The 72,089-nt window shown below is 42.1% G+C and overlaps 1 long non-coding RNA gene across 1 annotated transcript; it reads right to left on the bottom strand.

Moving 5' to 3' along the window:
* Positions 1 to 15,530: 15,530 nt before the first annotated feature.
* Positions 15,531 to 47,083, bottom strand: LOC311522577. Its single transcript, XR_014712170.1, has 3 exons — positions 46,950 to 47,083; positions 16,415 to 16,665; positions 15,531 to 16,276 (listed from the first exon to the last, which is right to left on the bottom strand). It is a non-coding gene; the product is annotated as an uncharacterized lncRNA (long non-coding RNA).
* Positions 47,084 to 72,089: the final 25,006 nt, after the last annotated feature.

Raw genomic sequence — 72,089 nt, 5'->3', positions numbered from 1 at the left:
TCCCAAACATAGTCCGTATTGCCCCAGTGCAAATAGTCCTTAAAAATCACATCTCCTCTTAGGCATTAACATAACTCGTATCCCATTCTGGCATCTTTCATCATACCCAGACTCTCAGTTCTCCTCTGTCATTCTGCCAGATCTTTCTTCTGGGGTGCAACCTCCCACATCCTAGTGGGCACTCCCATAGCTCTCTTAGGAGTTTCCCCTTGCTGCCTACCTTCCTCCAACCCCCTCTAGCCATTGGCTCTGGGTCTCCATCTTAGAACGAGCAGACAACTCCTTCTGCTGTGCCTCCTTCCTCCAGGCCTCTGCCCTGGCTCTCTGACTTGGGGATGCCAACCAGCAAACACCTCTTGCTGTTCTCCTTCCTTTAGCCTTTTCCCAGGAACCTTCCGTTTGTGGAAGGTCTCATCTCCTGCCCCACTTCTGACTGACTGACTCTGCCCTGACCCTCTCACTGGGCCTGTGTTAGTTCCCCAGGTGCTGCCCCATCCTCTTAATTGGCCCATCTGAGAGCATGGTCCCTTGACTATCAGGATCAGTTTTGGGACCAATCTTATTTAATCTTTTTATTACTGACCTGGGCACAAAAAGTGGGAGTGTGCTAATAAAGTTTGCAGATGATACAAAGCTGGGAGGTATTGCTAATTTAGAGAAGGACAGGGATACCCTACAGGAGGATCTGGATGACCTTGTAAACTGGAGTAATAGGAATAGGATGAAATTTAATAGTGAGAAGTGTAAGGTCATGCATTTAGGGATTAATAACAAGAATTTTAGTTATAAGCTAGGGACGCATCAACTAGAAGTAACGGAGGAGGAAAAGGACCTTGGAGTATTGGTTGATCATAGGATGACTATGAGCTGCCAATGTGATATGGCTGTGAAAAAAGCTAATGTCGTCTTGGGATGCATCAGGAGAGGTATTTCCAGTAGGGATAAGGAGGTTTTAGTACCGTTATATAAGGCACTGGTGAGACCTCACCTGGAATACTGTGTGCAGTTCTGGTCTCCCATGTTTAAGAAGGATGAATTCAAACTGGAACAGGTACAGAGAAGGGCTACTAGGATGATCCGAGGAATGGAAAACTTATCTTATGAAAGGAGACTCAGGGAGCTTGGCTTGTTTAGCCTAACTAAAAGAAGGTTGAGGGGAGATATGATTGCTCTCTATAAATATATCAGAGGGATAAATACCAGAGAGGGAGAGGAATTATTTAAACTCAGTACCAATGTGGACACAAGAACAGATGGATATAAACTGGCCATTAGGAAATTTAGATTAGAAATTAGACGAAGGTTTCTAACCATCAGAGGAGTGAAGTTTTGGAATAGCCTTCCGAGGGAAGTAGTGGGGGCAAAAGATCTATCTTGCTTTAAGATTAAACTCGATAAGTTTATGGAGGAGATGGTATGATGGGATAACATGGTTTTGGTAATTAAATATTCATGGTAAATAGGCCCAATGGCCTGTGATGGGTTTTTAGATGGGGTAAGATCCAAGTTACCCGGGAAAGAATTTTCTGTAGTATCTGGCTGATGAATCTTGCCCATATGCTCAGGGTTTAGCTGATCGCCATATTTGGGGTCGGGAAGGAATTTTCCTCCAGGGCAGATTGGAAGGCCCTGGAGGTTTTTCGCCTTCCTCTGTAGCATGGGGCACGGGTCACTTGCTGGAGGATTCTCTGCTCCTTGAGGTCTTCAAACTACAATTTGAGGACTTCAATAGCACAGATATAGGTGTGAGGTCTTTTTTAGGAGTGGTGGGTGAAATTCTGTGGCCTGCATTGTGCAGGAGGTCAGACTAGATGATCATAATGGTCCCTTCTGACCTAAATATCTATGAATCTATGACTAGATCAGGAGAGCAGAGCTCAGGTTCACGTAACGGGCCCGCTACCCGGTTACACCCACCCAGAGCTAGTTGCAGGGTTAGGGCTTTAGTGACATTCTTTTTACTCTGGTTTCTTTGTATAGTTATACAAATATCAAAAGAGCATCTGGAAAGGCTGCATCTAAGCTTTCTGTACAGGATGCAGGGATAACTGTTACACAAAATTCTAGAAGCTGCTTTGGAAGGAAAGGATATATTATTCTCCTACAAACTAAAACATTTAACACCCCCCCACCCCATCCCGTATGTCCTCCTTAGGTTTAAGCTCTGGAACATAGTGGAGGAAGAAGGAACTTGTCACTACTAGGAAAGGCTTTGAAGAAGGAAATGATAAAGCAGCAGTAATTTTCCTAGCTGAATTCTGGATCAGGCACTCAGAAAAGGAACCTCTATTTTGAAATGTTGAAGCAGCACGTCTTCTGGATGACCTGAATAAAGAAGATCTCAGAGTCGCTACTAAATTGGCTGAGTTAATTCCTCCAGGGCTAAATTGTGCCTGATTGACACCGATGTTAATAGGGGGTGCTCCAGCTTCCATGGGGCTGTGTGATTACAATTTCAGAAAGGATTGTTGATCTTTAACCACCTAATAAACTTGTCTTAAAGAACTCCCAGTTTTCATTCACACTTCGCTATCTGGATTTTTCATCCCAATCAGTTTTGTTCGAAGGACCAAATGTTATGTATTACTGGTTGGGACTGTCCGCTCTTTGGCCATACTGAATGCAATTGGGTCATGACCACTGGTCTCTAGGTAACCACCAATTTCCAGCCCCAGTGATTAATTTATCTTTATATGACATAATGAGGTCCAACATATTACCTTGCGCTAGAAAATTATCATCTAGCACAATATCAATAATTTTTAGACACTCCAGTGATGTTTAAAATTGGTACCACTCTCTTCTGTAGATGAGCCTTTAGACCAAAGCAGTATGGCCTGGAGTAGTGAACCATGTTGCGTTCTGAAAATTGAGCTCTTTTCCTGACTCGGTCACTGACTCTCACTGTGTGGCTTTGAGTAAGTCAGTACGCTCACTTGTAAAGTGAGGCTGAGACTTCCCACTTCCCAGAGGTGTTTGAGGTTAACTGGTGACCGTTTGTACAGTGTTTTGAACATATAAAGTGTCAGCATTTGATATTCTGAAAGGAAAACAGAACTAAAAGCAAGTGTGTATAACTGCTGTTTAAGATGCAAGGGGCTCAGTGGTGCAGATAAAATATAAAACACAAGAATATGAAACAGGTAAAATAAAATTGTGTTTTTATATATTCTCTTAGAACAACTGAGTCAGCACTCTTGGCTGCCAAACAACCAGATGCATGTTTGAAATAAGCAATTATAATTTATTGGTCTTTGATTTGGGCTGGGGCGGGGGAGAAGCAAGCTTGTAATGGCTTATTTCCTCCCACCTCTCCCCAACCACTGATTAACACTACTAAATATTTTCTGTTAATTTTTGTTGGCTTGGACAAATGTTTCCTACAAAACACTACTTTGTAGCACTGAACTTAGTGAATTTAGACCTGAATTTACAGAGTTTCAGCAAATCTTGTAAAGAACTTTGTAATCTATCAGGATGAAAGGTTTGATGAATATGGGAGTGCCTTGTAATTTATTAATGCTTGGTTATTGGGTTGGTGTTTTCAGTATGAAATACCTTGGTTTAAGTATTTCTCACTAAGGCCTTGTCTTCACCACAAAAATAAAATAAAAAAGATGTTATCTCCAGTTAGCTAATTTGAGTTAAGAATACACCTTTTATTGCAGTGCCCAGTATCCTGTCTTCTGACAGTGGCCAATGCCAGGTGTCCCAGACATAACAGGTAATCATCAAGTGATCCATTCCTTGTTGCTCATTCCCAGCTTCTGGCAAACAGAGGCTAGGGACACCATCCCTGCCCATCCTGGCTAATAGCCATTGATGGACCTATCCTCCATGAATTTAACTAGTTCTTTTTTTAACCCTGTTATAGTCTTGGCCTTCACAAGATCCTCTGGCAAAGAGTTCCACAGGTTGACTGTGGGTTGTGTGAATAAATACTTCCTTTTGTTTGTTTTAAACCTGCTGCCTATTAATTTAATTTGGTGACCCCTAGTTCCTGTATTATGAGAAGGAGTAAATAACGCTCCTTTATTTACTTTCTCCACACCAGTCATGATTTTATAGACCTCTATCATATCCCCCCTTTTCCAAATTGAAAAGTCCCAGTCTTATTAATCTCTCCTCATACGGAAGCTGTTCCATACACCTAATCATTTTTGTTGCTCTTTTCTGAACCTTTTCCAATATATTTTTTTGAGATGCGGTGACCACATCTGCAGGCAGTATTCAGGCGTACCATGGATTTGTATAGAGGCAATATGATATTTTCTATCTTATTATCTATCCCTTTCTTAATGATTCCCAACATTCTATTTGCTTTTTTGACTGCTGCTGCACAATGAGTGGACGGTTTCAGAGAACTATCCACAGTGACTCCAGGATCTCTTTCTTGAGTGGTAACGGCTAGAGAAGATGATACACTTGAGTTATTAAGGGACAATGGCAGAAGCCTTGGCTTTTATGAATCTGGCTCTATCTCCTGCTGAACCTACAGAACTGGTTTGATCAGAAGGATCAAAGCCCACCAACAGGCTGAAGAGGTCTAGCAGGGTTTAAAAAGGGAGCACTCTCAACGGTGCAGGGGGAACCAGACTGAAGCAAGACTCAGACATAGGAACTCCAGTGGGTGTCTGAAGAAACTAGGACTACCTAGGGTGCCATTATGGGATTGTAGGACTTTAGGTACGATAAAGATATGTGCAAACGCTTTGTTTTACAATTCCTTTTTCTCTAATGCTTTGGTCCTACTGCTAAATAAATGTACTCTTGTTTTAAGAAGGCTGTTGGTGCCTGTCATTGGTCGCGGGCTCCTGAAGGGAAGAATGGCAGGTGCCTGAATCCAGTTGGACCTACAGGGTAATGACTGTTCACACAGAGGGTACTATAGCCCAGGTCCTGGTCTAAGGCTGTTGCACTGCAGTACAGAGTACAAGGGTGTGAACTGCAGAGTGCACCGAAGTGTTATGCTCTAATTACCTCATTTGGACGTTGCTAGTGCAAACTAAAGGTACTTAGTTTCTACTAATGTAGTCCTGTCTGAAAGAGGACTAAGTTAACGCAAACTAGGTACCTTTAATTTGCACCAGCAGCATCTACATGGACCAGTTAGGGCACATGGCTTTGGAGCACTCTGCAATTCACACCCCTGTAGTCTGCATTGCAATGCAAGGCAGACAAGCCCCTATGAGAGAGAGAGAATTAAGAAAATTCCACTGTAAGGCAGCCTAAGGCAAGCTGAAGGAGTGTGCTCAGAGAGACCAGATAGGGGACAGAAGTGCAGCTAGCCCTGCAACTATGACAAAAGATTTTATAAATATAAGATCATGTCTTTACCAAATCAAGCAGGTTCTGATTTAATAGCTCTAAAACAGTTAAAACATGCTTATAACTCCTTGAAGTTACCATACCTCACCCTAAGGCACCCTAAAACAGAATAGAATAATGCAGAGCTCCACTGGGCTCCAATGTCTACAAACATTGCATCAATTCAAAACAGTAGCAGGATGTAAATTGTAATCTTTTTAATGTAATGATTTGTAGAACCAAATATAAAGAGTATGTAATATTGTTGCCCCTCAATATATTTATAAAGGATCAAAAGGATCTGTGATAAATCCCAGTGGATATAATATCCTGTATTCCTTTACTATCCCTTGCTAACTGCAAGAAGAACAGAAGTTCTAACTAGTTTATTTATAATTTTAGATTAATGCACTTCATGTAGTGGAGTCCACTAGGGTACTATATAGTAATGGTCTGCAAGGTAGGTATGCTTATGCAAGATTTGTTTAAGCCTAGAAGGAAATATTATAAATATTATAAAGTGGCTACAGCTCCCTAAGATGCTAGATCAAATAATTAAAATAAAATAACAATTGTGATATGTATTGGGGGGAAAAAGGTTAAAGAATAAAGTTAGTCCAAAAATTCAAAATGATTCTCCCAAAACAGACAGTTTTTTTGCAGAGTTGTGTGTATGTGAAAACTCATCCCATTTTCCCCGTCAGCTAGAAAGCTGGTAGAGAAATTCTGAATTTCAAAATTTTTCAATTGGAAGGAGACAAACTTGTCATAAAATATCTTTCCCATTTTTTGACCGTGCCAAAAATCTTAAATACACCTAGGACTAGATCCTGTCCTCCAAGGAGAAAAAGTTCAGAGTGAGTCAAAGACTTCTCACACCATACATTAGAGCAGTGGTTCTCAACCAAGGGTCTGGTGGGGCCATGAACAGATTTCAGGGGGTCTGCTAAGCAGAGCCAGTGTTAGACTCGCTAGGGCCCAGGGCAGAAAGCCGAAGCCCCATCATGCAGGGCTGAAGCCCGGGGCCCTGAATTCTGTCATCTGGGGTTGAAGTCAAAGCCTGAGCAACTTCACTTTGTGGGGGGCCCCTGAGGTGTGGAACCCTGGGCAATAGCCCTGCTTGCTACTCCCTAATTCTGGCTCTGGCTTTTATATGCAGAAAAAAGTTGTGGTGGCACAGGTGGGCCGTGGAGTTTTTATAACATGTTAGGGGGACCTCAGAAAGAAAAAGGTTGAGAACCCCTTCATTAGAGAAAACATTTGGCATTATTTTACACTAGTTTTTGAAAGCATGCTGTGAAGAAGGCTCATATTATTTCCTCAAAAAGAAGAGTTAGAGCATCATAAGTAGTTTAAGTTTGCAAAATTCCATTAAATCTGGTCTGGTTCAGGTAGCTTGTAGGCTAAGGTTGTCTGGGTTCAGGAAGCTTTCACATCAAGAAATTTAAAAGTTTTGCAAGCTGAATCCCTTATTTTTATTTTATTACTTTCTTTATGTAGTATATATGTGGAAATTCCCTAGGGGGAAAAAGTTCACTTTACCTTAGAGATGTGCCACCAAGTCCTCCATGATAACTTGAAAGAAATTCACCATAGGAGGAGAGCCAAGAACATTTAAGACCCTTGCACAGAATCCTAGCTTCTTGCAAATGAACTCTTTGTTATAGGGTAAGAATGCTCTCCCTTCTCTGGGAGCCCACTACCACTGCCCCAAAATCCAAGTTCATGTATATTTATAGTGACTTCTCAAGTGTCACTGCAGGATTGTGGGTAGTTAGCCTATGCAAATAAAACTCTTTGTGGCAGCGCCTTTCCCTTGTCACCAGTAGAGAAAGTAGAGTTCTTTCCCCTTTGGAGTTTCTTTGCCATTGGGCTTATACGACTACCTAATCTGCATGTAAAAATGCCATTTCTTGGCATAAACACATTTTTGAGATTGCAAAACTGGGGCAAAAGTAGATATCTTCAACATGTGTACCTTACTCCCTTGTTCCAGCTCCCAATATCCCAGGGAGGAGGGGGGAAAGTCTCTCCATAGCTGCTAATCCTCCTCCTGCACAGGAGGCAGGAGTGGGTGGAGCTTTAGTTCAGAAGGACATAAGGTGTGCCAGGTATAGACCTCGTGTAGGGTACACCCCATGGCACAGGGAAACAATTCATTTTCCAGGGTGCTCCTGAGACAGCATGACAACACGCTGCCCTGTATGTAGGGCTTGTGGCAAATCCTTAGTTTGGTCTACAATTTTTCAAATCCTTTTGCGATCCTTTCAGTCTGAAAGGAAAGTGCTTTATAAAATTACTAAAAGTGATCACTCTTGAGAGTTTGATTTCAGTCCCGATCCCCTTCTTGTTTTTGCACAGCAGAGATATGTAGAATGGCAGCCATTTCTATCTACCAACAGTTACTACACAATTGTATCTAATGCTAGTTCTTTTTTTACTAAATTCTGGGAAATACTGAAATATCTTGCATACCCTTGTGTGGTAATTAAGTGACTTTTTAATGACAACCACACAATTTCAAAGTATCTTATTTCTAATGATACAACAGAGGCTAGTATTACTGTAGATAGGCTTTGCATTTTTGGGGACATTTTTCTTCAAGTAAAACACCCATTTCTTAAAAAAATAATTTTGGGTCTGCTGTGTTGGGATTTGAGTTTTACTGGAATCAATTTAACCAAAGACAATTTAATTTTAAATCAGCTAATAAAGATACATAACTGTCCAGCTTTCATTTGAATCTGTTGAATTTTATTACTCGCATGTCAAGAATGTGGCTGAACTTGTCTTAGGGAAGTGGTAACAGTGGGTGAAAGCATTTACAGTACATAACTCAGAATTAGCAGAGATGGAGTTGGAATCATTTTTCCTCTTTATCGCTGTGCGCCATACTTCACTTACTTACTAAATGCAGTCCGATCAGTGCAATCTTGATGGATGAGGCAACTTGCTTGTAAATAAACTGATATATTTATATAGCTTATTAAAGAAGAAGGAAATGTATCATTACCAGAGCAGTGCATCCAGAGCAGATTTATCACTCTGTCAATACTCTACAATAAGCGTATCATTCTGGGAGCAGTAGGCTTTCAATTTTAATTTCTCTACAGTATGATGAAATGGCCATAAAATGATGTAACGATTGATCTTTATATTGACTTCCTTGGCTTCTTCAGATCTGTTGATTGAACCCAAACGGTTTTGTTATTTTAATGTCTTACATGGAGATGGGGAATTTTGGAGGTATTCAAAATCCAAACCAAGATCCAAATTTTGTAGTTCATGCCCCTAACTCTGGATCAGCAACACTTGTCAGGCCTGACATACTCACTGCACTTAACACACTGTTGTCATAATCTGTATTTAAAAGTCATTTAAGTTATCATATATACAAACTGGTAACCGCTGGTCCCAAAAACCATTGTGTGATGAATATATGGTAAACCCACAAAGAACTTTACAGATACATGCTGCAAATGTGTTCTTAAAATGCCTGTTCCAGACCAAGGAATGTGGTTCCTCCTGCTTGAATTTGTCTTTGATATAAATTAGGCAAGGTGTGACCAAAGACAAAGAGAAGCACATTTACATGTAAGGTAAACAGAGCCATCCTCTTAACTTATGTGCAATGTGTCTCCAGTGCATGGGACCAGGATTCATCACCGAATTTGGTCCGCTGGTTGGATCGTTAGCTTGGGCCAGGTACTAACGGGGAGCGAGAGCGTGTGGGGAAAAACAAATATTTAATCTGGCTGAGGGATGGAGACTGCACCCCCCAAGAAGCTTCCTGCCTTTTGAAGCAGAGTCAATGAACTTTGGGAAGACAGCATGGTGTCTACATGATAAATAATTGAATCAACTGATTGCATACAATATTACTGCATTATAAGAGTGTATTAAGTAAAGTCTTTCATGAAAGCCTGTGACATACTGTTGATTAATTGTGAAGTGTCTGAGGAATTTAAATACTCTCCTATATTATGCTTTAAAGTCTGTGACCAAACACAGGAAGAAACAGGTTTTCTCCCAGACAGGAAGGAAGGTAGCTACCTACCTGTTTTCAATGTAAATTAAGCATTATGGAATCAAAACAATGGAAGCTCTATTTATATACGAATCATCGGGGGATGGGAAGACAACAAGAAGGGAAGAACAGCAGGAAGCCTTCCTGCCTCTTGTAACAGGGTCAATGAAATGTGGGCGATATAAGCAGAAACAGAAAGCCGTTTTGGTATCCTTCACCTGAAGAGACAAAGGAACCGAGCTCTTTAAGATCTATGTAGGGTCCTGGCCGGAGAGTCTGGTCAGCCGTTCTGGAAAAGAAACTTATTGAGAAACACTTACTTGAACAAGAATCTAATTTGTTAAATTAAGTTTTAATAGGTTTGCCTGTAACCCTTCCTATCTTTATTCCTTATACTTGATATCACTTAATTCTATGTCCTTTTGTTAAATAAACTTGTTTTACTTTTACATAAACCAATTCAGTGCCTTGTTTGAAGGGAAGCCCAGTTAAGCTATTAGGCTGTGGTGTATTGTATTTTTAAAGGTGCAATGGACTTAACTTCTGTGAGTGTGAGCAAGGAGGTTGGACAGTGCAGGGAGATGTCTCTGGGGAACTTGGGAGTTGGGGTTCACTGAATGTTACCTGCAAGGCAAGGTTTGAACTAGCAGAGTCCTGAAGAGTTTTCTGGCAAGGCAGACACGCTGGTGTGTCACACAGCTGAGCACTAGCAAAACTCTCACTTGCTGAGGCAGAGAGGGGTAACACAGTAACTCACAATTCTGAGAACCTCAGCAGTTTGTCACAAGCCCATCTGCACAAAATTGTGGCTTTCCACTCTGTGTGGTGTAAGACTGTTGATCAAAACAATCAGATATGAATCTGGAGATGGCTCTAGCTATAAAACTTGGATCCACTTGCCAAGGCCTAGATCTTTTTAAGTGCCTAAAATATGTAGCTTGACTTACGAAAGTGCTGAGCAGTCAGAGTCTTCTGTTGATTCCATCTGCTATATTATAAGCAAGGGCTGACTGAATTTTACCTAGAATGTCAAGAAATTATATTGCTACATTTTATAAGAAAAACTACAAGGCAAACTTTAGCCTTGAAGTATGCACAGAATAAAATTCATATGTTTAATATAACTCTAACAGAAGAAAGTATTTGGATGTACTGTATAAACATAGGGATGCCACACTGAGAGGAGTTAGTTAGGTTCTCTGGCGCATTCTTCTAACACACTGATCTTGACTGAGGAATAAAAATACAAAAAAATACGATTTTGCTTATACACAGTTTAGGAGAGTACTCCGTGACAGAAGCTTGGCCTCTCTGAAATCTTGCACTGATCTCATGGAAGAGCCCAATAAAATCCAGTGAGAGCCTTGATCTTGGTGCAATCTCTCTAAAGTTTATTGCCATGATGGTTTTGTGATATGAATAGACTGATGTGCCACTAAACTAAATTTACTTGGTACCTAATATAAGGATAGAACAGCCATTAATAAAGAACCTCCCAGTAAGAAATTATTGACGTATAGAGGAAAAGGAGGAATGGAATTGAATGAGCACTAATTTGCATATGCAAGGCACTGAAACAAATGCTTTTTAAAGTATTATAATTTCTCATAAATTTGTAAACATATTACTTTTTTGCATGCCTGAGTAGGATTGGTTGTTACCCAAACTAATTGCAATATCTTATAAAAGGCTGCCATATGGAGTCCTTCCCATTAAAAGACCTGTTATTGGGGTCTCCGTTATTAGCTGAAATGATGTTGGCTTCTTTTGGCTAATGTGTTGAAAGAGGAGCTCCTGCAGTAAATAGCTAATCTGGGAACTTGAGTTGTTCTGAGAAGAGCAGGCCCCAAACCAGAGTATTTGTTTCCATTACTGAGAATGGCAGGCAGATGTGTGGGCAATATGTGTGGATGTTTTTGTGGTGATTGTGCCAGAGGGACCCTGGTTCTGGGAAAATACACTCGGGACCCTATAATACTGTTATGTTTGCTTAAATAATTGTTCTTCAGGGACCTAGAAACTATAATACTGTTATGTTTGCTTAAATAATTGTTCTTCAGGGACCTAGAAAACACTTTGGAATTTGCTATCTGAAGTAATTTATCTTGCTTGTGTAAGAAACTGTTAAGATCTGTTAACTCTAGTAGTTAATGTCTCCAGAGGGGTTTTAGAAATCCTTGCTCTCTGTAATGAGTGGATTGGTCACAGTTGTATAATTGCGCAGAACATTGACACAATTTGCAATGAAAGTCTCTGAACAAAAACACTATAGCACTGACCCTTTGTGACACTTTGTGCAGTTGTTAGGCTTACACAGTGCTGCTACCAACAGTGTTCAGGTAAGCCCATTAAGAGTAATATTTTATCACAAGAAGATTCTGATGCAGTGTGTATGCTGTAAAATCTATTTGCATATTTGTACTACAACACGGTGGTATTTGTTGTATAATATAAAAGCAATGCAAGGATACTTAGCCAGCTATTAATAAGAGTATGTTAGTATCAACTTTGATATTTTGGTTGCATTATGTACTTGTCATTCAGTTAGTGATTCATAGCAATGAATTAAGGTAATGCTTCTTATTAACGATGGGCCATCTGAAAGTTTGAGGTTCATAAAGGGTTTTTAATTCAGTCATAAAAGTTCATTTGGCAATTTATGAGTGGTATTAGTCTGGTAATAGGACTGTCACTTCAAAGCCCTCTGCAGAGGGTGAATATTAGGTTGGTTCCGGCTCATGAGATTTAAGGGAATCTGCTTCCATGCCCTATAAAAGTTATTAATGTCCAGATACTGCATCATAAATAGAATTTTGTTCTTTCTTGGCTGCACTTTTAAGTTTATTATTACTAGGGATAAAGACCAAACTCTACTCTTGCCACGTCTGTCTTTTGGCACAGCCTACTAGATAACCAATGATCAGTTTTTGCTTGTGACACGGATAGCTGCCAATATTTGAACAAAGAACTTCCACAAGAATGTCTCCCTTAGTCCAAGAGGAAGTGTGAATATATTAATTTGTTTTTCCATTTAAAGAGAAATGCTTTCTCATAACTTTAACAAGGAAAGAGGAAATACCAACTGGCAAACTAATTCATTAAACTGACAGTACAGCACAGTATTCCACCTCTAGGACTGAAAATGAAGGGTTGGGATGAGGATCTTGGAAGGTATTTTATAAACAAAATTCTCATGAAAAGATACCCTTTTGTTTGGTGCATTCTGGTCCATTATAGTGTGTGTGTGCGTAGAGGTGGAGGAAAGCTCTTGAGAAGCACATTGGAGTCTTGGGGATAAATCCTCTAATAGAATCCAGAGTCAAATACTCCAGTTAGAGATAGCTCAGTGGCAGGGAAATCCTCCAATCCTTCCTTACACATTTAGAACCTTAATCCAGTGATTCTCAACTAGGTGTATGCATACCCCTGGGGATACACAGAGGTGTTCCAGGAGGTACATCAACTCATCTAGATATTTGCCTAGTTGTACAACAGGCTACATAAAAAACAATAGAGAAGTCAGTACAAACTAAAATTTCATTCAGACAATGACTTGTTTATATCGCTCTATATACTGTACACTAAAATGTCAGTACAATATTTATTTCCCAGTTGATTTATTTTATAATTATATGGTAAAAATGAGAAAGTCAGCAGTTTTTCAGTAATAGTGTGCTGTGACACTTCTGTATGTTTATGTCTGATTTTATAAGCAAGTAGTTTTAAAGTGCAGTGAAACTTGGGGGTACACAAGACAAATCAAACTCCTGAAAGGGGTACAGTAGTCTGGAAAGGTTGAGAACCACTGCCTTAATTCATTAAAATAGTTCTTAGTTACACAATCACATGCTGGACTCTGTCATTGGCTACAATGGAGGAGTGCATCTCAGGAAGGGGTGTCACAAAGCGGGATTTAAGCCACAGTAACACGGGAGTGCTGGCCCTTTCAATCAGGTTACAGGCCAGCAGGACCCAGTTCCTAATCCAGCCCAGAGGAGGAGAATTCTGGGAATTTGTCACCTTTCTTGTTAAGGTAATCTAATGATACGACAACATTTCATGGACATGGCCAAAAGCTGCACTACTTATTGATGATTAAACTGTGTTTCTTTTAGCCAATAGTCTAGAATTATTTGTATCTTCCATTAAATCTATCTTCCAAAATACAAAAGTAAAGTAATGCAGATTAATTTCTCACAGGTAAATCTGTGACCCTTATTAAGCTGTAAATAACTGTAAATAACTAATGATCCAAGCTGCAATGTGGAATTAGTTTCTGCTGTGTGCTTAAATATAATCTGTATCATGTAGTAGGGACACAGTAGTTTTTAAAGAAAGCCATTCATCTCCTTTTAAGTATTAAAATACTAGAAAATACTCTGATAAACCAGGCTACCCAGTCTAAACCTGGCATACAATAAAACATCATGTAAGCAGAACTAAATGACCAACTATAAAATTATATTAAACATTCACTAAATTTAGGTGTGTTATGAACAATAGTCTGTGTGTGTGCAGGAAAGTGGTAGTAGTCTAAACTCCATCGACAACCAACCCTGCTCCTTTGTGAGGACAAAATGAGAGGCTATTCACAATATAGTGTACAGATCTTCATAATACAATTGTTCATTTCTTTCTTGAATGCTTTAATCAAGAGTGAAATAGTTAATGATATTTAAATGATCACAGTTAGGCTTGAGCTGAAATGAACAGTGGCAATTCACATCTTTCTGAACTGGTGTTCCTGACTCAGGTAGATCTCACGGTATTGACTTACTTTCTGAAAGTTATCTTTACAACTATAATGGCTGGAAATTTAAAACCAAAAGAAGAAAAGCTCAGGATACAGCCACAAACAGAAAATTCCAGCTTGTTAAGTCACCATGAGCTGGCTTAATGCAACCCTGTTTTGGTTACAAGACAGACAACCACAACCAAGTTGTTTCAAAGGGTATGTCTGCCTTACAAGTGCAGTATTTGTTGTAGTAAATCCACCCGCTTGAGAGGTGGTGACTAGGTCAATGGAAGAGGGGGTTCGGTTGATCTAATTACATTACACAGGGCATGAATTTTTTTCACAGGCCTGAGAGATATAGCTAGGTAGATCTAATTTTTAAGTGCAGACCAGGTCAAAATGTGACCAAACAATGTAATTGCATTTTCAGTGTTATCACTGTATAAAATATCTGATTATATGAATTGTTATATACATGGTCATGATTTTGCCTAAATAACAGTTTTCTGTGACATCTGTGGTTCCATCAAAATCATCATGTAATCAGATTCTCATTTTATATGATTGTTTAGCCTCATTTACGCTTGGTGTGAAATCAAAGAACAAGGCTGATACTCATGTTTTAAAACAATCTGGTACAGAAAAGATGTCAACGAAGTGGAACCATATGAGAACTGCTCACAACACAGGAAAACATGATATTTAAAGCAAGCTGGAATATTTCTGAAAGGGAATTTTCTCAAGAATTTTTCTTTCTTGATAGAAAGTATCAGATAATGGTGGCCACGAATTAAGAAGGGCAGATATTAATCTCTGCATTCACATAGTGGCACTACTCTGGGGGTTGGATGACTGCCTGCTGAAGTGGGCATTTCAAACACTGACAAAGAGAAAACTCCTTCTTCTAACCAAACACTTGTCTTATACCTCACTCATCACTAAAGTGGCTGTGTAAATGTATAATGGTGAGAAATAAATTGAGCAGAATACTCCTGATATTTAAGATGAAAAAACAAAAAAGAAAACAATTTTATTTTCAGGTCTTTTAAAATAGATTATAAAGGTACAAAGATAGTTTGTTCTTTGCTCATTTTAAAAGGCTTAGATTTACTACCAGTATAAATCCACTCAACATATTTATCCAAAATTCAGGGTAAATATGTCCCAACACAAAATCACTTATTAGCAAACATCTTAAATTAACATAAATTGAAGATCAATAACTTGCTTATTTTCTCCCATTTCACCTAGCTTTATGTAAATTAGCAAGAATTGCCTTTATTTGTACATTTTTAACCAAGTGGTATGATACATTCCCGTGTTCCTTATCTAGTAATACATATTTAGGTGGAAGTCCACAAACCATTATAATGTCAAGGCTTCTGTCAATAACTTATGTACAAGTTCAGTTCTGTTACTTGTCTGGAGCTTTGGAGTAGATATAAATGGAGGTCATGTCTGTCTAGGTAAGAGGTGTATATATCCCATTACCTTTTCAGAAATTGGAGGGGACTTGTCAGCATTCCCTTTCTAAAAAATAACCTTCATGGTCTTCCTGACAAAGGTATTGCTGCATTTGTGCTGGCTGCTCTTGTTGCTTGCACAGTCATGTCACTATCTGCATTTACCACTTTGTTCAGTTTTTTGGGGTTAATTTACCAATGTCGCAATTACATATTATGGGTGAAATCCTGGCCCAACTGAAGTCAATGGGAAAACCTTCTTTGACTTCATTGGGACCAAGATTTCACTCCATGTATTTAATCCACTTTTTAAAAATAATGCCTTTTGCTGTCTTAAGACTGGACAAATCACTAGAGAATACACCAGAGTGAACAATTCTGTACCGGCAGGGGACTTTACTAACTGTGCCCTGATATGTGCCAGAACTCTGACTCTAAGAGGATTTCAACAGGTGAAAAGGGTACCATGGGGATGCCCTTCTAGGTTAGCTAAGGAGACATCTGACTAGAAATCGGGGAGGGAATGAAATGATTGCAGCTGGGAAAAAGAAAGGTAGTTTCCATTTGCTCTTCTGTCCCCTTTACCTATCTTTTGCTTCCTTCTTTATTACCTACTTCTCTTTTCCCATCTCTTCTCTCGCTTCAGCTGGTTCTCCAGATTTCCCTGACTTCTTCTTAGTTTCATAATATTGTTACCTGTTGACCTGAGCCATTAACCAATATTCACGGTCTCGTGAGTAGTTTCTGTTAGGAGGAGAAATTGGTAATGGAGTTAGGTGCAATCCTATTGATGTATTCCTGTTTATATACAAAGAATGCATGTAAAGTCAGTTTCCTTGAATGCAGTAGGATCAAACAACAGGAGACAGTTTCTTTACTCACAGTTCCAAGCCTCTTTCCAATCAGCACTTTGCCCCAAACACTCTCATTTTGTTGCTTTTCTCTCCGGATGACATTACGAGTGCTTCTCTTGCTAGTTGCTTCTTCCATACACACACAGCTTCACCAATCAATACCAAGTCACCTGAATTTGCATTCAGTGCCAGCAATATCCCTCCACCTTCTCTGCTTCAATCCAGTCTTGCATGTGACCTGTGTTTTGCATGGTGGCTCCTATTGTTTCGACTATCATACTAAACAAACAAACAAAAAAGCTTTAACTGCTTCATCTAGTTAACCTGAATTTAGGATGGCTATTATGTCCCCATGCTTCCATGAGGTTTCACACAACCTCCAGCATAACAAAATTTTATTGCAGTGGAAAATGCATAATAGCAAAAATACATGAACTTCAAAGTATTACACTGAAATTAAGAATGGCCTGGTGAGATTTCACTGTTTATGTCCCACAGCAAGCCAAAATGTCCTGTGGCTTCACTAAATCTTAAATAAAACCTTGGATTATCAGCCTTTCTGAGATCCCATAGGCTGAGTGCAGCTCCATAAAAGCACTCACTAGATATTTTCTGCAGGAAGGGAAGATACAAATCCTGTGTTGATCAGGCAAAATGTTTCAGATTGAGAGTTTGTCAACACATTTACATTCTCTGCATTTTTTCCAGTTACATAAAGTTAATTTTATTTGTAGTTATAATGATTTAATATACATCTTAAAATAACTATTATCGTCAATCCCTAGGCAAAACTTATTCATAAAGTATCAGCATGTGGGCTATTAGTTGTATGGTTCTGACTGGTAAAGGAAGGCACACCACACTGCTTAGACTTTTCTTTGTACATGGGTTACTATAAGAATAAAAAGTAATTGTATCCACCATGATCTCAGTTCATAATCATGTATATTTCAAGAATTTTTAAACCTGGAAATGTTTTATATCTAAATCTAGGCACCATAAAAGACTTATAATAATTAAGGCTAAGATTTTATCATGGATATATTTAGTAAAAGTCACGGACTGGTCATGGGCAAAAAAGAAAAATTCACGGACTCTGTGACCTGTCCGTGACTTTTACTAAAAATATCCACGACAAAATGAGGATCTGAATCAGGCAGCTGTGCAGAGGCTAGGAGCCACCTGCAGGAGCTGGGGGCTGCAGGGTACTCCTGCCGCCTGCAGCTCTGGAGGTCACCCTGCTGCCCACAGCTCGTGGGGTCTCCTGTGGCTGCCTGCGGTGGCTGGGAGCTTGGGGGTTTGCCCACTTCCCACGGTGGCCAGCAGTTCAGGGGTTCCCCCACCACTGGTAGCTCTGGGGGTCCCTGCTATCCCAGGAGCTCGGGAGTTCCCCTGCTGCTCGTGGTGGCCAGGAGCTCAGGAGGTTCCCCCGTCACCTCCGGCCACTGGGAGCCAGGGGTTTTCCCCCACTTCTGCTGGCAGCTGGGAGCTCAATGGGTTTCCCCGGCCACCAGGAGCTCAGGGTGGTTCCCTCGCCACCACTGGTGTCTGGGAGCTTGGGGTTACCCTGCTGCCCATGGCAGCGTGGAGATCCGGGGGCCACCAGAGGCAGCGGGGGACCCTGAAGCTCCTGACCATTGCAGGCTGAAGTCACGGAGGTAGCTGGAAGTCACTGATTCCGTGACTAAATTGTAGCATTAATAATAATATAACATAAGGAAATATATGAATTGACTTCCTATGTACATTATACATAAAAAGAAATTGTGATGATAGGGTAGTAAATTGTTTTAAAATACTTATGTATATAAACTTGTCTGCTGCCATTTTCAGTCTGTCCTGGTGCAGTTGCTGTGCTGAGCCAGAGGTAGAGAGGTTGACTAGTATTTAGGATTGTTGTGGAGGGGAAAACAGAGGGGGCCAAGCAACTTGGAGGTAGGAAATTAGAGAGCAAATGGAGGGGTGGCATGGTGCTGGGCTTCTTGATCTCAGAATGGAGAGACTATAATGGAGGCTAGAGGAAGGGGTTTCATGAGGGTGGAATAGAGGAGGTACTAAGGAATGGAGACATTGAAGGCAGCAAGGACAAGAGGCATGGAGTGGGTAGGGGGCCGCAGGAGGCATATAATAGGCTACCACATACCAGGGACCATGGAGAAGGAGACCATGGAGTTATGTATATGAACAGTTAAGGGAACGAAATGGTTTCTTTTACCCTACCATCCATTCATCACTCACTAATCACACCATTTCACTCTCACCAGCCATGCACTCTTATCTTAGCTCTCTAAAATTTCCAGAAATATATGTAAAGGTCAGAAAAAATTACCAGATTATAATATGCCATTTCCTATTCAAGGGATCAGTTTCCTGTATACCATAACAATGAGACATACCACATTACTCATTACAAGAAACCCTCACTCGTATCAGTTGCTACTCAGTGTAGTTACAAATACAAAGACAGATCTTTCTTCCACCCAGCCTGGTTGCTTTATTCTCCCCTCAATATGCCTGGTATCCCAGAGGATGGGGCGGGACAGCCATGGCTCTGTCACTTGCATATATTAGTCAACAGAGCTCACCATCCAAGGAGGCCGCCTTGTGCTACTCCCCGCTGCTCCCATTGCAGAGCTGGGTATAAAATGGAACAATAAAGCCCTTATAAGGATTTTTTCCCCCTTCTGATTTATTAAGTTCCAGATCCACAGTATTGTTTCACATTTCTATCTTCTAACAAAGGAAACAATAGCTGGAGGCATGTAATGAGGATATATGTACCATAATCCATCTGTAAATACAGTTTGTGTACAATATAATCCATCTGGATTTAGAAGCAAAAAGTGGATTACTTATGTGTTCATTTATGGATTAATGTATGCACAAAACATGTTCTCTTTCTATGACACTGACAATACAAGTCCAGGGCCCATTCCTGCAAACATTTACTTGATTAGGCCCTTTCTCATCCAAGCAGTTCTGTTGATTTGAATTGAACTACTCATATAAGAAAGAAAAGGAGTACTTGTGGCACCTTAGAGACTAACCAATTTATTTGAGCATGAGCTTTCGTGAGCTACAGCTCACTTCATCGGATGCATACCGTGGAAACTGGTTAGTCTCTAAGGTGCCACAAGTACTCCTTTTCTTTTTGCAAAGACAGACTAACACGGCTGTTACTCTGAAACCTGTCATATAAGAAAGGACTACTCGTGGGCCATAGCATGAAGCACTTGCTCACATTGGATGGTATCTTATTGTGTGAAGAGCCCTGTTGAATGGGGCTATTTATGAAGTAAGGTACTGCTCAGTGAGAGGAAGGAGCTCGTTATCTGGCATTGTATAAGTAAAGATTTGCAGGACTGGGCTCTTACATTATATAGCATCTTATAAAGTTCATCCCAGCATGCTTTACAGAGCAAAATAAAAATAAAAAGTAATGCTTTCAAATACACTTGGTGTTTCCTTACTTTGAGTTACTGATGTTAAATATCAATGGAAACAAACCTGGTTTTGTATTTTATTTTTTTTAACTATTCAAGGTTTGACTCCATTTGTGACAATGTCAACAAGATTTCAGCATCTAAAACTTTGTGTGGAAGGACTATGCATCTCATCTATTCTTAAAGGGTTATTTATGCAGTATTGTAGCCGTGTTGGTCCCAGACATTAGTTAGACAAAGTAAGTGATATAATAACTTTGATTGGACCAACTTCTGTTGGTGAGACAGACAAGCTTTTGAGCTTACTCAGAACTCTTCTTCAGGTGTGAAAAAGAGCTCTATGTAAGGTCAAAAGCTTGTCTCTCTCACCAATAGAGGTTGGTCCTTTACCTCACCCACCTTGTCTCTCTTAGAGTTATGTATTATTCTTAGAGTAGTTGCTATTTAAAAAATCTTCAGTTACCTTTGTAGCTAGATGAGTTACTGTTGCATTCCCTATAATGTTATTGGGTGCAACTATTGTATCAACACTGTATATATCAAACAGTACAAAACCAATAACCAAAAATCTGGGTGTGCATTGCAAAAGTTAATTAACCTGTCACAGGTTGGAGGAAAAAAGGCACATCCTTAGAGCTTATAAACACAAGGTGTCCCTGTCTGGCTATTTATTTAGGCTTACCCAAAAAGAAAGCCAGACATGCTCACAGGTGAATTTGGACACTCTCCAGAGGTGTATGCTCCAAAATTATTATTAACAAAGGCTGGCAACATTTAAAAAATAGAGAAAATGGGCTTACTTGCTCTGCCCCTTTAAGGAGAGACCATCAGCACAACCTCTCTCCAACTATGGAAAATACAGGGCTTATATGTTTCCCAGCATGCCTGCTCCAGTCTAGGACTATAATAAACCAGCTGTAGGTGACTGTATTTCTTAGCCATCCTGCTCTCTGAAACTGATGATGCTGTGCAGCCTCATTCCACTTGGTGTCCATGGAGAGGCACTGGAATTGAGCAGCATATTGGGCAGCTGATTGATGCCCTTGCTGTAGCATTTGCAGTGCAGCTGTAGTAGTTTGGCTGCAGTGGGGGTCACCAAAGATAACTGACATAGCCTGAATGAACTGCTCTAGGGTTAGGGTTAGGGAACCCTAATTTACCTCGATTTCAGTAAGGCGTTTGATACGGTTCCACATGGGGAATTATTAGCTAAATTGGAAAAGATGGGGATCAATATGAAAATTGAAAGGTGGATAAGGAACTGGTTAAAGTGGAGACTACAGTGGGTCACACTGAAAGGTAAACTGTCAGGCTGGAAGGAGGTTACTAGTGGAGTTCCTCAGGGATCGGTTTTGGGACTAATCTTATTTAATCTTTTTATTACTGACCTTGGCACAAAAAGCGGGAATGTGCTAATAAAGTTTGCGGATGACACAAAGCTGGGAGGTATTGCCAATTCAGAGAAGGTCCGGGATATCATACAGGAAGATCTGGATGACCTTGTAAACTGGAGTAATAGTAATAGGATGAAATTTAATAGTGAAAAGTGCATGGTCATGCATTTAGGGATTAATAAGAAGAATTTTTGTTATAAACTGGGGATGCATCACTTGGAAGTAACAAAGGAGGAGAAGGACCTCGGAGAATTGGTTGATCACAGGATGACTATGAGCCGCCAATGTGATATGGCCGTGAAAAAAGCTAATGCGGTCTTGGGATGCATCAGGTGAGGTATTTCCAGGAGAGATAAGGAGATGTTAGTACCATCATACAAGGCACTGGTGAGACCTCATCTGGAATATTGTATGCAGTTCTGGTCTCCCATTTTAAGAAGGATGAATTCAAACTGGAACAGGTACAGAGAAGGGCTACTAGGATGATCCAAGGAATGGAAAACTTGTCTTATGAAAGGAGACTCAAAGAGCTTGGCTTGTTTAGCCTAACCAAAAGAAGGCTGAGAGGAGATATGATTGCTATCTATAAATATATCAGAGGGATAAATACCATGGAGGGAGAAGAATTATTTAAGCTCAGTACCAATGTGGACACAAGAACAAATGATATAAACCGGCCATCAGGAAGTTTAGACTTGAAATTAGATGAAGGTTTCTAACCATCAGAGGAGTGAAGTTCTGGAACAGCCTTCCAAGGGAAGCAGTGGGGGCAAAAGACATATCTGGCTTCAAGACTAAGCTTGATAAGTTTATGGAGGGGATGATATGATGGGATAGCCTAATTTTGGCAATTAATTGATCTTCGACTATTAGCTGTAGATATGCCCAGTGGCCTGTGATGGGATGTTAGATGGGGTGGGATCTGAGTTACTACAGAGAATTCTTTCCTGGGTCTCTGGCTGGTGAGTCTTGCCCACGTGATCAGAGTTTAGCTGATCGCCATATTTGGGGTCGGAAAGGAATTTTCCTCCAGAGCAGATTGGCAGAGGCCCTGGGGTTTTTCGCCTTCCTCTGCAGCATGAGGCACGGGTAACTTGCTGGAGGATTCTCTGCACCTTGAAGTCTTTTAACCACGATTTGAGGACTTCAGTAGCTCAGACATAGGTTAGGGGTTTGTTACGGGAGTGGGTGGGTGAGATTCTGTGGCCTGCAGGAGGTCAGACTAGATGATCATAAAGGTCCCTTCTGACCATAAAGTCTATGATTCTGTACTCCAGCTGGCCCAGAAGGGGGCTGGACTGTTCCAAGAGTGGAGAGCCCAGGCCAAGGCCTCCCTGGTGAGCAAACTAATGATAAGCCTTATGTGGGCCTGGTTTGTTGGGGAACGATTGGGGGATGTAGCAAGAAGAGAAGCTGGCAGTGGTTCTGAAAGCCTCAGCACTGACCATGATCACCACTAAACTTATCTGGCAGTGAGACTTTCGTCTCCCAGGAGACAAGACTCAGGGTTGCCAGCAAAGCTGCCTGGGCATGTAGGACTTCATTCTGCATCTACAGCATGGACACCTGCATCTGCAAGTTCTGTATGTCCCACACCAGCTGCACCAGGGAAAAATTGGCCTGAGTGGGGTCCATGCTGGCAAGGTGGGCCCCTAGCTTTTGTATTGGGGTGCTCAAACGGTAGCCGACTGGGCCATGGGCAATCATGCCTAGGTGTGGAAGTGAGAGTTCAGCCAGTTAGAGTTGGGGGCAGAGTGGCCAGAGTCTAGGAAACAAGCTCTCCAGAGGGATAGAAGCCAAATGCCAGAACTGAAGGGTCAACCAGACTCATAAGCCAGAGGCAGAGCTGGGGATTGAAGCCAGAGGTATGAGGCTGGAGGGGGAGCTGGGAATGGAAGCAGGCTGGAGCAGGGCTGGAATATGGGCGAGTGCAGCTGCAGGCTTGGTACATGTTGAGCAGCTGCTGATCTGCTCTGGGGCCAGGCTTATCAGCAGGACTGATTAAACTAGGAGCCAGTCAGGGGCTGTGGCCACTCTAAGTTCCAAGGCAGTGCAGCTGGGCTTACTGGTACCCTTGCAGAAAGGTCAGTCAGGGAGTAGGCCAGCAGCTGATCCTATCTTGTCTGGTCCCTGACACAGGGATCACGAAGACTGGAAGCCACTCTCTTTAAATCTCCCTGTATGTTTTTGAAATGTCTTTCCCCGACTGCCCGCCTTGGCAAGCAGACCTACCAGCTCACCCTTGTTGTGTGCAACTTTCCAGCCTACAGTGCCGGCTCCACGCACTAGACATGCTCTCGTCTGGAGCAGACAGGAAGTGTGGGATCTCTTGGGCCTGTGGGGAGAAGAGGTTGAGCTAGCACAGCTAAGGAGCAGCAGTAGAAATGTGGACATCTGTGACCAGAGTGCGCAGGGGATGCAGGCAAAGGAGTTCAAAAGGGATCAGCAGCAGTGCCATGTACATCGAAGTAATGACACCAGGCATACCATAAGGCCAGGAAGGCCAACAATTAGATGTGGTGCTGAGCTGTAGACCTGCTGCTTTTACAATGAGCTGCATTACAGTTCACTTGGCAGAGACCCCACCAGCACCCCACAGATCACCAGGGAACTGTTGAAGAAGCCCAGGACAGAGATCCATGATGTGAACAGCGAGGAGGAGGAGGAGGAGGGGGTAGATGCAGCAGACAGCTTCAGCTATGCAGTGAGCCAAGACCTATTTGAGACTCTACAGTCTAGCTGTGCCATGTGAGCACGGATGAACCTGACGAAGGGGAAGGAACACTGGGTAAGTGTGTGTATGCATTTTTTCCTTCCAATGTTTAAATTTAAAAATGACTCCCATCCCATCCCCAAATTAACAAGACACAGGTATTGACTTTTCATTGTTTTACTTGTATGAGAAGAAATACAGGTATGAACAGAATTAGAGTTGGCATCTGCTTTTCATTCCCCTGTCGGGTTAGGCAGGTGGTGGGGTATGCGGAGCACTTTGTTTATGTACATAGGGATGTCCCTTTTATCCTCCTGAGAGTATCAATGAAAGTTTCATGGAGATACTTTTCAGTCCTCTCCCAAAGGTTTCTAGGGATGACTGCCTTATTTCTTCCTCTGCAGTGGGACACTTCCCACGCCACTCTGTGATGAGTTTGGCTGGTACCATTGCAATAAACTGGCTAGCAGCATATGGGCCTGCGCGACTTCGGGACTCCAGTAGCAGCTGCGTTCTCTGTGCCTGTTACCCTCAGGAGTGATATATTAGCTAAAACTACCACCACCTGCGGGTAATAACGCCAATATTCACTGCTTTGCCCTATTCTCATACCTCTGGAATAGGGACCAACATTTTACTGTTTTATGCAACAAAAAATCCTTGCTGCCCCCACATCCCAGGCAGGCCATATTCAACATGGCATGGGCTGGAGATTGGTGCTGTGTCGAGATGCTCCAAAGTTGAAGCATCAATAAGCAAGGCTTATTAAAAGTGTTTGTCAGAATTGCTGGGCAGCCAGCTGATGCTGGAGCAGGGGCTGGTTTTTATGGAAACAAACACAGGATAGAACAAGGGCTAGCTGGATGGGGACAGAAGCAAGGGGTATCTGTCAGAGCATCCTGGCAATGCGAATGATCTCAGCCTGGACTGAGCAGACTGGAGAGACTGCTCTCCTTAGGAGCCTATTTATCTGCTTTGGGATAACCTTCATTGTCAGCTGGGTGGGTCCTGGCCTGTGGATTGACTGAACACTGGTTGAATGGTGTGGAGCCTATCCCAAGACTTGCAGGTAATTGCCTTTGATGACTCTTCACATTCTCTGGCTCAGGGACAACTCATCAGGCTTAAGCAGGTTCTGAGGTAACTCAGGGATGACTCATCACATCATGCCAATAAGGGAAGGGAGTTTTGAAACTTATCTTTTCCTTTTCATTGTGACTGTAAATCCAGTGGTACATCTTTCTGTTTTTATCAGCAGCTGCTTTGCATGGCGGCCTTGTAAGTGTAACCCTTCTGCCCGTCAGAGTTGGCAGCAACAAGGGCCGGGTTCAATATCTAGGGGATCCATTCCAATAACACAATGCAAACCGGCTCGAGCCCCCACCCAGTGACCTGGGACAAATATATACCACCCCCGCTGGGCGCCTCCAAGAGGCAATACTTCCCCTCTCGCAAGCACATAGTCTGAGTGTAGCAAAAGCCTTTTAATAATAGAGAGAAACAATGTGGCATTATGTTGGGGAAACACCACCAACAGGATTCATAACACAACCCATGAGCAAAAAAAAACCCACCCCAAGCAAATTGGCGCATGCCCCTTTCCCTTTGGTTCTTGAGTCCAGCAACCCCAAATCACCCAAAGTCCCAAAAGTCCAATGCCCCAAAAGTCTCTGTCCCTGGTCAGGGCAGCCCCAGAGTTCGAAAGTTTATCTGCAGAGCTTTACCTCCCAACCTGGGTGGAAATGGGACGGGGGTAAGAGGCACCTTACATGATCTGAAGCTGACCGCCCCATAGCTCCATAGTGGCACTCTGCTCCGCCAGCCGCCCCACGAACTCCTTCGCTCAGCTGCGCTCCGCTCCGCTCCGCCAGCCGCCCCACAAACTCCTTCGCTCAACTGCGCTCCGCTCCGCTCCGCCAGCCGCCCCACAAACTCCTTCGCTCAGCTGCGCTCCGCTCCGCTCCGCCAGCCGCCCCACGAACTCCTTCGCTCAGCTGCGCTCCTCTCCGCTCCGCCAGCCACCCCACGAACTCCTTCACTCAGCTGCGCTCCTCTCCGCTCCGCCAGCCACCCCACGAACTCCTTCGCTCAGCTGCGCTCCTCTCCGCTCCGCCAGCCGCCCCACGAACTCCTTCGCTCAGCTGCGCTCCGCTGCGCTCCGCCAGCCGCCCCACGAACTCCTTTGCTCAGCTCCACGGCCCACAAGCAGCTCCTGCCATCCACAAACTGCTCCGCGTCGAACTGCTTCACCAGCCGGTCCGCAAGGCACTCCAGCCGTCCCGCAAACTGCTCCACAATATATCTTCAGGCTCCCCCACTACTTAACACAACACTCAGTGATTTCAGCTCTTAGGTGAAGTCAGCTTGTAGTAGGGGAGCCCCAGTGCTGGTGCACTGTCAGCCCAAAGTGAGCTCAGCAGCCTATAACTAGACTTCTAATGAAATCAAAATTAGCTCTGATATTCCACAGTGGAGAGAGGAGGAAGTGCAATTAGCATGTAAGGCCCTCACCAAGGGGCCCATGCCACCAAGTATTAATGCTTGTCCCCAGCCTCTCTCCATTCACACAGTTTTGGAACCCATGACCCTTGCCTAGCGAGTGCTACTTAGTTGATGGTGAATCCCTCCATCATAACAAAAGGCCACGTACAGTTCCAAGCACAGTTCCCATAATCAGGGTAATAACAATTTATTCTTCCTGCCCCAATAACAGAGACACTGGGGATCCCACAGCAGCCAAAGTGACCATTTGGGCAGCTATGGTCTCATTCTAGGCGTGGAGGGTGTGCCTATGCAAATGAGATTGGCCCCTGAAGTTCTTTTCCACAACTTGCCACACCTCACCACCAGATGTCAGGGTGGAGCTCATCCTGACACTGCTTACATCAGTTGTCCCCTGCACACCTGCAGAACGCCTGACCCTGATGATGAGGAGAACAAAGAGAACTAGGGAGGGCGTGCTCTGTGAGCTCCTGCAAGCCGGTGTTGCTTCAGACCATGGAGTCCCAGAAGTCCCAGCAGGACAAGGAGAGGGAAATGCACCAGAACATTATGGGTCTTCTCAGGCAGCAAACCCAAATGGTGCAGACCTTGGTTGAGCTGCAGGTCCAAAAATCCTGAACTTCCCACCTTTGCAGTCATTCAAGAACTCCATGGTTGCTGCTCCCTACACCTGCCAACATAACACATTGTATCATGGGCCAAATCCTTACCCCTTCCACTCCATGCTAGGGGAGAGCAAGGAAAACCACAGCTTCACATACACGCCAGCTGTGGCTCTCACAGGTCAGTATGTGTAGCCACAATGGATTACATTTGTGCACTGACATGGACAGAAACGTTTGCTGCCTTTCCAATTTTAAAGTTCCATTCCATTAATTTATGTTAAATATTTGTAGTGCATTGTTTTTCTGTACTCTTTCCCCTACTCAATACATTTCTATTTTTGGAGAATAAAATAGTCTTTATTGGTTTACAAAACATATTGGAGAATGCCTACGGTACTCCAAGCAAAGAGTACTTGTAAATGTACAGCAAGCCCCATATAATTCATAGCTTCAGGAAAACACCCAGTTGTATTTATAAATATACAGCAAGCACAACATAGTTCTCAGCAGTACTCAAAGCTCCCGGCCCAGAGAACATTCCAGCACAGAACACTACTGTGGAGGACCGTTAAAGCACTCTTTCAAAGCCTCCCTCAATTGCATAGCTCCACACTGCGATCTTGTAATAGCCCTTGTGCCTGGCTGTTCAAAGTCAGCACACAACCCTTGCAGTAGCTTTTCCCCCTTTGCCTCACATATATGATGCAGGAGACAACGGGCAGCTTTAACCATTGGGATATTTTTCTCACTGAGATCCAATCTAGTGAGTAAACACTGCCAGGGTGCTTTCATTCTACCAAAAACATCAACTGTCATTCTGTACTTGCTGAGCTGGCAGTTGAACTTGCTGTGTGTGGCTGGTGTATGGCTTCATGATATAGGGAACCAAGGGGTAGGCTAGGTTCCCCAGGATCCTATAGGATCACTGTTGGCATTTCAATATTGGCAATGGTAATCTGCTGCTTAGGAAAGAATGTCCCTGCATGCAGCTTCCTGAACAATCCTGTGCCCTTAAAGATGCGAGAATCGTGCACCTTCCCTGACCAGTCCATGCTGATATCGGTAAAGTGTCCCCGGTGATCCACCAAAACTTGCATGACCATAGAAGAGTAGCCCTTTCTGTTGATGTACTCTGTGGCAAGGTAAGCTGGTGCCAAAACAGTGATATGTGTGCTGTCTATTGCTCAATGCAGTTGGGGAACCCCATTGCTGCCACTATGTCCTGCACACTGATGAGAGCCACAGTCTTGCATAGCAAGTTTTGATTAATGGGCCTACACTCTTGCATGACAATGGCCCCCTCTGTGGAGGAAGATTTCCCAGTGAATGGTAGCAGTCTGGCATTGCAAGTGTCCAGAATGTGATCACCGCTCGCTTGCTTCTCCACTGTCAGTGCAGCTCTCATTCTGGTGTCCCTGCACAAAGATCCAGGAATGTGCACTTCTGCATCCAAAAGTTCTGCAGCCACTTCTTATCATCCCCAAACCTGTATTACGATGCAATCCAATCAGCCAGTGCTCATTTCTTGGGCCCAGAGTGGTGCTTCACCATCTGCAGCTGCTCCATGAACACCACTAACAACCTTGAATTGTTTTTTTCAGTGTCCCTCAGCAAACTATCTTTGAAGAAATCACCATGTTCTCTATTGTTGCAGTACTTCTAGCAGGAATGGAAATACGGGAGGATTGCATGTCCTGTATTTGTAACATGCATGAGCAAAGTGCTTAGATCAGTGGATGGCAACTGCTGAAAATTGCATGTTGGAAATATGACTTCCAGCCATCCCTGGGCACGTCATTTTGATCCCACAACACATTGAGAAAAATTCCCCAAAGGTACTGGGCCGGTTGGCAGCACGTGGCATAGTGGGATACCTATCCATGGTGCACTGCACTTAGCATTGACACAAGTGCTTCTGGTGAGTATGTGCAGCACCAACACAAGCAGCCAAAGTATGCATGTGCCCAAGCAATATACAGACTTCAGTGGCTATATGCTGATGTGATTTGTGTCGACCAAAGTTTGTAGTGTAGACGTGGCTTAAAATTCAGGAAATTATACTTGGCACTTAACACTCTTTCTAGGTGAGCTGCTTGGATCCCAACCCCCTTAATTAAAATTTTTGTTGCTTAATGACACCTTCTCCACTTTTGTTTGGCTGGCTATGGGGCAGCCCTTTCCCTGACTCCCACCCCCTGTAAACCATCCCATCCTGGCACAGAAAAACTTTTTCTGGAGAGAAAAAGATGCCACACAAATAACTGGTGTAGACAGTAGAGAGATAAAGTGGGTGAGGTAATATCTTCTATTGGACCAACTTCTGTTGGTGAGAGAGACTAGCTTTTGAGCTACACAGAGCTCTTACACTTGTCCCAACTATCTCACAAAACTCAGAGTTTAAAAGCTAAATAACTGGATTATTGGTGTGAGAGAGGTATTTCCCTAGACTTGGAGTGCCTTATCTTCTGGTTGACTTATTAAATTATTTTTTTGTCCCTTAGACAGCAAAATAGTACCTTACAAAAGACACCGCAGACTTATTTCTATTATATATCTATAAGATATACCTTCAAGGTGCTGCCACAGAATAGAAATATGTATTTTGTTTTTTTCACTGTATAGTGTGTGTTTACCAATTCTCTCCCGTCCCAGCATATGTGAAAATTTGAAATCTTAATTGCGTAACAAGTTTATCAGTAAACAAATTGACTTAATTTGTTTGAAATTCTTATTTTTTGGAAAGAATCCTGACAGGTTAATGAAGCTTTAAATCTTATTGAGAGCATGCAATATTACATGAGTTAATTATGTGAGTGATAAAAACTACATAAGCTAAGAAACCTACACACAGTTTAAATGAATTTACATGATAAAGTCTAATTCAAATGAGGTTTTATTGTAGAAAAGAGTAAGCATAGAAAAGTGCTGATAAGTGAATAAAATACAGAACAAATGGCAGTGTTAATGTATAGGTTCCAATCTCTATTTTGATCTATGGTTCGCTGTGAATCTATAGGTGATAATATGATTTCAATAAGGCAAGAAAAAATTAATTCAGCATTCTAGGTCATACACATATACACAGTTAAATATTAGCCATCTAGCGTTGGATTTTTACAAGGGCTTAAATGACTTAGGAGCATACATCCCATTGAGTTTAATTTAGCCCCTTAGGCCCCGATCCACAAAGATATTTAGGTACCTGAACTCCAGACTTATGTGCCTGTGTGCCAGTTTTAGGCTCCAATGTGATTCACAAAACTCCTGCTGAACCTGTAGGTGCCCAATCTCATTCAGCCCCTAAATTTTCAGGGCATAGGTGTTCCTGCCTGTGAGCATGAGCACTGCTGCCTCACTGTAAGTGTCTGGACTCCTATCGCCTTCCTAAGCCGTGACACAATCCATGAACGAGACAGGATAGGCAGAAGAATGTCTACCTTGTGTGTGGGGCCCAATACAATAGGCGATCCCATTAAAAAATCTGGTTGGAGGAGGAGGAGGTGGCATGCCTGCTCACCTTGTAACTTCTAGTCCAGGATGAGGGAGACCTAGGTTTAATTCCCCCTTCTGCTTGATGGGGTAAAAGGATTTGAGTAGGTCCTGGTACTTAATCATTGGGACAGAGACTGACTGTGGGAATGACTCTTTAGTCTGATAGTTAGGGCACCCAGCATAGAGTCTTCCCATCCAATAACTCTTTAGTTATTTATGCACAATGGCACAGCTTTAACAGGAGAGCTGGAGGGATCCCCACATCAGAATATCACATAGCTGAGTGGTTAGAGCACTCCCCTGAGCGGTAAGGGACCCCTGTTCAAATGCTTTCTTCCCTTCAGGCAGAGAGGGGAAAATTTAATCTGGGACACAGAGGTCCATTGCTGGTTCACAACTCTTGTCAGGCCTGACATACTCACTACACCTAATGCACTTGTCACAATATGTATCTAAAAGGTGTCATGTAAGGTATTGTGTGCAAACTGGTAACATGCTGGTCCTGAAAATCATTGTGTGATGTATGTACCATGTTATAAATAGGTACTAGAGTTATGTTCTTAAAATGTATTTGGCAAGTAATGTCTAAGCCATGCCAGTTCTAGACAAAGGAATATGGTTCCACCCACTTGAATATGTCTCTACTGTAACTTAGACAAGGTATGACCAAAGACAAAGAAAAAGCACATTTGCATGCAAGGTAAAAAGAGCCATGAGGAGAGCAACCAGGGCAAGATGAATACTTAACAATCTCAAAGGGAGATGGTGATTGCACCCCAAGGGCACCTTTCTACCCCTTAAAGCAGGGTCAATGAAGTTTGGGAAGACAGCATGGCAGCTACACCCCAGTAGGCGAGAGAAGCTTGGTCTGGCCTTACTTTTCAAAGAATACATTTCAAAGGTTTAGGGGGCTATAAAGACAGTTGAATAATAATATAATAAGCAGTTGAATCAACTATATACAATATTTCTGTATTATAAGAGTGTATCGAGTAAGGTCTTTTATGAAAATCTGTGACATCCTGTTGATTAATATAATTATGAAATGTCTACATTAACACAATAGGAAGAATTATGGCTACTCACTGATATTATACTTTAAAATCTGTGATCAAACACAGGGAAAACAGATTTGTTCCCAGACAGGAGGGAGGGCAGCTCTTTACCTGTCTCCAATGTAAAGTAAGCAGTGAGGAATCAAAACAATGGAAGCTCAATTTACATATGAATCAGCAGGGAATTGGGAAGTCATCAGGAAGGGAAGAACAGCAGGAAGCTGTCCTGGCTCTTGAAACAGAGACATGGGGGGTAGGGAGAGACACTTTAGGGTTATCCATCACTTGGGGGATGAAAGGGGCCAGAGCACTTGAAATAGCAGAAAATTGGATCCTTCAGCCAAGTGGGTTGAAGTCTTTGGGAACTGAGTTTAGGTGAAAAACCTGCTTAGGCAAAGATTGTAACTTGCTGAAATTAATTTTTCATCTTCGAAATGGATTTGTGCTTTTATTTGCTTGTGACCCCTTCTATGATGAGATAACTGGCTCTGTGGATGAGGGGAAAGCAGTGGACGTGTTATTCCTTGACTTTAGCAAAGATTGTAGCAAAGCTTTTGATACGGTCTTCCACAGTATTCTTGCCAGCAAGTTAAAGAAGTATGGACTGGATGAATGGACTATAAAGTGGATAGAAAGCTGGCTAGATCATCGGGCTCAATGGGTAGTGATCAATGGCTCCATGTTTAGTTGGCAGCCGGTATCAAGTGGAGTGCCCCAAGGGTCGGTCCTGGGGCCGGTTTTGTTCAATATCTTCATTAACGATCTGGAGGATGGTGTGGGTTGCACCTTCAGCAAGTTTGCAGATGACACTAAACTGGGAGGAGTGGTAGATATGCTGAAAGGTAGGGATAGGATACAGAGGGACCTAGACAAATTAGAGGATTGGGCCAAAAGAAATCTGATGAGGTTCAACAAGGACAAGTGCAGAGTCCTGCACTTAGGATGGAAGAATCCCATGCACTACTACAGACTAGGGACCAAGTGGCTAGGCAGCAGTTCTGTAGAAAAGGACCTAGGGGTTACAGTGGACGAGAAGCTGGATATGAGTCAACAGTGTTTCTTTGTTGCCAAGAAGGCTAATGCCATTTTGGGCTGTATAAGTAGGAGCATTGCCACTAGATTGAGAGACGTGATCATTCCCCTCTATTCGACATTGGTGAGGCCTCATCTGGAGTACTGTGTCCAGTTTTGGGCCCCACACTACAAGAAGGATGTGGAAAAATTGGAAAGAGTCAAGTGAAGGTCAACAAAAATGATTATGGGGCTGGAGCACATGACTTATGAGGAGAGGCTGAGGGAACTGGAATTATTTAGTCTGCAGAAGAGAAGAATGAGGGGGGATTTGATAGCTGCTTTCAACTACCTGAAAGGGGGTCCCAAAGAGGATGGATCTAGACTGTTCTCAGTGGTCCCAGATGATGGAACGGGGAGTAATGGTCTCAAGTTACAGTGGGAGAGGTTTTGGTTGGATATTAGGAAAAACTTTTTCACTAGGAGGGTGGTGAACCACTGGAATGGGTTACCTAGGGAGGTGGTGGAATCTTCTTCCTTAGAGGTTTTTAAGGTCAGGCTTGACAAAGCCCTGGCTGGGATGATTTAGTTGGGGATTAGTCCTTCTTTGAGCAGGGGGTTGGACTAGATGACCTCCTGAGGACCCTTTCAACACTGATATTCTATGATCTTTATTCCTTATACTGGGTATCACTTAATTCTATGTCTTTTTGTTAAATGAACTTGTTTTACTTTTATTGTCAACCAGTTCAGGGCCACAATTGAAATAAGAAGAGTGTTTGTCAAACCGCAGATAAATTAGTGAGCTGCAGTGTATCAGCTCTTTAAAAGAGCAGCTTGTGTGGGTGTTCCAGGAGATGGTTGGATGCTGCAGGGAGATGTCTCTGGGGAGATCAGGTTCACGGTTTGTTACTTGCAAGGCAAGGTTTGGACTGGCAGAGTTCTGGTGAGTTTGCTGGAAAGGCAGACAAGCTAGTGTGTCAGGGAGCTGTCACACAGCTTAGCAGTAGCAAAACTCTCATTTGCTAAGGCTGAGAGGGGTAACAGTAACTCAATTCTGGGAACTTCAGCAGATTGTCACATAGGGCAGACAGTCTGGGGAAAGTTGGGGCATTGGGGTCATTATGCAAAAAGTAACTGGTCAGTGAAAGCCTGGGTGTGACCCACATGCTTATAGGCTGTCTCTTTGTGTCAGGGCTGTGAGTCACAGTACCATAGCCTAGGCATGTAACTCAGGCATTGGGGATCTAAGTGTCATTCTTGGGATTTTCTAGGCTCTGCAACGCTCAGCATTACACCACCAGAGTCCCTTCATAGACCCAAGCCTTAGGTATTTTTAAAACTTACACCTCTAAACGGTCATGCAGAGAGTGAGTTATATGGCTCTATGAACAGGCTGAATCCCTACTGAAACATCCTGAGGTATAGCTGTATTGGAAATTTAGAAAATAATAATGTGGAACTTTAGGCTAAACTTCCTCTAAACTTCCTCCCTTAGCTTCTCTCTCCCTATAGCATCCCTCCAGGACATCCTCTGATCTAATTCTCTTGTTTCCAGATACTTGGTCTCTAGAAAACCACTCTAACTTCTTTCAGAGTAACAGCCGTGTTAGTCTGTATTAGCAAAAAGAAAAGGAGTACTTGTGGCACCTTAGAGACTAACCAATTTATTTGAGCATGAGCTTTCATGAGCTACAGCTCACTTCATCGGATGCATACTGTGGAAACTGCAGCAGACTTTATATATACACAGAGAATATGAAACAATACCTCCTCCCACCCCACTGTCCTGCTGGTAATAGCTTATCTAAACTGATCATCAGGTTGGGCCATTTCCAGCACAAATCCAGGTTTTCTCACCCTCCACCCCCCCACACAAATTCACTCTCCTGCTGGTGATAGCCCATCCAAAGTGACAACTCTTTACACAATGTGCATGATAATCAAGTTGGGCCATTTCCTGCACAAATCCAGGTTCTCTCACTCCCTCACCCCCCTCCTAAAAACCACACACACAAACTCACTATCCTGCTGGTAATAGCTCATCCAAAGTGACCATTCTCCCTACAATGTGCATGATAATTAAGGTGGGCCGTTTCCAGCACAAATCCAGGTTTTCTCACATCCCCCCACCCCCATACACACACAAACTCACTCTCCTGCTGGTAATAGCTCATCCAAACTGACCACTCTCCAAGTTTAAATCCAAGTTAAACCAGAACATCTGGGGGGGGGGTAGGAAAAAACAAGAGGAAATAGGCTACCTTGCATAATGACTTAGCCACTCCCAGTCTCTATTTAAGCCTAAATTAATAGTATCCAATTTGCAAATGAATTCCAATTCAGCAGTTTCTCGCTGGAGTCTGGATTTGAAGTTTTTTTGTTTTAAGATAGTGACCTTCATGTCTGTGATTGCGTGACCAGAGAGATTGAAGTGTTCTCCGACTGGTTTATGAATGTTATAATTCTTGACATCTGATTTGTGTCCATTTATTCTTTTACGTAGAGACTGTCCAGTTTGCCCAATGTACATGGCAGAGGGGCATTGCTGGCACATGATGGCATATATCACATTGGTGGATGTGCAGGTGAACGAGCCTCTGATAGTGTGGCTGATGTTATTAGGCCCTTTGATGGTGTCCCCTGAATAGATATGTGGGCACAATTGGCAACGGGCTTTGTTGCAAGGATAAGTTCCTGGGTTAGTGGTTCTGTTGTGTGGTATGTGGTTGTTGGTGAGTATTTGCTTCAGGTTGCGGGGCTGTCTGTAGGCAAGGACTGGCCTGTCTCCCAAGATTTGTGAGAGTGTTGGGTCATCCTTTAGGATAGGTTGTAGATCCTTAATAATGCGTTGGAGGGGTTTTAGTTGGGGGCTGAAGGTGAACGGCTAGTGGCGTTCTGTTATTTTCTTTGTTAGGCCTGTCCTGTAGTAGGTAACTTCTGGGAACTCTTCTGGCTCTATCAATCTGTTTCTTTACTTCTGCAGGTGGGTATTGTAGTGTAGTTAATGAGTCACACCTTCCACAATGAGTCAGCAGCTATGTACACAGTTCTAAGAACATCTGCTGATAGGGTGGGTCAATTAAAGAAACATACTAGCTTTTTACAGGTTGAGCAATTTGCTGGAGCAACTGCAATGATTTACATTAACCTGCACTTCTTCTATGGAAGGTTAAATGCAAGGACTTTCCTATTGATTTCAATAGTATGGCATCAGATTTTTTTTAATATAGTAAAGCTATTTGGGAGGGGTGAACCAACATAACCCCATTCCCCACACCCTATAATAGTGGGTGTTAAATATTTTCTACTCTTCAAATTGAGTGTCTTGTGTTATACTGTTTGTCTGGTATTGAAGCATTCTGTTGTAAGGTTGCATTACCAATCTTCCCTTGGGGCTATCACAAAATAATCATGAGGTTGTCTCAGAGAGCAAACATCTTAAATTAAGAGTGGAACAAAACTGATCCATGTGTTAAGTGCTGGGTAATAACATGAGATGCTTCCATTCTGATTAAACTAAACTGGCTCTGTATTAAACCAATTATTTACAAGACTGCTTCAACAGCAGCTTAACATCCTTAGCACGAGAAATTTTTGTGTGCAGATGCCTTTCTCCAAAATTTTGCCTCCTCCAGCTCATGATCCTCTCTATAAATTCCATGCAAGTTTTGTATTAACCTCTGCCCAGAATTTAAACTTGCATGTGAACCTACTTTCAGGTTTGTACAAATGGGATTAACCTTTATTTGTGCATGTTTGAATTTCTCACAATTCCTTGCTTGTGTCAGCTTGAAGTGAAAGTAGTAAAATAGTTGTGGAGGCTGTGTAAGCAGCTTTACTGACCAGCATTCCAAATCAAGCTGTATTGAAAATCTCACAAAAAAAAGTCTGATCCTATCTCTATTCCTTTCTAGAATTTTGGGAGGGCAATCTGACCTTTTCCAATCATCCAGATCCTTTGATGGTCACCCATCACTATCTTTATGCTCTTTCATGGCTTGCTATTTAAAGAATGGAATTTAAAGAATTAGCTGAACAGTTAAACTTTAATGAGCTTATTCTCTTGACTACATCCAAATATTGTTATAGTATGCTTTTCAAATGACCTTATCAAAGGAAAATATTTGATATTACTTTTCAAAATGTAAAGTAGCAGTTATTGCTCTGCAGTGACAACTTTACCTTTGACAGACCTGCAGTTCAAATTGAAAGTGGGATAAAATTTATTAAATTTATTAAATATCTTTTCCCCATGTGTGTTCAATTTCCTGACAAGTTGGTGATCACTGAGGTTCCTTTATCCATTTTGTAGCTGGGGGATCAGGGTTCCATGGAGCAGATTAATCAAGCATATTAAGCTTCATAGAGTGTGTTAAATAAGTTGATGTATTCTTCCCCAGAGCTGCTTCCACTTGAAACAACTGAACAGAATAGAAAAGTAAGTAACATCACATTAAATCTGTGATACAAGGACTTGCTTCATATTAATTTTTAAACTTTTGCTGAATTTGTTCATAATGGACTGAAAAAAGATGCAAATTCATTTTCTTCTTGTGGGTGCTTACTGACCAACCTGATGGATATTTATAATAGGCCAGATTCTGCTTCCCCTACCACCAGTGCCCAGTATTGGGAGCAAGGGCATAGGGTGACTTCTTCTACCTTGCAAAGCCTGTAGTAAGAGTCATGTAGAATTGTAGTTCCTGTGTTCTGGAGAGTACAGAGGTTGTCCTTACTTCCCTGAAGGCTCCCAATAGAGCAGGAGGGGTCCATGGCTTCCCTCCACCCACATCCAGCCAACAGGGTGGGTCTGTTTCAAGAGGCGAGTAAGCTGCTGCTCACCAACATGAGCGAGGATTGCACAACCCAGTTTATAGGATGGACATTCAGTTACAAACATATTTAAGAAGGGACCATATATTTTTCTGGAGGAAGTGGCTTATAACAGGGGCTTAAAGAGCAAGGGGCTGTGCAAGTGGGATCTACTGGTCAGTATGTGTTCCACAGAGGATATGGGCTTGTTGTAGCTCTTAGCTTGTGAGATTGCTTCTTTAGTTAAAGTAGTAGAGATTCATGCATTCAGCTGTGGAGGTTCCTGGGTGTGTGGGTCAAGATGGTGGCCATCATGTATGTTTTAATATTTAACCTCTGAAGACATGAATTCCTTTCCAATGGTTGCTTGTTCTGTTCAGGGGAAAATCTGTGAATAGAAAAGTGGGATAAATGTGATGGTTAAATTATTGCAAATAGTTTGCCCAGTTCTATCCATGACCTTATGGGATAGGTAGTAAAAAAAAAAAATTGGGTGTAGCAGTGACTGAGCTCCCCCTGTTGTGGTGTTTAGATGTTGCTTATAATTATTCGAATTGGGAGCACTGGCTGTTGGGAGTCTGAAAGGACAGGAAACAGGAAGGAGCGGGGAGAAGTTGAGAGGCTGGGAGAAAGCTACAGAGGGTGCAGCAGCAGCTTGGTAAAGAGGTTTCCACTTTGAAAATAAAGTCCTGTTGAAGCTTGTTAGTACCTTGCTTGGTTAATACAACATTTTGGCAACGAGGATGGATCTTCTGCCTCTGAACCCACCTGCACCCTTTCTGCAAAGCCCAGGTGAGCCTCCAATTGCTTTTACTACCTGGATCCATATGTTTGAGACTTATCTGCTTGCAACCAGTGCTACAGAGATTTCTGAAGGAAGAAAGCATGCTCTGCTAATCCACTGCCTTGGAGCAGAAGGGCAGCATATATTTTACACTTTTCCCCTTGCAGATGATAAATATGAGACTACACTCACTGCATTAAAGAATTTTTATGTGCCAAAAGTGAATGTAGTAGCTAATCGCTACAGATTTCGCCAGCATGAGCGGAAACCAGGGGAAACTATAATGCAGTATATTGCTTCCCTGAGGAGTCTGATTGTAATTTGTGACTTTGGGAATATGGCAGATGAGATGATTGGAGACCAGCTCATTGAGAAAACAACCATGCTTCATGTAAGAGAACGCTTACTTCTAGAACCACAACTTACACTAGAAAAAGCAGTAACCATTGCTACTCAGATTGAGTACGCTACAGCTGAAGCCAAAATAATGAGCATGGATACAGGAGACACAGTCCAGGCTGTGACTCCTTTGCAGAAAAGTTCACTACCACTGCAGACACACAATTGCAAGAGGAAAACTAATGAAAAACCACTGAATCAGCAAATTCAAAATACAGTAAAAGCATATTTTCGCTGTGGATCCCCACAACACCTTGCAAGCTACACAGGATGTCCGGCAAAAGTAGCTCAGTGCAATCATTGCAAAAAGATTGGACATTTTGCTAAAGTATGTCACAGTAGCCAGTTCAATCAACAGATGCACACAGTTACAATACCAGATGTTACTGTGCTGAGCATGGACAAAATCACTACTGCATATATTCCAGAACAGATAAAATGCACTGTAAACATTTCTGCCATACCCTCAGGCAAACCACACTCTATTCAGCTAATGTTGGACACTGGCTCAGTAGTATCTATACTACCTGATTCCATCTATCTGCATTACTTTAAAGATGTGCCTCTTTCTGAACCCAGGCTTCATGTGGTGTGCTATTTGAAAAACCATATTCCCGTACGTGGCTGCCTGCCAGCAATAATTACTTTTGGTGAGTGCTGTCTAACTGCAGAGTTCTACATTGTCCACAAAGGCACTCCTATCTTTGGCAGAGATTTATTGGCTGCTTTAAATCTCAGGGTAGTTAATGAATGAATTGATCTTCCTCAGCAAAGCACTCTTGCAGTACACATACCAGTTTCAGCTGGGACCCAACACCAGGTTGAGGAGAAAGTTAGCTGTGCTTATGGGTTTCTTCATAAAGTTAAAATGCGGAATAATATGATGCCTGTACGACAGAAGTTATGGTGCTTACCATTTTCAGTCAGGGAAGCTGTTTCAGAGGAACTTAGAAAACTTGTTCAAAAGGACATTATTGAAGAGATCGACTCCTTGGAATGGGTTTCACCTATAGTAGTGACTCAGAAGAAGGGTGGAGGCATCCGCCTTTGTGTGGACTTAAGGGAGCCAAATAAAGCTATTGTGACTGACAGCCATCCTCTTCCTCACATAGAAGAAGTATTGTCAGAACTCCATGGAGCAAAGATGTTTTCTACTCTTGATTTGCAGAGCGCATACCACCAGGTTATGTTGCATGAAGATAGCGGAGACCTCACAGCATTTATTACACATGAGGAACCATTTCATTTTAAACGTGTTACATACGGTCTGGCATCTGCCCCAAGTGCCTTTCAAAAAATGTCATTGATTCTGAAGAATCAACATGGAGTTCAGTGCTATCTGGATGATATTATCGTGTTTGGAAATACTTCTGCAGAGCAGGACAATAACCTGCAGTCTGTACTAGACTGCATCAGCACAGCAGGCCTCCAGCTCAATAGGTCCAAATGCAAATTTAGACAAACTGAACTCTCCTTTCTGGGGCATACAATTTCACAGGCTGGACTAAAACCTGATCCAGATCATATCCTGGCAATTTCAAGTGCTCCTCCTCCAACAGATTTGCAAACCTTACGTTCCTTCTTGGGTCTCACCTCCTGGTATGCAAAATTCATTCCCAATTATGCTTCTGTCATTGAACCGTTACGGGAATTACTATGGAGAAGTTCACCCTTAGCGTGGACAATGGATGCACAATATAGTTTTGAAATGGTGAAAGACTTGATTGTACATAGTCCAGTACTTCCACTATTCAGTCCTGCATTGCCCACAATTGTAACTACTGATGCTTCTGATTATGGACTTCTGGCTGTTCTCACACAACTGCATGAGGATAACCACAGAGAGGACTGTTGCATTTGCTTCAAGGACACTAAATAATACTGAGAGAAAATATTTTACAGTCGAAAAAGAAGCACTTGCTTGTGTCTGGGCTACTGAAAAATGGAGAACTTACCTGTGGGGCCGCACGTTCAAGTTGCGCACAGATCATAGCCCTTTGACGACATTGATCACCACAAAAGGACTGGTAAGAGCAGGATACAGTATTGCTTGATGGTCTGAAAGACTACTCTCTTTCAATTAAGGACTGGAATATAAGCCTGGAAACCAAAATATGGTTGCTGATTGCCTTTCTTGCCTGCCTTTTCCTTCACCAGATGGTCCGCCTTATGGTCCACCGGAGTCTGGATTTGAAGTTTTTTTGTTGTAAGATAGCGACCTTCATGTCTGTGATTGCGTGACCAGAGAGATTGAAGTGTTCTCCGACTTGTTTATGAATGTTATAATTCTTGACATCTGATTTGTGTCCATTTATTCTTTTACGTAGAGATTGTCCAGTTTGCCCAATGTACATGGCAGAGGGGCATTGCTGGCACATGATGGCATATATCACATTGGTGGATGTGCAGGTGAACGAGCCTCTGATAGTGTGGCTGATGTTATTAGGCCCTTTGATGGTGTCCCCTGAATAGATATGTGGGCACAGTTGGTAACGGGCTTTGTTGCAAGGATAGGTTCCTGGGTTAGTGGTTCTGTTGTGTGGTATGTGGTTGTTGGTGAGTATTTGCTTCAGGTTGGGGGGCTGTCTGTAGGCAAGGACTGGCCTGTCTCCCAAGATTTGTGAGAGTGTTGGGTCATCCTTTAGGATAGGTTGTAGATCCTTAATAATGCGTTGGAGGGGTTTTAGTTGGGGGCTGAAGGTGATGGCTAGTGGCGTTCTGTTATTTTCTTTGTTGGGCCTGTCCTGTAGTAGGTGACTTCTGGGAACTCTTCTGGCTCTATCAATCTGTTTCTTCACTTCCGCAGGTGGGTATTGTAGTTGTAAGAATGCTTGATAGAATGCTTGATAGAGATCTTGTAGGTTTTTGGAGGGGGGTGGGGGGGTGAGAAAACCTGGATTTGTGCTGGAAATGGCCCACCTTGATTATCATACACATTTTAAAGAGAGTGGTCACTTTGGATGGGCTATTACCAGCAGGAGAGTGAGTTTGTGTGTGTGTGTGGGGGGGGGGGGGGGCGGATGTGAGAAAACCTGGATTTGTGCTGGAAATGGCCCAACTTGATGATCACTTAGGTAAGCTATTACCAGCAGGAAAGTGGGGTGGGAGGAGGTATTGTTTCATGGTCTCTGTGTATATAATGTCTTCTGCAGTTTCCACAGTATGCATCCGATGAAGTGAGCTGTAGCTCACGAAAGCTTTTGCTCAAATAAATTGGCTAGTCTCTAAGGTGCCACAAGTACTCCTTTTCTTTTTGCGAATACAGACTAACACGGCTGTTACTCTGAAACCTGTCATAAAATCCTGTGTCACTTGCCAAATGCATGATAAGACAGCAGTGACATGTACCCCTTCATTACAGCCTGTTCCTCTTCCTGAATCTGCATGGGAAAAGGTAAAAAGAAAAGGAGTACTTGTGGCACCTTAGAGACTAACCAATTTATTAGAGCATAAGCTTTCGTGAGCTACAGCTCACTTCCTAAGATGATCTGAGGAAGTGAGCTGTAGCTCACGAAAGCTTATGCTCTAATAAATTGGTTAGTCTCTAAGGTGCCACAAGTACTCCTTTTCTTTTTGCGAATACAGACTAACACGGCTGTTACTCTGAAACATGGGAAAAGGTGGCGATTGACATTGTAGGACCCTTTGATACTGCTCCAGTTGACTGCTGTTATGCCATTACTTTAATAGACTATTTCTGTAAATGACCTGAGGTAGCGTTTACATTGCAAATCTCTTCTGCTACAGTAATTAAGTTCCTCTCTTCAGTTTTTAGCAAGGAAGGTAACCCCAAAAGAACTGGTTTCAGATAATGGTAGTCAATTTACTTCCCTGGAGTTTGAAACTTTTCTAGCACAGAGGAACATTTTACACGGAAGGTCATCCCTATAAAAGAAAAGGAGTACTTGTGGTACAAGTACTCCTTTTCTTTTTTGAGAATACAGACTAACATGGCTGTTACTCTGAAAAAAGGTCATCCCTATATTACCCTCAAGCCAATGGGGAAGTGGAACGGTTTAACAGAAGTTTGAAAGAGAGTTTGCAAATGGCTAAACTGGAAGGGCGATTGTGGATACCCTTCACTGCTGATTTCTTGCAAGCATACCGGGCTATACGACATGCCACAACACAAAGATCACCCACAGAGTTACTACATGGGAAACAGATGAATACTAAACTGAACATTGCTGGATTGTTAAAGGCACGACCCGATGCTCCAAACGAGGATGATGTGAGAAAAACAGTTGAACAGAACCAAGCAAAGTCTAAGGTTTTCACAGACAATTGGCGGGTTCTAAGGAACCAAAGTTTGAGTGTGGTTTCTTTGTTAGAATATGAAAACCTGGAATTTTACGCAAAGGGGACCATAAATTCACAGCTCCTCTTGAGGTCCTGTATAACTACAGCAGCCTATCATGCTGATGACCAGTCAGCTTGTTTCTATTAACAATGTTTTAAGGGAGGCTGGGATCAAGAGAGCTAGATGATGTAATGAAGTAATACCTTGGTGTCCTAGGTTCAACTCCTAATTAGGATGCAAGTAAAAATGAGTTTAGTGTTCTCATTTTAGTACCTGCTGGAAATTTGTCTGCAATAGAGCTGAGCAAATAATTTCCAACAAATAATTGATTTGAATGTCATCTTCTTTTCTGTTTGTGAATGGCTGACAGACAAGTCACAAAATTCCCAGGTTTAGTCACGATGTAACATCTGTGAATTTCTTAACTGTTGGTCATTATTTTAACAGTTTATTGTGCGACTATTTGCAATTAATGTTATGTGCTAATGAGTTTGTTCCCTGATTTGATGACTCATTTAACTAAACAGCACTGCACAAATTGCAGATTCTGTAGATACAAAAAACAAAATTTGTGTGTTGGCAGGTATTTCAGTATATGCGCTTAAAATTCAGGAAAAAAAATGAATGAGAGACCTATTAAAGCTTGAATTTTCAAATGTTCTTGGGAAACTGAGCATAAAAGGGTCATGCAGAGGGTTGAACTAAAATTTGCACCTGAATGGTTTTCACAAAGAATGTCGTTCTACTTTTCACTCTACCCTAATCCACATCACAAAACCTTCTAAACATTGAACTCCCCTATCCATTTCTGTTCAGGATTGAAACAGCAGAGATGTTGCATGTGAGAAAATAATATTGCAATCTTCCATTTAAAATATAAAACATTGTCAGGACACCATTTACACTGCAAGGACAAGACTCTGACTGGCCTTGTATGAGATCACAGGGTGAGTGAGGACTGTGCAAAAGCCCTTACCTGGTGCACACTGCTCAAGGGCTTATCACAATTGCTGTCCCTAGTTTCTCTTTATGCCCTCACGGCATATACTGCTCTACATGGCCGATCATTTGTTTGTATTATCTTGTACAACCTCTCCCTTTTGTGCACCAGAAATACACTATGCCTAACTGGCCCCAAGGTTGTTGACTTGTTCACATTATGAGTGCCAGAACCAGACAGGTTTGCAGTTCTCACCCAACCTAGTCACCATATGACATGACCCTTAATTACCACTGCAGCTGATGCAGAGTGTCACTACTGGTTTGCCACCTTTCATGTTATCCAACGAGAACATATAATACCAATTCTTCAAAAGCAACGATGACCTCTTTGTTTCACTGTTTCTCTGATTGCTCTTGTTTGTTGATACAAATCAAGTTGTTAATGCCGATCTGTTTTGTAAATCCCTTTCTCATTGGCCTTGATATTTTTTTGGGATGACCAACCTCACACACTTTGCAGGAGCCTAATTTTCAGAGGGTGGGTATTCAGTACTTTCTGGAAATCAGGCCCTTTTAAAAAGACATCTCAAGATAAGTTTCAGAGTAAGCAGCCCAAAATTGAGGCACCCAAAACTCACTAAGCAAATTAAATTACAGATATAGTTGGTATGCAGTGTTGTAGCCATATTGGTCCCAGGATATTAGACAGACAAGCTGGGTGAGGGAATATCTTTCTTTGGACCGACCTTTTTTGGTGAGAGAGTCATGATAGAGTTTGTTTAGCTGCAAAGTTCATGTCTACTTTTAAAATGTTGTATCATTACAGCTGACTTTAAAGCCTCATACAACAATGGCGGTATATTTTCAGGTAGCATTTCCATGGTAATGAATCCTGTCAGTGTCTGTGAATATCTAAGGCGTTCTTAATATCTGAAGAGCCAGAACCTAAGGGTGCAAAGTCCTATTAACATGCTAATGTGTTTTGTCACTACTTGCTTTTGAATTCGTAACAGTATGTTGTTCACCAATAGGAGACAATTTTTCAATGTGTTAAAGCTATTAGCAACCAGGACAATCACTGAGATGCTGGCTGCCAATCAACATTCCTTATGTCATAAATATAAAGGGAAGGGTAAACCCCTTTGAAATCCCTCCTGGCCCAGGGAAAGTTCCTCTCACCTGTAAAGGGTTAAGAAGCTAAAGGTAACCTCGCTGGCACCTGACCAAAATGACCAATGAGGTGACAAGATACTTTCAAAAGCTGGGAGGAGGGAGAGAAACAAAGGGTCTGTGGGTCTGTCTATATTCTGTCTTGGCCGGGGATAGACCAGGAATGGAGTCTTAGAACTTTTAGTAAGTAATCTAGCTAGGTACGTGTTAGATTATGATTTCTTTAAATGGCTGAGAAAAGAACTGTGCTGAATAGAATAACTATTTCTGTCTGTGTATCTTTTTTGTAACTTAAGGTTTTGCCTAGAGGGGTTCTCTATGTTTTGAATCTAATTACCCTGTAAGGTATCTACCATCCTGATTTTACAGGGGGGATTTCTTTATTTCTATTTATTTCTATTTTATTAAAAGTCTTCTTGTAAGAAAACTGAATGCTTTTTCATTGTTCTCAGATCCAAGGGTTTGGGTCTGTGGTCACCTATGCAAATTGGTGAGGCTTTTTATCCAACATTTCCCAGGAAAGGGGGGGTGCAAGTGTTGGGAGGATTGTTCATTGTTCTTAAGATCCAAGGGTCTGGGTCTGTAGTCACCTAGGCAAATTGGTGAGGCTTTTTACCAAACCTTGTCCAGGAAATGGGGTGCAAGGTTTTGGGAAGTATTTTGTGGGGAAAGACGCGTCCAAACAGCTCTTCCCCAGTAACCAGTATTAGTTTGGTGGTGGTAGCGGCCAATCCAAGGACAAAGGGTGGAATATTTTGTACCTTGGGGAAGTTTTGACCTAAGCTGGTAAAGATAAGCTTAGGAGGTTTTTCATGCAGGTCCCCACATCTGTACCCTAGAGTTCAGAGTGGGCGAGGAACCTTGACACCTTATCAACTAGCAACTAAGTACAACAAGTATTTGAAGTGTTACATGGAATATAAATGCATATCAAACTGCCATACTGCCTAACAAAATATTTTAATGGGCCTCTTGAATAATTTTTTATTTAGCAAGTCCACCCAAAGATGCTAAGCCTGGCTCTGTATGTGTCATCTCTTCCTCCCCAAACACTGTCTCAGACAAAGACCTCCATTGCTACAGGCATCTTAGAACTTGCCATGAGGATTTTTACAAGCCAGACTTTGGGGAACCAGGGGTGGATGTTAATTCCCAACTCCAGGGTTTCCACTGGGTATTTTTCCCCTCAAGCCACAGACATTTTGGGGTTGAGAGTAAAAGTATAATAGCTGACCTCCACTTTTGTGAAAGTGCATAAGGGGCTTGATATTTATTTTTATACCAGTAATTCTATTCATTTCAGCGGAGATCAGGGGTGCTGGAACAATGTGTATAGTGGGGGTGCTCAGAGCCATTGAACCAAACTGTAAACTATGTATATGATGGAAACCACTTCAAGCCAGGGGGTGCAGCAGCACTTCCAGCACCCCTAGTTCCAGCACCTATGATGGAGATACACCTGAGGTGCCTTTTACACTGCTTTGCTGTACGAGCAACCACTCCTGACCTGCCCACACATAGCCTCTAGCATGTAAATTACCCCCACCTATACTGTATGAGTGCTCTAGCCAGCCACTCCTGAATTATATTACAGAGTGACACCAGCAAATTCCCAGATTTGTCCCCAGAAATGTGCATTTTCTACTGCCCAGTACCCTCCTGGACAATACAAACTCATAGAAAGTCTGTCATTCTATTAATAGAAAATGATATGCATAAATCTTGTTATTTCAAATTAAGTTTCCAAAATGCTACAATCCAAGCATGCACTGATTTAGGTAAAACAAGTTTATTACCTACAGAAAGATAGATTTTTAGTGATTAGAAGTAGTGTGCCATAAAAGTCAGAATTGGTTACAAAGAAATAAGAGGTAAAATGCAAACTAAATATCTATCTTAACAAGCAAAGTCAACTTAAAGCAAAAGGGTCTCTCTCACCTCATGTTCTAGCAGTTTTACTGGCTGACTCTTTCAGACAGGATCTCCCCCCAGTCCAATGATGCTTCCTTTGTCTTTCAAGTGTTATTGATGCCGTGAGTAGAGATGAAGGGAGAGATGATTTGTGTCCTCTGTTCTTGCTTCTTATATTTTCCTATCTGAATATCTGAGGTTCAGGAGACAGAAAGTCTGTTTGCATGGAAACCACCAGCTGTTCCTTTTCCATGATGTAAATTTCTCGCTCACACCCTTCTGTCTGAGAAAGAATGGCCGTTTAACCAGGTGGTAGTCCATTTGATTATGCTGACACCTGGTTGAGGAGCTCACTAGCCTTTTGTCCCTGAGGAACTGGTTTGAAGCTGCTTCCCCAGACTTGGAACATGTCTTATACGGTAGAATTTTATAACTTCACATACGCTGTTACCACACATTTTATCAGGACAATAATGTTCAGCAGATTGAGTTGTCAAATGATACCTCACAAGGTATACTTTGTACAAAATTTATCATCGTCTTGTAGAAAGGGTGAATATAGGGGTACAGACTGTCACATATGGCATATGTTTGTATAATTTACAGTCTTTTTATAGTTGGAAGCTGACACATCCCTTACAAGATCGAGTACGTTGTCAGACCATAATTCCTCAGTTGCTAGGCATTATTGATTAAATATTTCACAAGAACAAATTTCAGTATGTGTTGACCATGTTCACTGGGTATATTCATTATTGCTGCTGTCAGTGAAGTGTGGCTATCTAGTTACATGGGGAGTCTGTCAGGATTAAGGAACTTCTACTGAATAATTAGAATTACCGATGAGCCCCAGCTGGATCACTGGACCCAGACTCCCCCAAACTTTGGGGGAAAATCTACAGGTAGCTCTGTTGAACAACTACCAAATGCAGGCAACTCCTGGCCTAGATTTGGGGCTGGGATCCATGCAGCAGTTCATCTCCCCTGCGCCACAAGCAAGCCCTGAACTGTGGCAAAGAATTTGTGGTGGAACAAAAGGAAGTGGGAGATGAAAAACTGAGAGCAGGCAGGTATAAGTCTTACAGAGAAAGTGAGGGTGACAACTGGGGAGACAGAAGGGAGGATGGGTGAAGAGAGAAGCATAGAAATATGGGGAAGTAATGGGCAGCCTTACTCTCTTCCACTGCCAAACCCTCCTAACCATTCCCTGCCTACTCAAAAAACCCATATTCTAGAGATTTTCTCTTGTATTTTTAGGGCATCCTAATTTGCAAAGGCTGACTCCGATTTTGCTTTTGCTCCAGTGATCTCAGTACAGACTCCAGTTGCATAGTGTGGCATGCCAATAAAAATGGTACACTGCTACTAATATTTCTTGCTAACAGGCATGTGAATAAAATGGAAGTGCACTTAACTGCCCTTGAATGAGTTTGCTTGCACATATAGAATCAGTATTATTTGGATTATTTTTTCAATTTAATTTGATATCCCTTTTGCTCTAAATTTATAGACCGTATAGCACTAACAAGCCATCTGGAGTGAACTCATCTAAAAATATCCAGTCTCTTTCTTTTAAAACATTTTAAATTACAAAACTGCTGTCTAGTGCATGAAGTATTTTATTTTTGAAATTAGGCAGATAAGAACCTTGGAAATAATAGATGGTTAATTAAGTCTGTTTTGGCAGACTTGTCATCAGACTGCTTGTACTATTATTTAAATACCAGACTAAATCTAAAAAGTGTTGAACTTGCTCATGTTAACAGTCTGCCTAACACTAATAAAATTATAGGTTTCAGAGTAACAGCCGTGTTAGTCTGTATTCGCAAAAAGAAAAGGAGTACTTGTGGCACCTTAGAGACTAACCAATTTATTTGAGCATAAGCTTTCGTGAGCTACAGCTCACTTCATCGGATGCATACTGTGGAAAATACAGAAGATGTTTTTATACACACAGACCATGAAAAATCGGTGTTTATCACTACAAAAGGTTTTCTCTCCCCCTACCCCACTCTCCTGCTGGTAATAGCTTATCTAAAGTGATCACTCTCTTTACAATGTGTATGATAATCAAGGTGGGCCATTTCCAGCACAAATCCAGGTTTTCTCCCCCCCCCCCCCGCCCCCAAATCCCACTCTCCTGTTGGTAATAGCTTATCTAAAGTGATCACTCTCCTTACAATGTGTATAACTAAGGTGGGCCATTTCCAGCACAAATCCAGGGTTTAACAAGAACGTCTGAGGAACAGTGGGGGAAGCGAATACTCACCAGCAACCAACCCAGGAACCTATCCTTGCAACAAAGCCTGTTGCCAACTGTGCCCACATATCTATTCAGGGGACACCATCACAGGGCCTAATAACATCAGCCACACTATCAGAGACTCGTTCACCTGCACATCCACCAATGTGATATATGCCATCATGTGCCAGCAATGCCCCTCTGCCATGTACATTGGGCAAACTGGACAATCTCTACGTAAAAGAATAAATGGACACAAATCAGATGTCAAGAATTATAACATTCATAAACCAGTCGGAGAACACTTCAATCTCTCTGGTCACTCGATTTCTGATCTCAAAGTGACTATCCTTCAACAAAAAAACTTCGAAAACAGACTCCAACGAGAGACTGCTGAATTGGAATTAATTTGCAAATTGGATACAATTAACTTAGGCTTGAATAGAGACTGGGAATGGTTGATTCATTATAAAAAGTAACCTATATCCCCTTGTTTATTCCTTCCCCCCCCCACTGTTCCTCAGACGTTCTTGTTAAACCCTAGATTTGTGCTGGGAATGGCCCACCTTGGTTATCATACACATTGTAAGGAGAGGTTTCAGAGTAACAGCCGTGTTAGTCTGTATTCACAAAAAGAAAAGGAGTACTTGTGGCACCTTAGAGACTAACCAATTTATTTGAGCATGAGCTTTCGTGAGCTACAGCTCACTGAAGCTCATGCTCAAATAAATTGGTTAGTCTCTAAGGTGCCACAAGTACTCCTTTTCTTTTTATTGTAAGGAGAGTGATCACTTTAGATAAGCTATTACCAACAGGAGAGTGGGTTTTGGGGAGGAGGGAACCTGGATTTGTGCTGGAAATGGCCCACCTTGATTATCATACACATTGTAAAGAGAGTGATCACTTTAGATAAGCTATTACCAGCAGGAGAGTGGGGTAGGGGGAGAGAAAACCTTTTGTAGTGATAAACACCGATTTTTTCGTGGTCTGTGTGTATAAAAACATCTTCTGTATTTTCCACAGTATGCATCCGATGAAGTGAGCTGTAGCTCACGAAAGCTTATGCTCAAATAAATTGGTTAGTCTCTAAGGTGCCACAAGTCCTCTTTTTCTTTTTGCTAATACAATTATGAATTTATAGTAGCTGTGCCAGCAGGGTCTGATAGGGTAGTGGTTGCAAAATCTCACAGACTTCTAACATTCCACATCAATTCATTTTTGAGGCTGAAATGTTCCATGCTTAGCACTTGCCAAAAGGTCAGTATAGTAGCAAAGTACGAATAGCAGCAGTTTAAAGAGGTGGTGTGAGTTGCTGTAGTTTATAAATTCTGTCTAATTAGCCCCAGGAGAAGGAGGTAACAAGGGCCACTTGAGAAACCGCTGGAATTTGCAATAGCGAGCATACTGATCCCTGATACATCTAACCCTGTGGTGCTGGTATCTTAGGTTGCAGAGACCTGTGCATCAGAAAGCCTAACTGATGCTGGAGGCTGTGGAGAAAGAGGGGTTATAGTGGTGCAGTATATGGGTACCTGTAACTTCAGGGCCACCAGGAGGGCTGCAGCTATACAGAGCATCCCCAAAAGATAGCAGGATAGTTCAGGGACAGATGACATAGTCAAGATGTGCATTAATGAGTTGATTTAATGCACCCCCAAGTCAGCCTCCCCTAGCAGAGTTCTCCTGCAGTCCAGACCCTAAGATACACTTCCCTCTCCTGGTGAAAACCTGGGAAGGGTAGTAATATGCAACTCCTGTCACCTCCACACCAGGAGTTGAAATCAACCTGTGCTTCAAATTACCCTTCCGTAAACTACATATAACAGTACTTAACTACCCCATAGGGCTGTCATGAGACTTTGGACCTTACTATAATAGCCCTGATGTGTGGGTCTGCTTGGGCTGCTTTACAGTACTAGAAACCAGTTTAACTGGTATCATAAGGATTCTCTTTATGTCAAGCAAATCCCTGGTGGCATAGAGCCTGTGTTGGACCTGTATGTCTGCCTGCTCCTGACCCTTAGAATAGTGGGTATTCCAGGAACAAAGGTGTGATAGTTAGAATGTCTTGGCCTTGTTGTCCCCTGTCTGGCAAAATAACTTGTTCGCGTCTGGGGTAGGTGGGTAGTCTGTTCCCAGAGAACTGGCAGATCCCCAGCCAACGGCCAAGATCACAGTAGTATGTAAATAGTTTAGATTCGTCTCTGCACGCCCCATCCTCAGCTGGCCTGGGCATATCCCACACAGAGTAGATGATCTAACCCATATGTAAAATATATTTACTCTGCATATAGTTTTCTTTTAGAAGTCTTGGTTTTATTACTAGCTGAGTTTAAGCAGGTCTTGCTGCTCTTTGCAATTTCTTGCTATCAATAATATTTTGTGGATTAAAGATGGCATGTTGGGTGAATGCTATGATGCCAAGTAAAGAGTGACTAATATGAAGGTGAAGGCAGGCAAGGAAAAGCACTGATTTGCTCCTGAAAAGAGAATTGAGCTGCTTCTAACTTTGAAGATAGACTCCCTCCCAAAATGTGACATTTCTTGTCTAATTTTCCGCTGATATTCTGAGTCATCAGTGACAGTTTTCTGCTCTAAATACTGTCAATCCTGAAAGGCATTTTGACTGAGGAAAATAACAGAATGTCAGTTAAAAAAAGAGTAAAGCTCCCATATCAGTTATGAGCAATATTTGGAAAAAATCCAGCTATTTCAAAATATACTTGCTAAAGACTGGAGTTTAAAGACTAAAGACTCAACTAGTGTAAATCAGTGTAGCTCCCTTGACTTCACTGGAGCTATGCTGACTTGCACCAGCTAAGGATCTGGCCTTAAGGTCTAAAAAGAAAGTCTACTCATCACTGAGATTTCCAAATACTTTTTGGCAAATGCTGGAATTCCATTAACTATGTCCTTTGCAGTTTACCTAATCTTTAAATTCATATAAAATGAAATCAGGCTGACCATTTCCTGTGGGAGAATAAGAGTAAATTTAAAGTGTGGATTTCCAATATTCATAAGACAGTTTTGCCCCTAGCAGATAAATCTAAACCTTTCAGTTGTGCTCAGAAGGGACTAATATACAGAAAGGATGAAGAAGCAATCATAAAAATGTGTAACTATTTAAATGTATGCCAACCATAGCTCTGATAATTTACAGTATATTTACAGTTTAATGTGATTTAAAATATTTCTCCTTCAGATGCTTTTTAATATTAAACAGAAAGTTACTAGTTTTGAAAACTTTCTCATTACAAAGTATACACCCCAGTTTGGAACAAGAGAGCCCTTTAAAGACACCCACCCATCTTGCCATATGGATTTCCGTTTATGTACAGTTTTAGGGGAAAACATGCTTTCTGATAAACTTGCATCCAACTTCCTTTTAAAGCTGGTAGTGTATTTTTCTTGCTGAACATAAACTATTTCTGTAACAATTTCTTTTAAAACTTTGACTTACAAATTTGGGGCCAAATTTTTCCAGCCCTAGGTCAAACAATATTTTACCTATAAATAATCCCATTGATTTCAGAAGGAGTAATGTCCTGAATAGGGGTGGCAGAATCAGTCCCTTAATGGTTTCTGCAAACATGTTTGCACTCAAGCACTCTAATGATGAGCATGTTATGAATGCCTAGATAGAGAACTATGCAGCCAACAATACATTTCTGTTCAACACAATCCATAACTTTATGAAGCTGAAACATCCTTTCCTTCCACACCCAAATTCAAACACTGATTCTTCCAAACTGGAAGGTAAAAGACCACTTTGTGTGTTTATACAGTTCTGATTTTGATAGGAATAAAAATATCAAATAATATATCATAAATTTAAAAAGTGGACATTTGAGTGATCCAAAATTGGATCTCTTTCAAATTTCAGAAAGGTAAGATTCTAGGGCGGGCATGGGAAAGGCCAAATCTCATTAACTTTTCATTTTTCCAATGGGAGTTGGGTGGTTACATCCCCTTAGCACCTTCAAGAATCCCAGCTCTGGTCTTCATCACCTAACCTGCTTCAATGGTTCTAGGTCAGATCCAAAACCAGAATAAGTGTGGTTCTTATTTGGATGCACTTCAAATTGTTTGAGAATGGCCATTCTTCCCAAGATGGCAGAGATCCTTATGAGAATAGCTCGTCTTTTGGGATTTCCTCCATTTTTCAACATCTTATGATAACTCTCAGAAATTTTTTGGTATCATCAGACTCCAGCTGACTGTATACTTCATTCGTCCTTGAACTTGGCCTAAACCTGGTCAAGATCCACATGCTGTCTCTTTGGCTTATCTATCGTTAATATAACATAGTCTTCAAAACAAAATGTTGTTGAGTAATGTGCAAATAGTCCCATTGGTTTAAATAGTTCTAGGTATGGTGTAAATTATTAATATGCATAAGAATAGCAGAATCTGGTGCTTTGTGTAATTAAAGACTAAGTTACATCACCTGAAGTCTATATGTCTACATAAAGAAATCCATTTAATATATATTCATTAAACAGTCATCACCTCAGTCCACTTCTAGTAATATGAATTAGCAATAGTTGCAGTCCTTCAGTGTTACATTCTTGACATTCAACAGCTATTTTAAAACTCTGCTTTGTTCCTACCAACTGTTAGGATATAGATATTCAGGCCTGTCTGTAAAGGCCTATACTCTAAGAATTTAGGTGTATTCTTATCACTTGGCTAGTTATAGCAGTATAAAAGAAAGAATCAAAATCACTGTCTGCCGATGTAAGAGCCTTCTCTTACTGTGACAGTCTGAGGCCCTGTTCTTAGGCTAAGGCCTCTGGCTAAGCAGCAGAGGCAGCCATAAGCTGGGAAGCGAACGGTCACATCCTCACATTCCAAACTAGTCACATTGAAATAAGGTGCTATTGGGCTGTTAGGAATACAATCCTGTCCTGATAATGCCTATCGCCTCCAGAGAAAGGGAAGTGCCTAGAAGATGTAAAAGAAAACTTAGTTCCATAGCATCCTGTCTGGCAAGAACTCACCTATCAATAGATGGGATGTGAAATCCTCACTTCTGTATTGTTTTGTCATTATAGTTCCCACTTTGCTATTGTTTATTTGCATGGTCCCTGTCTTGTTCTATGAGTGTTTCTGTCTGCTGTATAATTAATTTTGCTGGGTGTAAACTAATTAAGGTGGTGGGATATAATTAGTTACATAATCATGTTACAATATGTTAGGATTGGTTAGTTAAATTTCAGGAAAATGATTGGTTAAGGTATAGCTAAGCAGAACTCAAGTTTTACAATATAGTCTGCAGTCAATCAGGAAGTGAGTGGGGGGTGGGGAAATTGGAATCATGTTTTGCTAAGGGAGGGAATGGGAATGGAATGGGGGTGGGGAAATTGGAATAATGTTTTGTTAAGGGAGGGAATGGGAACTGAATGGGGGTGGGGAAATTGGAATCGTGTTTTGCTAAGGGGGGGAATGGGAACAGGGACACAGGTAAGCCTCTGTGGTGTCAGAGCTGGGAAGGGGGACACTAAAGAAGGAAACTGGAATCATGCTTGCTGGAAGTTCACCCCAATAAACATCGAATTGTTTGTACCTTTGGACTTCAGGTATTATTGCTCTCTGTTCATGCGAGAAGGACCAGGGAAGTAAGTGGGTGAAGGGATAAACCCCCTAACACCAACTACTTCATTTGAAAATTTGAACTATATGTAGAAATATTATGTTTTGTTAAGATAGATTCGATATCACATAACCTGTATTACACATACATACAATTGTTATGATATTAAAAGGCTCCCCACAACAAATGTGAAATTAACTGATTTAAAAAATATGAATTCAGTCACAGGTTTTATTTTTGCTAAACATTGTGCTTTTACAATCCCATTTCCTTTATCATAAATGATTTTTTCCCTTGGTTGTGTGAAAGCAACAGAAGCAAGAAGGGAAACTGACAGACTGAATGGCTAGGGAGAAGAAAACAAATACGCTGACCACATATAGTACTCTGAAATGCACAAAGGTAACAAACTGGAAAAAAAAAACAGAGGAAAAATATTTTTCCTCTAATGTTTTTCAGTTATAATTCTTTTGGGCCTTACGTTTAACAATAAGAAGTAAAACATTTTCAGAAAAAAGTGTGTGGTGTTTTTGTAATTGAGTACCTTTTAAAATATAATGTATAAAAAGATAATGAAATAAAGTGGTACTTGGATATAGTGGAATTCACTGAATACTGACATCCTGAATTGTTTCATGCAATGCCGTATGAAAATTGCTGTGCTACTTACAGGAAAGCTCCTGTTACAGAGAGGTTGATAAAGTATTCAATGTACTGTCCTGCCATGCATTTTAAATATCTACAAAACCTGTTTAAATGACAGCAGCTAAGCAATTAACAATACTTGTTACATTACGCATGATTCTTGGCTCCTAATACGAAGAATCAATTGCAGTGTTCCATTACTGATTTTCAATTTGCTGCTAAGCTTTGCAATTGATTGGTGTTATTTGAGTTAATCTACAAAGCAATGAGAAAGGAAAAAGTCCCCCTCCCATCCAAAAGAAATCCCTTTCTACAAGGGGAAAGATACACTCCTCCTGGCCACTAGAAGAAAGGGTAATAGGCTAGAGAGTTTGGACAGTGAGAGAGTGTCTTGTATTTCCAGTAACCAGTGCAGGGTGGAAAAAACATTCCTTCCCAGCTGTCAGAAGGATGGGAGATCTCAGTTGCCCTACTCAGTTTCAACTATAATTTGAGAAGATGCATTTCATGATGTAAGGGATGAACAAAGCATAGACTCATAGGACTGGAAGAGACCTCAAGAGGTCATCTAGTTCAGTCCCCTGACCTCATGGCAGGACTAAGTATTATCTAGACTATCTGTGACAGGTATTTGTCTCATCTGCTGTGAAAAACCTCTGGTGATGGACATTCCACAACCTCCCAAGACAATTTATTCCAGTGCTTAACCACCCTGACAGGAAGTTTTTCCTAATGTCCAATCTAAACTGCCCTTGCTGCAATTTCTTGTCCTATCCTCAGAGGTTAAGAAGAACAATTTTTCTCCCTCCTCCTTGTAATAATCTTTTATGTACTTGAAAACTGTTATGTCGCCTCTCAGTCTTCTCTTCTCCAGACTAAACAAACCAATTTTTTTCAATCTTCCCTCATAGGTCATGTTTTCTAGACTTTTAATCATTTTTTTGTTGCTCTTCTCTGGACTTTCTCCAATTTGTCCACATCTTTACTGAAATGTGGCACCCAGAACTGGACATAGTACTTCAGTTGAGGCCTAATCAGCCCGGAGTAGAGCGGAAGAATTACTTCTTGTGTCTTGCTTACAACACTCTTGCTAATACATCCCAAAATGTTTGCTTATTTTTTTTGCAACAGTGTTACACTGTTCACTCATATTTAGCTTGTGATCCTCTATGACCCCCAGATCCCTTTCTGCAGTACTGCTTCCTAGACAGTCATTTCCCATTTCATATGTTTGCAATTAATTGATGGAGTTCACTTCACTTTTTGCTTGGCCTGATGGTGGCATCCCTATGTGGTGGTGCTGGCAAACTTCAGCAAAAGCCACTTCAAGGATTAACGTATATTTTAATATCAAGCCATTATGGTGGCTGAATCCAGAAGTCTTTTTTCTTCTTCTTTTTTTAAAGAGGGAAAAAGTCAGTAAAGCAGAGGTAGGGAGAAGGGAAGTCCACAGTTATAAGAAACTTCTCTACACCAGTGGTCTCCAAACTTCTCGGATCACGCACCCCCAGGGCCAGCTCTAGGGAAGCCAGAAAAAGAGAGGTGCCGCCGGCATGCCGCCGAAGGTCAAAGGTCCAGGAGCGCTGCTGCTGCCGTGCCGGCGGTGCTCCTTGGGTAGCGCTCCTCCTGCTGCGCACCCCCAGGGATGGTCTTGCGCACCCCATTTTGGAGACCACTGCTGTACACTCAAGAAAATGTATGATGGCTGTTGTTTCATGGACAGGCATCTGTTCCAATATCTACATCTGAGTTTCAGGATAGGTAGGCTCTGACTAATCACCGGCTCTTTTCTAATCGTTATCCATCTTAGCAGAACATCATAGCTGGATATGAGATCAGCAATACCACTTTGAGGTAAAAGTCTGAGTCAGTAGCTACACTCTTACATGATGGGTTCTGCCCGACACCTACCCCCACCCGCAGTGGAAGAGGGTAACATTGTGTAGGCTTTTTGAGCCAAATACTAAGATGTGCTTTGTACCAGCAAAAGCCATTGGACCTGGTTCTTTCCTCTTACTGATTTTTAAACTGGGTTATGCTACTGAGTTCAATAGCGCTACTCCTGATTTACACCAATGTAAAGGAAAACAGGATGGGTGCCTTTTACTTCAGTGCTCAGATTCTCTTAAGATGTATAGGTCTGTATATGGACACAAAATCACTGTGTGTGTGTGTGAGTGAGAGAGAGAGGTATAACATGGATATATAGAGAAAAAACTTGTATTTCTGGTGAAAAAAATCATTATTTCATCAGATTCACAAAAGGCCAGATTACAATATTACTCCTCAGCATTTTTACTCTGCAAGTAGTTGTCAGTTTTGGGGGCGGATGGGACAACTCGTGGAATATGGCTTTGATCCTGACTCAAGAACTGAGGCCTGAACTAGCAATCAGATCTGTGTGAGTGGGCCTTTGTGCTCATACTAGGGTTGCCAACCCTCCAGGACTGTCCTGCAGTCTGTAGGAATTAAAGATTAATCTTTAACTAAAGATTTGTGTCATGTGATGAAAAACCCAGGAATACATCCAACCAAAATTGGCAACCCTAGTTTATACAGAGCTTCAATCAATGTAATGGGGCACTCTGCAGGTGAGAAAGTCCTCCTGTGTGGATCTGATTGCAAGTCTGGGGCCTAAGGTGCTAGATGGTTGAGCTAGCTGACAAAAATGGGTTAAAAGCAAATAACGTAATATGTTCTACTGTGTAAAAAGTCTGAGGTTTTATTCAATAGAAACCGCTTTTTATCTGAGCCACCTGCCCTACTTCTATCTTCACCAGCTTGAAAAGCTGTTTTTTTGCTTATTTAATAAAATTATGGAACTTGGCAAAACAAACACAATTTTTGCAAAAATACTTGGAATCTAATGTGTTGCAGAGGTATTAAGTTTGCCAATTATTTTAATCATGGTTGGGGCTAAGAGATTTTTGAAATGCAGAAGGTGTTTTAAAGCACCTAGAGCCTGCTACAGACAATTGCATTTGAAATAGACAAAGTGACAAAGTCACCAAGTAGTCAGTTCAGCTGAAAAATACTCCTGTTTAACATCTAATACTGCTCTTATGAAATCACATAGTAGAAAGTAGAAACATGTTATTGACATACAGAATTTATTACAAATAATACAATATTATTGGGAAGTCACCTAAAGTCACTAAAAAGAAAAAGGAATAGTAACTTGGAGACCATTTAAAAATCAGTAATTAAAGAGATGTTTCTGAGAGGGATAAGTTTGTGATAACAAAATAAAAATATTTGATCAAAGATAAAATAGGTAGGAAAAGAAGAAAAATAACACATACTGGACATGTTCTATTTAATCTGGGGAAAAAATTCTGTGTGTTCAATAGCTGACATCTGGCAATGAATCAGATTACTCATAGTAAAATATTCAGTATTATTTTTAAAGAAATGAGTTATAGAATACAAAAAAATGATTTTTGAAGCTGGCCATTGCTTACTACTGGAATGGCTGCTGCTGACAAGCAAGGTTACTTAGCAATACTGGACCACAGAGTATTCTCCTGGAGTGACTTGTAAAGAGAGATGGTACAATTTATAAATTTTAACCACAGCAGATACGTATTTGGATCACGGACTATCTTTTAGTTCTTCTCATAAGATCACACTTTCTTTTAAAATAGATATTTTGTTTTCTTGCTCAATTTACCTACTGATGTAGGGGATGTACTTCTCTGCTCCAAATAGGCTATTTATGGAGAAGAAGTGGTTTCTATGATGGTAGAGATGCATTAAGATAAACATCATGAGCTATATTTTCAACTGGCCTTCACACCTGCTCCCACAATATTTGCACACTTATTCCTTTGCCCAGGCAGAATAGCACATTTGTGTGCAGTATCTACTGTGCCAACAAGTATAGCAGGCTCAGTTTTACAGGATGACTAAAAATCTGGCCCCATCAATTTGACACTTGTTGGGAAAGCCCCATTTTTTAACGTTTTGAGGTTGGTTTTTGGTTAAATCTTTTCTAAAGTTTTCTATTCACATCTGAGTCTAAAGGTGATCTTCAAAACACCAAATGGTCTGAGAGATTTTCTCACCCTATAGTGTCTGTCTGCTGTGCATCTGGTGCTACTTGCAGGGACTGCTTGATTGTGTGTGTGTTTGTTTGAAAAATGTGAATTGGGAGTGCTTCGTTCCAGGTGGGCCTTGAGTGGTTGATTGGAGGAAAGGCTGTGAGCCCGGGCAACTGCTTCGAGTCAGCAGCTTCAGGGATGAAAGTAACTTAAATGACTTACTGGTATGCAGGGCGGCTGGGGTCCCGGGCAAGGTGGGGTGTGGTGGCTCTGGGCCCCCGGAAGGGGCAGGGCCTTGGGTGGAAGGGGCAGGGCTGGGGCCAAATCCGCCCCCAGCCAGGCCTTCAGCGCTGCCCTGCCTGTGCCGCCCGGGGCTTCGTTGGCAATTTAAAGGGCCTGGGGCTCTGACGGCAGGTGTGGCAGCGGCAGCTGGGAGCCCTAGGCCCTTTAAATTGCTGCTGGAGCCCCGGGGTAGCGGCTGTGGGGGCCGGTAGCCTGGGGCCATTTTAAATCACCAGGCTCCGAGGCAGCTGCCCCTTTTGACCCGAACCCATCAGCAGCCCTGCTGGTACAGTCAGTTCCAAAGAGAATGGAGCTAGGCTGTTCTCAGTGGTGGCAGATGACAGAACAAGCAGCAATGGTCTCAAGTTGCAGTGGGGGAAATCTAGGTTGGATATTATAGGAGGGTGGTGAAGCACTGGAATGGGTCACCTAGGGAGGTGGTGGAATCTCTATTCTTAGAGGTTTTTGAAGCCTAGCTTGACAAAGCGCTGCCTGGGATGATTTAGTTGGTGTTGGTCCTGCTTTGAGCACAGGGTTGGACTAGATGACCTCCTGAGGTCTCTTCCAACCCTAATCTTCTATGATTCTATGATATAGCCCATCAGAGCAGTAAATATCAGCTGGGAAGTGCCTGATGTGGACATGGAAGTAAGAACACACAGGGCCCAATTCACTATTTTCGGGCAACTTGTGTTATAATTTATACCTCTGCAAAGTGAATGCAAAGTTGAATGTAGAGTGCTACCAAATCAGAGTGGTAGCATTTGACTCTACTCTGCAGAGGTGTAAATTACACCACCAGTTGTAGGGCAATGCTGAATTGGGTCCAATGTGTCTTTATTTATAACAATGTACAACAAAGACAAGTTTTGGCTGGGAAACCTTTTGCCCAGCTCTGATCGCAGATGAAAGATGTACAACAGTTGTAGAGATTTAGGAAGTTAAAAGTCCTGCTTTGCTTCACTCAAATAATTCCTTTTAATTGCATTGTCACTTTTCTCGCCCTCTAAATAAATGTTGCAGTCCATTCCTTAAATCACTTAGGTGGTATACAGTACAGAGAAGCTGTATTCCGATTTGAAGAAACACCACAGTGCTTCTTGTAAAATATTAGCCTTTCTGATTATGAGCATGCTAATGGAAAGAATCTCAATTATAAAAATGATCTGAAATGCAATTTGTCTTGTGGATATATGAAAGGTATTGCTTCTATGATTTCATTTATCTATCGACCACAGGAGATCTCTTTTAAAGTTGTTTTGATAAGACCCATCTTAGAACAAGGTTCACACTGTAAGATCTGAAGGACAAAGGACTTAAGAAGATGTTTTCATATACTTATCTCAAGTAGTAATTATATATGAGGATATGAAATTAGCAAAGGATAATCAAGATGATAAAGATAAAGAATCAAGATAATTAGAAATGATGTTTAAAAGCAGGTTATTAAAAGCAAAATTAAAACAGGTTGGAAAGTAGTTTAGGACTTGCCATTAGGCCAAATATTGACAGTGTTTTGTTTTTTATTTTTTAAGTAGTAACTTTACAACTATTTGGTGGCCAGCTGCAGGTGGATGCAAAGTACTGATTTTAAGTAAAAAAAACAACTTTATATTAATTGCATTTTGGCTACATACATAGCTAGAAATGTTTCTTGTCATCTGATACTCGAGAATGCTCAAATGAGTACAGCTTTCAGCTAACTCTCTCTATTATGTCTAGGTGTTACTGTGGTCTTGAAAACATCACACACTGTTCTGGGACTTTTGCCATGCCTAAGCCAAATAGGGCATGTAAATCATTGAGGGTGACCCTGTGTTCTATATATCTTCAGCTTTTGCCAGTTTTTGTCAGACACTTTAATGATTTTTTTCCCCAAACTGGCCACAAACAGAAAAAAATGATGAGCTTGTATTGAGTGTGTGGAAGGCTGATAATTTAATTTTGATAACGTAAGGAATTTGTCAGTACTTTCTCATTATGTGGCTTTTGGCAACAGTTTGCTGACAATTTAAAAGGAAAAAAATAACCCAGATCTGAAATTAGTTGTACTGATCAATTTAATTTCCAGTCTGTACCAGGTTGAGGGGGGTAGAGGGAATATGACTGGCATCTGATATATCAACCAAGATTAAAAATGAAATTTTCAGTTTGTTAAACTGTAAAAAGGTCATACTTCAGTAATTAGATACCTACTAAGAGATTCCCAGTCTTGTTTACTACAAAGAAAACATTAACTTTTTGGACAAGGAGTGCTCCTTACTTTCTGAGAGTACATGATAAAAAAGGGCCTTGCACAATTATCTCACCTTTGATCAATGTGAATCCTGAAACTCTTTCCTCTCTGAGGAATGAAGTTACTGATATATTGGGCTTTTTTCCTCTCACTGATTTTTTTTCCTTCCCATAATTATGTCATCAGAAATTTAAGTTTTGAAGCACACATTTCCAAATCCTTAATGAGTGTATTAAATGTCAGACATGCTAAAGCTTTTCAAAAGTAATGTTACCCACCTCCATTTATTTAATCAAGTAACCTCCCTGATCCTTCTAATTAATGGAAGTTAGATTCCTGGGTATCAGAATGAGATAAAAGTATTAAATATGACAGCAGTAGCCAAATATGACAGCAGTAGCCAAAAATGACCTAGAATACTGAAATACATGTTGCCAGCTTCTAATATCTAACTAGATTTCCACCTGCATAGAGTAAATCATTTTATTAATGATCTGGATGTATTTTCTTTGATTAAATATGAGGCATTTGATAGAACGTACTGCAGAGATGGACTGTGAGACAGTCTCATGGAGATCCAGATTAGGCAAGGGTTTGTTTTAGGATTTGATAGAGCTGTTCCTGAGAGATTTTGGCTGTTGCTGAACCAGAATGAAAATCAAAGCCCAGGGTCTTTGGAGTTTTAGATAAGGGCATGTCTACACTACAGAATTTTCAACCTAAGTTATGTTGGCATACAGCTGCCACAATATTACATTGCTTTTGCATGTCCACACTATGCTTCTTGTGTCGGGAGTATGTGTCCTCACTTGCAGAGCTTGCATCAAGGCAGAGAGTGGTGCACTGTGGGTAGCTATCCCACTGTGTTCCTTGCCACCATGTTGTGCAGGGTGTTTTGGGAAGGTTCATTCTGGGATCTATTAGCAGGAGTATTGTAAGCAAGACACGAGAAGTAGTTCTTCCCCTCTACTCCATACTGATTAGGCCTCAACTGGAGTATTGTGTCCAGTTCTGGGCACCACATTTCAGGAAAGATGTGGACAAATTGGAGAAAGTCCAGAGAAGAGCAACAAAAATGATTAAAGGTCTAGAAAACATGACCTATTAGGGAAGACTGAAAACATTGGATTTGTTTAGTATGGAGAAGACTGAGAGGGGACATAAGTTTTCAAGTACATAAAAGATTGTGGCAAAGAGGACGGAGAAAAATTGTTCTTCTTAACCTCTGAGGCTAGGACAAGAAGCAATGGGCTTAAATTGCAGCAAGGGCAGTTTAGGTTGGACATTAGGAAAAACTTCCTAACTGTCAGAGTGGTTAAGCACTGGAATAAATTGCCTAGGGAGGTTGTGGAATCTCCATCATTGGGGATTTTTAAGAGCAGGTTGGACAAACACCTGTCAGGGATGGTGTGAAAAGCATAGTGCAGAGCTGTGTAGGCTCCACCGTGATGAGCATTGTGAGTATCGGGCACCTGATTCTGCACTATTTGCAGAGCCACATGAGGAGCTGTGGGGAACGTGACTATTTCTTGGAGCCTAGATTGCTGTGGGGCATAGAAAGAAACAATACACAGTTGTTGGTGGCATTCATGGAGCAGCTGCAGATTGTGAAGCACTGGTTCTGGACCTGAGAAACAAGCAGGTTTGGTGGGATTGCATTGTCATGCAGGTTTGAGATGATGAGCAGTGGCTGCAGAACTTTTGGATGCACAAGGTCACATTCCTGGATATGGGTGCAGAGCTCACCCCAGCCCTCCAGTGCAGTGACACCAAAATGATATCTGCACTGACAGTGCAGAAGCATGTGGCAATCGTTATGCCCAGTTGCTACCAGTAAGGAATCAATCAATTTGGAGCTGGGCAATCCACTATGGGGGGCTGTTGTGATGCAAGTGTGCAGGGCCATTAATTGCATCTTGCTATGAAAGACTGTGACTCTGGGCAATGTGCATGACATAGTGGATGTTTTTGCAGCAATTGAGCTCCCAAACTGCAGTGGGGTGATAGACGACATGCATATCCTTATTTTGGCACCAGACCACCTTGTCTCAGCGTACCTCAACACAAAGGGCTACTTTTGTATGGTAATGCAAGCGCTGGCAGATCACTGGGGATGCTTTACTGACATCAGTGCGGGCTGGTCAGGAAGGTGCATGACATGTGCATCTTTAAGAACACAGGACTGTTCACAAAGCTGCAAGAAGGGACTTTCTTTCCAGACTGGCAGATTACCGCTGGGAATGTTGAAATGCCAATAGTGATTCTAGGAGACCCAACCTCCCCTGGCTCATGAAGCTGTACACCAGCCACCTCGACAACACCAAGGAGCGCTTCAACTACAGGTTCAGCAGACACAAAATGACAGTTGAATGTGCATTTGGTCAGTTGAAAGGGTGCTGGTACTGTCTACTCTTGAGATTGGACCTCAGTGAGAAAAATATCCCAATTGTTGTAGCTGCCTGCTGTGTCCTGCATACTATCTGTGATGCAAAGGGAGGAGTGGCTGTTTGCTGATTTTGAGCAGCCAGATACCAGGGCTACAAGAAGAGCTCAATACGGAGCTATTCGGCTCATGGCAGCTTTGAAAGACCATTTCAATAGTGAGCCACAGTAATATGTCCTGCTGTAGTGTGCTGTATGTGGCATGGCTTCTTTGCACCCCAGTAAGATCCCTGTAATGAGTGCTGTGTGTGAAGTAATAACATTGCAAATGCACCCATTGATATTATCTGCAAATGATGTCAGCCCCAAGCAGCAATTGTTGTGAACTAATAAAGATGAATTAAGTTTCTAAAAATAGACTTTTATTCCATACCCATGCAAACAGACACATTTGTAACTGAATAATAATTAATAAAGAAAGGTGAAGGGGAAAGAACAGTCATTGTCATTTGATAAACACATACATCAACCTTGTCTTTCACAGGTCAGTGTATGTGCAGTTGTGATTGCCTGTACCCTTCCCTGGGGTGGAGTGGCAAGGGTAGTGCAAAAGCCCCAGATGCCATGTGGAATGTGTGTGTAGGGGGTATAGAGAGGTCCCGGAATGCAGTTCTTTATGGGCCTGTTGAACCTGAAGGTCAACAAGAATTTGCAGCATGTTTGTTTGGTGCTTGAGAAGTGCTAGCATCTGTTGCAGGTTTCTCTCCTTTTCCTTCACCTTTCTCCTCTCTGCTCTATCCCTGGCCATGCTGAATGCAAGGGTGATCCTCCAAGCCCTGTGTTTGGTATCTGAAGCAGAAGAGGCTTGCAGGATCTCTTAGAATATGTCACCCTGCATCCTCTTCTGTCTCTTCCTCACCTGTTGAGCCACTCTGCTGATGTGGATTTCCAGATGCAAAGGAAACAATGCACAGAGGTACGATTGTGAGTGTATTCACAAGATAAATGGAAACTGGGTATACTGAACTCGCTCTCCTTGATCCACACAAGTTGCAAGCACTACATTCTCACTTCTCCTTGGGACTGATACAGCATGGCGGCAGTCCCAGCAGCAGCCGTGGTGACTGTGGTCCTGGGGAAAGGGGGGAGTTGGGGAAATGAGGGGAGATGTGTATAGGGCAACTGATATGAATACTGGCACTGTTTTCTATAGGCAGTAGTGATTTTAGCTAATATCTCACTCCTGAGGGTAACAGGCTGAAAGGGAACAACTCTTGCAGGTGTTCAGCTGCTGACTGGGGCTGTATGCTGCTAGCCTGTGTGCTGCAATGGTGCTGCTCAAGTAATGGCTGAGTGGCATGGGAAAGTGTCCTAGTGTGGTGGAAGGAATAAGGCAGCCCTTCCCAGAAACCTTCAGCAAAGGATTGCTGAGTACCTCAGAGAGCCAGGAAAGTTTCCTTGTAATCCCTATGGAGGATTCATGGGACATCCCGGTACACATAAACAAACTCTTCTGTGGGGCCCTCTCTACCTAACTCTAGAGGGGGAAATGAGAAGCAGATAGCAACTCTACCTCTCTTGGTTGTTTCTCTACCTCATCTACTGTAAGTAAAAAGGAGTAAAACAGATTTGTCCTGCTATTTTGGTGGTTCCATCTCTGAAATTTCAACGCAAATAGCACACTTACCAGAGGTTCCTTTCTCTGCATCATGCTTGCCCATGCTGGACTGTAGGGCCTGTCTAGACTGCGCAGGACTCAAAAATGTGTCCTGGCTCTCTGTGCTGCTGGATTTCCCCTGCTGCCTGTCCCCCATACACCTCCTCCTCTTCCTTATCCACCTCTTCCTCCTCACAGTTCATGGCAGGGGGCTGTGACTTGGGCTCCTCCGTAGTCTCCATAGGGCTCTTGGGGTTGTGGTGAGGTCTCTTCTGAGAATGGCATGCAGCTCTTCGTAAAAGTGGCAGGTCTGCAGCTCTGCACCAGAGCACTTGTTGGCCTCCCTTGCCTTCTCTTATGCCTGCCACAGTTCCTTGACTTTCAAGAGGCATTGCTGTTGGTCCCTCTTGTAGTCCTTGTGCTCCATGCCCCAAGCAATCTGCTCATAGATGTCAATGTTTCTATGGCTGGATCAGATCTGTGCTCTCCAAGCCAGGCAACCAGGAAATGGAATTTCAAAAAAATCACAGGGCTCTAAAGGGGTGGGGAAGCTTCCTGTTTCCCAGGTTGCTGGACAGCAGAGTTCAAAACAAAGACCAAAGCAATCAAGGTGGGGCATTGTGGGACGACACCTGGAGGCCACTTACAGTCAATGTAAGGAATGCAATGTCTACACTGACACTGCATCGACCTAACTACATTGACTTAAACTTGGTGCTGTACGTGGAGGTGGAGTTAAGTCAGCGTAGTTGATCAGTTACATCTGTAGGAGTGAAATTTTAGTGTAGGCACTTACAGTTAGGTTGATGTAAACTGCCTTGCATCAACCTAATTCTGTATTATAGACCAGGCCTAAGTTTCCCAATGACTTAAATATGTCCACAGAGCATTCTCTCCTGAGTCCTTTTATCTTTGGTGCTAATCCTCTGTTAGAGGAAGGCAGGATGATGCAAGGGTATTACCACAGGATGAGAGGTATTGATAGAAATGCAAACTATTGCTTATTGTTTTATTATAGGAGTTGTGTCCAGAGGCCCCACTCTGAAAGGGATGGATTCTCAGCCCTCTGACTGAGTTCCTCTGGATGGTTGCCCCTTTTGGGGTCCTGCGGAATGAACAAGCACCTTAGGAACAGGAAAACAAATGAAGGAAAGGAAATACCTTCAGTCCCAGCCAGGCCATTGGCCTCTCTTCCTTCAGAGGGGCTGTGAGGGGCGAACATCTTCACTCTAGTAGAGAGAAGGCTAATGAGCTCTTCTGGGCCCAGCCAGCACTAACCAGGCACAACTGTAAGTCCTGCTTGGCCTGGAGAGAAGCAGCTTAAAAAGGGAAAGCCTGCCGCAGGAAGGGGTGGTGACTTGACAGTAGACTGCTGAACCTCAGAGACTGCTGGCTACAGGGTCAGATCAGCAAAGAGGAAGACAGTCACAGACCTTGCCACTCCTGAGACTGCATAGACCAGATATAAAGCAGGGGTGACCTAAAAGGAGGGGCCAGAGGCAGGTCCTAACCTTAAGTAAAGACACCATACCTGCAGATAAGCCAAACCACAAAAGGGTGACTAAAACTGCATAAGACTGACTACCTTGGTTTTTCTTTTCTACTCTGATTCTCTCACTCAAGGGAAGGAGAAGAAAAAGGAGCTTTTTGTTTTCTTTTGTTTGGAGAATCCCTTGTGTGCCCCAAACAGGGAAAGGACTCTGTAAGCAGTTCAAATTTGTGGTCTGGTGGGGATTTGGGGGCAAGCGGGTCCACAACAGGGACCTTGGATGGGCCACAGTCTAGCTCTAAGTCTGCTGGCTCATCAGCAGAGGAATATGGTACATCCTCCTTTGCCTTGGGTGTCTTGGAACTCCTTTTAGGCAAGGAAGTAGACTCTACTGTCTCCTTGATCTCTCCATAGGAGCTTGGAAGCTCAGCACTCTGCTCTCCTCCTAGAGTTGCCACTACTGAGCTGGGCTTCCCTGCTCTTGAAGTCTGATGGGGCAGGGTCACTCCAGCCCAAATAAGCTCTTTAACCGTTTTCTGCCTTCTTTGAAGCATATACCCCAATCACGGAGGGATACAAGCAAGTACAACTTTTATGCACTATTATACCTATTTCTATACATTAACAAAATTTAAATGCATACTATTGGAACCGACTGCTTCTTCTGTCCTTAATTAGATGTCTAATTACATGTAAGTGTCATGGGACGAGATCTTGGAAGGAGGAGGGAGTAGTGGTCTTGTGGATAAGCTGGGGGAAGGGGATTCCATGTGTAGGGGCATGGAAGAAGGTGGCTGTTCGAGAAGCAGGCAAGACAAGTTTCATTGGCAGAGGAGGCAAGAAGAGTACCTGGGGAGAGACAAGAATGGGGAGTGGTAGTGTGTTCATGATGGTCTTTGAAGGTAAAGACAAGAAACTGGCAGAAAAGGGAGAGCTTGCGGAGGTATTGAAGATGGGTTGGTGATATATTGAGAACAATGGTCAAGGAAGCTGATCTTAGCAGTGGTGTTTTGAATGGAATGGAGCGGGGCTATGTGTGGAGTGGGACTGGGTTAGTCAGAGGGAGAAAAGTTGTGGTAATCAACGCTGTATTATTTTTGATGGAATAAATGGGCCCAAGGAGTCAAAGGTGTTAATGTGACTGTCACTGTACAACACTAATAGTTTTAAATAAGGTTTGGAGCTTCAGGTACAGAGACCTCAGCCTGCTTACCACGATGGCAAACACACCATTAAAGATATTTGTTAACCTTTTATTAAAGATACAGAAAAGAAGGAAAAATAGTTAAAGCATTTGAAATGTAAAGTATTAAATAAGGCTGTCATTTTAATAGCTTCCCTTGTTCCCTTTTCCTTGAGCTATAGAGATTTTTAGAAGGAAAAAACTCTGCTTGACAGTCTCTTCGGTGGTATTAAAAATGGTAATAACTGTCCTTTTGGGGAAAAGAGAAAAAATTGGCAAGATGGGCTGGAGCTGCTGTTATTGCTAATGTCCAATTCTGCTTTCTAAAAGACAAAACAAGACAAACCCGCACAAAAGGGAGAGAGACAAGAATACCAAAGATAGAAAATACAGCTTCTGTCTGTGTTGTTGCCTCACACTTGCAGCCTAACTACTGGAAAAACACAGGCACAGCATGGTCGTCTCAGTCACTTCAAGATCTAGCAAACTTGTAACAGAATCAGGCTGTTGGTTAGGGCAGTGTTTTTACCTGCCTCCCTTGTCACAGGCTCACAGCAGCATTGCAAAATATGCAGTCTTGGCTGGCTAAGCTACTCTTATTAGTCAGAAGGTAAAAGGCGAGGCATAGGAAAGAGAAGAACTGAGGTAGGGAAGGAAAAGTACACATGGGAGTGGGGGAAGAGAATGACAGTCTCACATCCCTGGTGGTGTTTTGATTTAGCCAGAGCTGATGGAGGTGGTAATGTTATCTGAGTCCTCTTTCTGACCAGGTTGGGTCAGGACATCTCTCAGATCAGGCTCAGTGATGTCATGATGGATCCCAGGGTCTCAGGAGATGGTGGAGATGGCAGTTATGATGATGAAGCTTGTTCCTTCCTGTTCTCCTGTCTTTCAGTCAGCCAGTATCTGCTAATTTTCCTCACAAAGTCTCTTTTTGAGGACACCAGAAGGGTGTGGTGGATAGACTAGCCTATCTCTTCATTATTTTAGGCTTAATTTCTGACACCACATTTGGTCTATAGAGTTCTGATCCCACACTTGTGTTCACCAGGCATGACCTTAACACAGCCCTTCTGTTATATCAGTTGGCCTTTTTGTTTTGGATTAATTTAGTCAGTCTATCTTTGTTCTGCACCTTTCACCATCAGCATTTTTTATAGGTTATTGTGACACTTTATGAACTCTCGCTCATTTCTCACAGTTGAGATCATAATTAGGGCCAACATTTGTAGGCACAATTATCACAAAATCCAGGCAGGAGATGGGGACCTGGAAGAGAATTTTGGCTGTATGGATAGAAAGAAAAGATTAGAGTTTAGAAACATTACGGAGGAAAAAAGTAGATGTGGACATGCTCTAGATTTGCACAGCAAGGGATGACACCAAAGTTATGGGTCTGAATGATAAGATGGATGATGGTTTATCAAAAGTGGCAGAAAGAAGATGGAGGGAGATGAGGAGGCTTGGGTGGAAACATGAATATTATTATATATGTATGTTCTATATTAATATTTCTTTTCTTCATGAACCATCAATATTTTATTTCATCCTTCCCTTGCCAATTATGGTAAAGTAAATTAAAAACAAGTTTGAACATTCACATAAAAAAGGACTCGCCCAAACTCTGAAGATGTATCAAATTGAATAGATATCTAGCAGTTTACACCAGCAGAAAAATTGGCCTGTAGAATTTTCAACCAATAAATCTGCTCCTTTAGGAAAACGTTGGTGGATTTGCAGCTGATACATGCTGTATCTTGAAGAATATCACCTCTGGAAGAGATGTTTTTAAACAATGTATTTTTCACCACTGTGCATAAACAAATAAGAGGCTATCCTTGGGAAGTGAGACATTTTAGTACATATTTCCATTGAAATAGGGCTTTTTGTTATTTAAAAATGTTACAGGATGTATGACCTCAAAATCTGTGTTCGGCTATCTTGACAGTGCACTTCTGTTTTAAATGGTCTGAACTGGATGAATGTGTTAGGTTTGATTAAAAGTGATAAAACAGAGTGTACAATAAAATATCACACACACAACTGTCACAAGATGTTGAAGTTTAGGCCCTGACAGGAAGAAGGAGGACTATTCTGCTGACTCATGCTGGTTTAGTCTGGAAGATGGACCAGAGGGGGCTCAAACTACAATTCTGATTATATAAAAGGGGTCTCTCAGAGGCGGAAGTAGTAACTAAGGCAGGGACAAAAGGACTTTTCAGGGAGAAACCCTAGAAAAATCTTAGATCCGGAGAAAGCTTTAGTTGAGGCTTATATTTTAGTACTTAAATGAAAAATAAAGGCAAACCGCAGGAACAGGGGTGGATTAGGCTTTTGTGGGGCCCCTGGGCCAGAGCAAGTGCGGGGGCCCCCTCCCCACCCCTTCTGCCTGCATTACCCTCACCCTGTTCCTCCCGTGTTCTCCTGCCAGGGAAATGGGGTCAGGGTGTGGGGGCTTGCCCTGCTCCATCTACCTGGTGCTCCAGCTGCGGGGCAGGGTTGGGATGTGGGGGCTTGCTCTGCTCTGCCCAGTGCTCCTGCTGGGCAAGCCCCTACTCCCCAGCAGGAGTGGGTCAGGTTGCAAGGGCACCCATTTTTCTGCGGTGCCACAATTGGCCAGGGCCCCTGGGCACAGGGCCCCTGCTCAGGAAGAGTGGTAAATTTTGGATCCTAATCATGTGTGCTGTTGAGACAATGATATGAAGACTCTTGCCATTCACAAAATTATTATCTCCTCATAATTATATCTCTATTAACAGTTTAATTCTCTAATCAGGAATATTTGGGCTAGATGTGAATATTTCCATTACACTTTGAAATTCAATATAGTCCCTTCAGAAAGTACAAAGGCTGGAGTTCTCTCTCAGGAAGCTTCTGTGGCAAATTGCCAGTACAGTTATGATGGGTCCCGCACTTCCTCTTCTTGGGGGGGTGGTGGTGGTTCAGGACGCAGTTTGCTGCCCCTGAACTATGGTATGTAGTGTCCCACTAGTAACCCAGAGAAGGATAGTGGAGAGGAAGGGACCCGGGCCTGCCCTCTACTCCAGGTCCCAGCCCAGGGGCCCTAGGGATAGTGGTAAACCACTTGAACTAGTGCTTCTTTCCCCTGGGCTACTTCCCTCTCCTGCTTTTCAGCTTGTGGGGCTTCCTGCCCCCTCTCTCTGCACAAGCCAGGTGTCTTTTTACCTAGGGTCTTGGTCTTCTAGCCAGCCACAGCACTTCTCCAAACTCTCCTCTACTTCAACTTCTTCAATCTACTCCTGCTCCTTCCCCTGGCTGATTGAAACAGGGAGTTTTTCTCAGCTGACTAGCTTCAGGTGCTCTAATTGGCTTCAGGTGCTTTTAATTAATCTATAGAAACCTTTCTTCCCTCTACAGGGAATAAGGCTTCTCCTCATCCTGGGATTTACATCTCTCT

The sequence above is a fragment of the Lepidochelys olivacea genome, assembly GCF_965140295.1.
Source record: "Lepidochelys olivacea isolate rLepOli2 genome assembly, chromosome: 6".
Taxonomy (NCBI): Eukaryota; Metazoa; Chordata; order Testudines; family Cheloniidae; genus Lepidochelys; species Lepidochelys olivacea.
The sequence above is the reverse complement of the archived record's forward strand: the minus strand, read 5'-3'. Positions and strand labels throughout refer to the sequence as shown.